We start from the raw sequence: 72,089 nt of genomic DNA, 5'->3' as shown, positions 1-72,089 counted from the left end.
CCTGTGCAAATGAATTTAGAAAATCAGCTGAGACTTTTCAGTCCATTTTCTCTCAAGTGTTGTAGTCGTATAAACAGCAATTTACCCACCTGGCTTTAGATGAGATTGTCGAGTCAGTTATCAGATGGTGGATTTCTACATAAAAAGCACATATTCAACATCTCTTTATATAGATTTGAGTGGCCCGGAAGAACAAGACCTGCTACAAATTACCTAAAAGACTGTTTGTGCACATATGGAGAGATTTCAGAGGGGTTAAATATAAAAGAAAGAATATAAGAAGAGTAAGGTGATCTAAATTTATAATTATTTAGTCTCAGAGAGGTGAAGAATGCAAAGACAAAGGATATTATTTGCATTTGGTTACAGGCTATTTTGATGCAAAGTTTCTTATTTTTGCATTTCTCCCAGAAAGACTTGAAAGGAATATTAATTTAACATAATTTATAAACCCATATCATCCAATATATTGTTAATACCAGCCATCCACCCTATATTTTACAGTATAGTATGCAAAATTAAGAAATGAAGGCAAAGTTATTTTATGACAATTAAAATCGATTTTTATTCTAATTAAGCACTATGTGTTAAAACAAGAAAAGCATGATCTAATCACAGAAGTGGTTGACTTATTAAAACACACATACATAAAATAACACAGATGAAATGCAAATTGATATAATCATGGCACGATTAAAGAAGAACAGCAGACTAGACCAAAGAACTAAAATAAGTCGAAAATTCTCCCAACGCTTAAACGTCACAGGACAACGTAACATATTACTCCAGAGAGGAGGTCAAGACGGGACACAAGATGCACAGGAGAATCCTCAGCAGAAGGGTCAGGATGCAGGCCCAAAGCAGGAGGAAGGGAGGAAGTGTGAATGATAATGGCACACTGAGATGAAGCTGGGGACCCAAGGCAACCACAAAGAGTCATACAGACTGAGAAGCACAAAAGTTTGTGGGGATCAAGGTAGTCTTGTAGCAACGAGCAGTCAAGGTGAAGTCAATGTGGAGAAAAGAAGAGCAAAAGGGATGGAGGAACACAATAAAGCAAAAAGCAGTGATGAGGCAAGTCATAGAAAAAGTCCACGAAGTAGGCAAAGTGGCCAATGCTCAATGCCATAATGACGACATTTCTGGATGGAGCCAAGGGACAATGAGCCGATGTTTTAGCAACTTGGTCAACATTGAACGACTGGCTTGAAGGGTCTAGGCAGAGCAAACATGTTGGCATTTTATGATGTAGCTAGTGGACAGGAAGACCAAGGTGGACCCAGGGCACTAGGGGATGCTTGGTCAAGTCATAGAAACAATTTGTCTTTTCTCTGGGTGGATTAGAGCGGGCAGGGATCCAATTGTGATAGCAACTGGGCCGAGGTGGAACAACATGCTTGGAGGATCCAGGCAGAGAAAATGAGTTGAAATTCCAAGGTTGAGTTAGTAAACAGGAAGACAATAATGGTGATCTAGGAGATGATTGGTTATGTCAAAAAAAAAAAGCATCATTCCAGGGTGAAGCCGAAGGGGCAAGGAGCCAATGTGAAACCAACTGGGCTGTGGTGGAATAATGGGCTCGAAGGCAGAGCAAAGAGGTTGGCATTGCAGGTTGGCTAGTAGATAGGATGCTTAATATAGGCCTAGGGCATTTGGGAAGACCAGCGGGATGAGAAACCAAAAAATTAACTGAAGCCAGCTATGTCATATGCTGGGTTGAAATTTCTTGTTGTTTTACTTGACAGCCACGATATTTGGCTTTTCTGGTCAATGCTAAACACAAATGTAGGAATGGCCCTCTTATCTGACTCGGAAAAAGCTGATATTTCTGGAAGTGTTTTCCTTGCTAGACTTTTATTCCTAGATATTTTAGGAATGGCCCTTTGGAAAACTCTGAGAAGGAAGACCTTTTGAGGGACTGCTCTATTGACAGACTTCAAATAGTCAGTAAAGGAGAGAGGGAGGCTGAGTGGGAAGAAATTTCAACAGTTGTGACGATACAGGCTAGCTAGTGCCAAAGAAAATGAAGAACAATCAAGTTCATACAGTGGGGCGAAGCAGTTTCGCAGCAGGTAGTGCTGTTGCCTCACAGCAAGAAGATTGCTGGTTCGAGCCTCGGCTGGGTCAGTTGGCATTTCTATGTGGAGTTTGCATGTTCCCCCCATGTTTGCGTGGGTTTCTTCCCGGTGCACCGGTTTTTCCCCCACAAGCCCAAAGATTTGCGGAACAGGTGAATTGGTTAAGCTAAATTGTCCGTAGTGTTTGTGTGTGAATGAGTGTGTATGGGTGTTTCCCAGAGATGGGTTGCTGCTGGATGGGCTTCAACTGTGTAAAACATATGCTGGATGAGTTGATGGTTCATTCTGTGTGGTGACCCCAAATTAATAAAGGGGCTAAGCTGAAAATGAATGAATGAAGTACATACAATACCTTCTGTGCTCCCGTACTCCACCAATACTCCCTTGGGACAGACGCTTTTTCTGGCTCATGCTTCTGGTCAGAATGTGGCAATGATGTACCCAGGCATTGTTTCTGGTGCTGACATCATAGCAGGTCCAGGTTCCATGTCTACATTGGGCTCAGGCAATTGTTTCGTGAGAGATGCTGGTGCGATGCGAGATCCTTCACTCTCTCCAGATGGTAAAGGGGTTTTGGGTGAGCATGGTTTAAAAATAAATAGTAAAAAAATATATGAATGACAATTCATTTTAAATAGTCACTAATTCAATAATACAAAACATGTCTATGTTTGCTCATGAGATTGGGCTGAATTTGTTTACTTCTTGACCTGAACATGCTTTCACAAGGTTCACCTAAACAGATCTATAATTAATTCTCCTTTGGAAACTTTCCTTTCTTGTCTACTTCACCTCTACTCCAAGACTTTCTATATTGATTTGGGAATCTAAGCATTGACAGACCACAGCGAGTCCACCAATTGTCTTTGCCTGTTCAAGTAAATTTTTTTTTTTCAAGTCACTCTGTTTTTTATGGTGCTGGCTGTTTTCTTACAGAAGTCGATCAAAAATGAGTGTATTTCAGCTCTTCAACTCATGTGGGTTATTTGGGATTTGCAGTAGAAAAACTTTGCAGACTTTGAATACAACCATGCACTGTGGGATCAAGAGTCTGATGGGTTTTCTGGTAGGTTGGCGATTCAACTCTTATTGTTACACCAATTTGTAGCCTGCTGTGTTCAGAATGAAATGGAGTCATATTAAATGACAAAGTGCCTCAGTTGCAAAAGAAGGCCACCATGGCCAGACACCTCTGTCCGCAAACATTGGAAAAAAACCTGATAAAACATATAGTGCACTTTAGTCACTACATCAAGCCACAGCAGCAGTTAATTGTTTATCTTTAGCTAATTGAAAATAATTACAAATCTGACACACTAAGATAAATAATGCAATAGCAGATGAATAGATGAAGAGGATGGATAAATATGGGAATGAGGCTTTGGACACTAAAACATCAGATGGGCTTCATAACCCTAATGGAAGATCTCCTTCAGGTTAGATTGTGTGCTGGAAGAGATTATGAGAATTGGATTATTTAGACAATTAATACTTGGCAAAGATATAGTCCAGGTTAGTAAAGATTAGAACTCTTACGGGAGCTGAGTTTAAAAATGTTTTTCAATGTTAAGAGCCGTGTTAGAGAAATGTACTTTTGAAAATGTTCAATATTTAGTTACTTTTAAAAAATAACTAAAAGTTGTGTTACTTTTATGGTAAGTGATGTGTTGCATCATTGTTGAGTTACTTTTGCATTACTTTCTTTCACCTGTCTGAGGCTTGATCCCTTTCAGAACTTGCAGGGCTTATTTTCTTTTGTTATATTGACAAGCTCTGCAATTAACAACAGACTGTATGACCTACACTTTCACTTACCTTCAAAAACACACACAAAAAAAAATAAATAAAAACTTAGGATGATGTTATTGTCTGAAAACTTCTAAAGCAATCGATTCTCAAGTATCGATAAATAATGATACTCAGAAGCTTTTAATTTGGTATCGATATTTTTTAAAAGTATCAATATTTTAAATATGTTTTATTAATTTCTGCATAGCTAAATGTTTAAGCGCTGTGTACAGGATTGTTAGTGAGGCTTTAAATACAAAACGTTACACCAAACAATCTGTGGCAACCATGATGTGAGCTATCATGTGCCTTTCAAATAACTAAAGTAATCTACTCAACACACGCAAGTCACACACTTCTGCATTACAGAATGACACGATGGCAGAGAGGTAACACAGCGTGTTGTGGTGCTCATAAGCTTTAGAGGTGTTGCACGAGCAAGAATTGTTATAAGAGAGTCATACACAGCAACAATATAAGCAGCCTTTATAAACACTTACAGACAACACACCCTGAAATTTATAAAGAAGGAGAACAAAAACAAGCTGCCCAGGGTTTATATATATATATATATCGGTATCATAAACATTTTAACAAAATTATCGTTATCGTATCCAATAAAAAAATTGGTAAAAAAAAAAAAAAAATGGTATCGCCCAATCCTAGTTTCTGTCTGTTCTCATGCATGATTCAACATGACTACATTATTTTTTTATTCAGAAATTTATTTTTTACAGCTAATTAATTAAGCTAAAAAGTAAATACAGATATTATAATATTTTTTTTAAAGTAGTGGCATTATTTTACTCGTTACCTAGAAAAGTATAATTATTAAATGACTTGATCACATGACCTGACCTTTACGTTAGGTCTACCCTTCCCCCAGCCCCTTAAAAAAAGTCCATAATCCATAATAATTTCCTTATCTTCATGAGGTGTTCCAAATCTATGTGCGTTCTGTTCTGCTGAAACACAGAACAAGATTAAAAGGTTCAAACAGATTAAAACAGTAACAAGTAAACTGTTTTGCTTTGCGTTGACTTGCATTTTTTATTCACAAACAGGGGAGATAAGAGAAGAACAAAGAAAGGCAAAACGGGATGATACAGTTCACCCAACAAAGGGGGGAAAATTACAAATAAATAGGACTGAAAACAAAGAATAACAGAGGATTTGCAAGGTTCAAACTGTTTTACTCATGTTGAAATTTAGGCAAATGGACACAAACCAGGCCAAAAGGTTGTTCAGATAAATCTGTGTGTGTGTTTGGTCAGCGTAGCAGTGAATTGACAGCCCATATTTCCTAAAAATGAAACCATAGTGTTGCTTAAACTTATGTGTTTATGTTTTAAAACATTTTGATATGGTTATGCTTGGTGTTCACACTAGTCTTTGATGCACAAGCATGTTTTGAAAAGACTTAAGAGATCATTTTACTTTAAACGTATAGATCAGTATAGATGGACTAAAATGCAAACTTTTGATAATGGAGACAGACTACAGCATGTACAATTATTTCTGATTGGTTTTCTGGACTATCATAACCTGATTTGTGGACTCATAAGTTCAGATACAAACTACTGAATGTGCATGCCCATTGAGAATGAATAAAAATACAGTAATGTTAACGAAACCCAAGTAAAAGTATGTAAAGAGAGATAATAATTGGGGCCGGGATGGAGCACTGAGGAACCCCACAAGTTAAATGAAATTACAGGAGGTATGCTCTCCTATTTAGACTCAGAAACTTGAATTAGATTATTTTAATCATTCCAGTACACTGTTTGTAATGCCTACTCACAATTCTACCCATGCAATAAGAACAGCACGACCTACTGGATCAAAAGCAGCAGTTAAATCAGTTGGTGGATAGAGTATTCACATGCAATATAGAAGCAAACACCATGTGTGCACATGGAACCCATACTCAAAATTTGTCCTCTGCATTTAGCCCATTAGGAGAAGTGATTAGTGAAAACAAACACCCACAGCAGTGGGCAGCTATTTGTGCCCACGCAGCAATTGGAGGTTAGTTTTATTGCTCAAGGGCACCTCATTCATGGGTACTGAAGGTGGAAGAAAATGCTGTTCATTCACTCCCCAACCTACCAATTGACAACAAAAAGAGCACAAGGTGAGGGTTTGAAGACTTGGCCGATACACTTACAATAAAACACAAAACATGGAGCAAACACAAAGCATGGTGCATGCATGATCAACCATGCCACTGAACCAGAACTGAACTGGACAGAATGGCAGACATCTTAACACTCTGCTTCACACATGCAACATATTGAGAGCAAGAGCTCACTTAAAAGAAACAACAAATAAAGTGAAGCTCGAACAAACCAGAAAAAGCACATTCCCGCAAGCACAGAACTGTAGGAGTTTCTGAGATGTGTCACTTATGGCCCGTTTCCACTGAGTGGTATACAGTACAGTACGGTTTGGTTCGCTTATATGGTCGTTTCCAATATCAAAAGGTACCTAAAATCAAACCTTACCATGCCACTTCTTGGGTACGCTTTCGAAAGGACTACAAACAAAACAAAACGCTACTAAAAGGTGGAGCTAAACACAGCTGAATGTTATTGATTTAAAGACATACGCCAGGAGAATAAAAACAAAGGCAGCACCATTTTTAAATACACATGAGACATTACATTATAATAATATATACATATAATAATGAGCCGGGGTTAAACTGAGCTCAAACAAACCTTGTCATTGTCTCGAATAGCCACAAAGCCAAGAAGATAAATCCTGTCCTGTTGTTGTTTTACGAGGCCGTCTAAAGTGTGAGCAGTTTCACTTCCTCCAGAGAGCTCACGATCGCTGGTCGCACTTCTATATTTGAAATGAACATTCTGAGCTGGTGATAATAACAAGCGTGTGATTTAATATGTGCTTCTTATGTCCGATCCTTTCAGAAACGGACAAATGCCAGAGTGAAGTGCGTAAAAACCAGAAAAAAACGAAGAAGCAAATAATTCTTTCAGCCACATAAAACGTGAACAAATTGCCATGTTTAACTATTATTATTACCTTTTGGACTGTTATGAACTGAGAATGGTGAAATTGTTTTCTAAAAAGAGGTTACATGTGCTGGTGAAGAGGAAAGACGCAGATGAGATATTTGCACTGACTGGGCTATATGTTGCATGTTGTTTTTGAACCCAAATAAGGACTAAATGTATGTTGTGAGTAGTTTTTTCTGTAATTGTTAACATATCAGAGACTGTAAGGGTCTGTATGAGTTCATATATGTTGCATTTATTTATATATTTTATATAATTGCAATTACAGTAGTCCATATTGAACTATCATTGATCTTCAGTTATAATCAAATCTTGTTCATAGAAAGGTTAATAATGAACATTTATACACAAGTATGTATGTGTATAAAGCTTCTTGTTTTTGCCAAGTTAAGATGTTCAGTCTGGATTTTTCTACTCGTGGAACGCCTGAGAAGTGATGTTTTTAAACCTGCGTTGGTTGGTGTCTGACAGTTCAGTGCAAATTTTCATTTACCCAGCTTCCAGAAGTCTTGCTTTTATTATGCAACTGAAAAACTGAGTTTGGTTTGACAAAGTTTGATTTGTTGTTTTGACAACTTCTTGTCTTCAACCAAAGGCCTGTCTTGTTTGTGTAGGATGGCAGTCGGTAGGTTATACTGTACGTTTGACTCTCAGTAGATGTTATTCCCTTAAAGTAGTGAAGTCAGGTTTTACAGTTGTGAAAAGCTTGACTTTTACCCTGTACATTACATCAAAACCACCAGGTTCTGGTGGATCAAAATCTTAGAGTTAACCATTGGGAAACAACAATGCAGAGCTAATCGGCTGCTTTGGGTTCAGACTGGCCAACTCGTTTACAATCTTTCCCAAAAAAAAACAATATTATCCAATATTTTCTGTCATGACTGGACTACTGGAACAATGAACTCAGAGTTGTTTATCCACATAACACCTGCAGCTCTATGTATGGGCTCCATAAAGAATATCTCACTTATAAAATACAGATTATTTTCCAGTTCTTACAATTGTCCAAACATTGGCCAGAATTGACACAGGCTTCTCCCAAAAGATAATAAGATGATGTAAAAATGGCATTGTTGTGGAAAACAAAATATTTATAAGCTTTTATTTATCTTGAACAAAACGTGGCATGTCCAGAATGATTTATACCTTTTGCAGTTTGTCTAGGAGAAAATCTAAAGTTCCATACTATTTCGAATAGTCCAAGCTGTACTAAAGCATCTTAATTACCCTGATTCATTTGAGAAAGCTGATTTAATCATATCAATGGGTGAAAAAAAATTGTAAAAAAATTAATGAAATATAGACGCGATCGCGCGCTCCCGGAAGAAAGCGAATACCGCTCGCACTTTTAGACTGGCTCGTAAAGCAACAACAGGATGCGGCAGAATTTGTTCTTGTTTGCATTGTGTCTGTTCATCCAGACGACGACACGGTTTGGTCATTCATGGCTGGTTATTTTATGCATATAGTATATCCATGTAATCTCTCGGCTGTGTATTAGAACATGGCGGATCCTTTGTTTACATTCTGTCTAGCTCCAGGAGCTCGTGACACTCTGTAACCAATCAGCGTTCGGCTGCACGTGTAGCTCCACCTTTTGGTACCCTTTCTTGTTTTTTGGGACCCTTTCGAAAGGGTGCCGAAAAAGGGGTACGGTATGGTTTGGTTCGGTACGCTTATTGACAGTGGAAACGGCCATAAAAGCGTACCAAACCATACCGTACCGTACCTTACCACTCAGCGGAAACAGGCCATAAGAATCAACACCAAGCCACCCTGATGAATCTAAGCTCTGTTGGTGGAGGCATCTTTAGGCAGATAGTCCAGCAGAATACAAAATACATACAAAAAGTGGAGACATACGGTGGACATATGCAAAAGCTAATTATAGGAAGCAATTTGATTGCTGTTTGATTGCTTTCCTATTGATTATTGAGTAGGGTATGAATATTTTTGGACAAGCCACTTTTTGTTTAAATGTAAATAAAAAGCTGAGAAATTTATATTTTGTTTTAGCAGATTGATGCCTATTTTACATGGTCTTATTATCTTTTTGGAGAAGCCTGTGTCATTTCCGGTCCAAAAAAAAAAAAAAAAATGCTTGTTGAATAAAAGTAACTTTTAAGTCAGATTTGGCCAGTGGTATGAATAATTTCCTGCTTGACTGTACTTACTGCAACACCTTTTAAAATACATACAGACATTTATTCCAACACTCCATAAGCGATACATAGTATCACTTAGGCCTAATCCCAATTCTATTTTTTTACCCCTACCCATTTCCCTTGGCCCTTAAAACAGGGAGAGGCCCTTGAAACATAAAGGGACACTTTTTTTTGTCAGACAACTATAGGTTGTCTGGTCAGGTATATATCCATGCTAAAATTACAGCCCAACCCAAATTTGAGAATAGATTAACAGCGATAATTTTTTTTTTTATCACACGATAAGAGTCTCACGTCAACGCAGCACGTTTAATGCCGATAACGGCCCACCACTAGAATAAACTTAACTGATGAAGATGAGCTCATGAGGACAACAGGATGAGCTTTGAGTGCGCACATAAGCTTATACCTCTGGCTCTGGAAGGTCAGCCGGTGTGTACATGCGACTCCCAATCCTGCGAAAGTGCCTAACATCTTTCCAAATAAAAGACCCAGACAAATAATACTTAAAAAAAATAAATAAAGAAATAATGATTTATAATCTGGTGTTACAACATACCCTGCTACATATACACAGACTCAACTCAGCATGAAGTAGTTGTACTTTATACAGAGACAATTACTGTAATTATTTTTGTACAAATCTTCATGTTGTACAAATATTCATGTTTCCAAGTTCCCTAAAAATTACAGGATCAGTCCAAAACACACAAAAAAGATTTTCATTGAAAACAGTGTTGTGAATACGCCTCCTAAGCTCAAGTTTTATACTGATATACTATGGATCTGTCGAGCCCTTTTCTAAATTGCATAAACATTTTTTTTTTCAGAACACTGCTTTGAAATCAAGTGTGTAACAGTAAAGTTGGCTTTTTTAGAAAGCAGGTACGGAACAATGAGCCGGCAGGCTGAAAGGGCCATGCACTGGAAATGAAATGTGTTTTCTGAGATCAAAGAAAATATGGCTCAGTGGCCCGTCGCCGCTCCGCGGTCTAAGATGCCTGTTTCATAGGCCATTAGCCAGTCATGTGGAGAAAGGCAGGCGGTCTCTTCCCGCTGTGAGCATTCAGAGCGATGTCATTTCCCTCCATGCGCCGACAGCGGCCCGCACCACAGTACCGCAGCGACACGGCCTCCATCATCCGTTTCCACATGCAGAGGAGTAGTTTAACTGCCATGGCCTCGCGCCGCATGCATTAGAGACACACCGGCATACTTATGAGGGCAGAACCAGTGGCTCAGACTCACTCCAGCTCAAAGAAAACTTTTAATGATGGCAGTAAGTAAAAGGGTGGAATTCCCGGAGGGAGAGCGCATTAGTTTGTGGAAATTTTGTAGGAGAGACAAAGATGCCCGCGGCTAGCAATGCCGCTGTGATGTTGGTGTTGCACATTCGGCGGCATCGAGTGTGTGGCAAATACAATTTATTTTGTGGAGAAGCAGCTTAAGGGAAGCTCTCACGCTGAGGTCCAAAATCACAATGTAACCTAGAGCGATGCTCACGAATGCATTAGTACCTGTGGCAAATAGATGTGCTGAAGTTAGGGATAATGCAGTGTTGTTAGAACTGGTTAAAGGGATAGTTCACAAAAAAAAAACGAATATTTACTCACTATTTACTCTCCTCATCATTTACTCACTGTTTACTTATTTCGAACTTTGTTTCTTTCTTCCGCTGAACACAAAATCAGTATTTTGAGGAAAGCTGACCCCCTGTCACAACTGACTTCCATTGTAGGAAAAACAGATACTATGGAAGGCCGTGGTTACAGGTTTCGGTCCCACTTTACATTAAGTGTCCTTAACTACTATGTACTATCAAAAAATAAATACAATGTACTTACTGTGCTTATAATGTATTTGAGAACAATTGTGGATCTTTTGAGTTGGGATAGAGGTTGGGTTATTGACAGGTTTGGTGGCATGGGTAGGTTTAAGGGTGGGTTAAGGTATAAGGGATGGTCAACAGTGTATTTACAAATGTAATTACAAAAGTTAATTACAAATATAGTTACATGTATTTAATCAAGAATAAGTACAGAGTAAATACATGTATTTACACAACAAGTACATTGTACCAAACTATTAAATCCTGTGTAATTACATATTAGTTAAAGCCACTTAATATAAAGTGGGACCCAGGTTTCCAAATTATTCCAAAAAAATTTTCTAAATATCTTCTTTTGTGTTTAACAGAAGAAATAAACAAGGTTTGAAACAAGTAAACAATGAGTAAATGATGGTGAATGGGTGGGTGAATGTCCATTTAGTAGCAAACTACACATCTAGGTAACTTTTAAGTGATCGTTTAGTGCTTTTTGAATGTAATTTCATTCCTGAAAGTATATAAATCAATGTATCTATTTATGGGGTTATTTGAGTTTTTACAGGCAAAAAAAAAAAAAAAAAAAACATGATTTAATACAATATATATAATATTGTGTACTAATTTACAAATTGTGTTTCCCTCTAGAAAACTCCGGGTACACAAGTAAATACCTGCAATTTCTTGCACTCTGTATGCATACAGGATGGTTCTATGAACACTGTAAACATAATTTTGAATTCTTATAATTTACTCTTGTAAGTGTTCATGTAACCACAGACCACAAAACCAGACATAGGTGCCCATTTTTGGAAATTAAGATTTAAGGATAACCTGAAAGTTAAATAAATATGCTTTCCCTTAATGAAGAGTGTTTTTTGGGATATTGCAGTATTTGGTTGAGATACACGTATTAAGAAAATCTGGAACATGATGGTACAATCTAAATTTAAATATATTCAGACTTTTAGACTTCTAGATGATGTTTTATTACTAATGTATATTATTGGTCAAAACATAGGTTTTTGTTGACATCAATGAAAAATTTCAGTTTTTAATCATACAATGCATGCTATATATATATATATATATATATATATATATATATATATATATATATATATATATATATATATATATATATATATCCATGCCTACAGAAAGTATTAGCGCTTCACTTTTTTTTTTTTTTTTTGTGACAGCCTTTTCCCAAAATGGATTAAATCCATTTATTTCCCCAAAATTCTACACACAATACCCCATAATGATAATGTAAAAAACATTAATTGTTGCAAATTTATTAAAAATAAAAAAACCTAAAAAAATCACATGTACATAAGCATTTACAGCCTTTGCTTAACACTTTGTAGATGCACCTTTGACAACAATTACAGCCTCATGGCTTTTGGAATATGATGCCACAAGCTTGGCACACCTGCCTTTGAGAGTTTTCTCCCATTCTTCTTTGCAGTACCTCTCAAGCTCTATCAGGTTGTATGAGAAGTGATGAAATTTATGTCTGGGCCTTGGCTGGAGCACTCAAGGACATTCGCTGAGTTGTTGTGAAGCCACTCCATTGATGTTTTGGCAGTGTTCTTTGGTTCATTGTCCTGCTGGAAGATGAACCGTCGGTCCAGTCTGAGGTCAAGAGGTTTTCATTCAGGATTTCTCTGTACATTGCTGCATTCATCTTTCCCTCTATCCTGACTAGACTTCCTTCAGTTCGGTTTATCATAACACTTTTATTGATAGTTTTTTTATGCAATTGACAGCAAGAACAAACATAGAAGCATTGTCTGATTGACAGGCCGCACCTAATTGTGTTCAAAAGAATTTAAAACACCAAAACGGGACTTTGAAAGTAAAACATTCTCTAATAAGTAATGTAGTCTACACAGCAATAAGTGCACAGTGTAGATGAGAGGGGGGCAGCGTTTCGATGTGATCCGGTTATCTTGTGGTTCTGTGACTGCTGGTGTTGGTTGATGTATGGTTAAAAAATATGGCAATTAATGTAACTAGGTTAATTTTTATTTAAATAAATAAAACAAAAAAAAATATATATATATTAATCTAATATTTTGGGTGTTTTTTTTTTGTGTGCATTTGGGCGGGTTTTGGACAGCTTTTGGGCTGAAAAAAGTCATTACATCTGGCAACACTGACGCCAGCTTGGGTTGCCAAGTGTGTGCAAAGAACTTAAATTGCGGTCCAAATCTAATCCTGCCTCCAATATTCAATGCTAGTTTCACCTTCATGCTCTATCAAGCTAACATCACAACTTTTCTTCTCAGCAAGAAATCTTGACATGATTTTATCTAGTTAGAGCTCTTAAAACAAGATCTTGTCACACCCCCTTTTTTTAGGACTTCCTTTTTATTTATTTATTTATTTAAATAGATAGTTTTTGTTAGTTAGATTTTTCCTTAAATAACTGATTACTTGTGGCATTTAGGGGAAAATAATTACTTTAGTTAAGTTTAGTTTAATTAAATTAATATATTAATCCAAAGTAATTTACCTTTATTGTAGTCTCAAATCTGCGAATCAAAAGCCTCATTCTGTGTAAAAAAATAAATAAATGGAATGGGTTACACTTAACACTATGAATAATGCATCAGATTACTATTAAGTATTTTAAATACTTAAACACTTAGTTTTCCTCTTACTTTAAAATGTCTGATACAATCTTTAACGCTATTTCAGGATTCATTCATCAATTTACATAATTGGCAGCTGCGCGTCATATTCAGGGCTCAGTGATTCCTATTAGATTTTAGTATTTTTTGCTTTTAAACATCTGAAATATGACCTTTAAAATGCAGTAATAAAAATTCCACAGCTTACTGGAGATTATACTGTTTGCTCTGTTAAGACTGGCATCAATAACAGCATCTTAAGCAGCAGGGAGACGCGATTGGAAAAACAATGCAAGCGGCATCTTCACATGCTTCTACATCAGCTCCAATGCGACATTTTACAAGCAATAACTACACCTAATGGAGTGCATCATAATGTTAAAGAATGACTTTTCAATCTAGCGCGTTTTATTATGGATGTACATTTCTCTTTTTTTAATCTAGCTATCTGACAGGCCAGGGCAGGAAAGGGTTTAGCAACATGTCCGTGAAATGGAGATAGAAAGCTATACATTCCATCAGTAAACTCTTATCAGGTAATTGTTACTATAAACTTCAATTGATTGCATCTGAAGGACAGAGAGACTATCACAAAAGACTTGAATGAGTTTTTCAGAATATGCCTGTGCATTTAAAGGAATATTGCAACCAAAATATGTCAATTCTTACATTGTTGACTTTGTCTTGTTTTGTTTCATATTTAATTTTTGTTTTAAAATATTAACTTTAATCCGTGCTGATTTCAATGCAGTTCTCTATTAGTGCTCAAAATATGCAAAAGTAAATGACTTCAGATCAGTTGAAGTCCCGGGTTGAAGTCCCAACTAAACCAGTTGACATATCTGTGCAGAGTTTGCTCGTTCTCCCTGTATTCATGTGTTTTTCTGTGAGTTCTGCGGTTTTCTCCCACAGTCCAAAAAACTACCTGTAAATGGAACATGCTAAATTGGCATCATAATGAAGCTCTAAGCAAGCTGCAAATCTCTCCTTAGCCATCCCTATATCGGTCAATTAGCCAGATAAAATAAGTGGAGTTCATAGAGATCTACCTAAGCTCAAACTCCTCCTCACCCTGCTCATGGGAGGCAGCCCAGGGCTCAAGGATCTTATACGTTTAGGGCTCAGCATACCAATCAAGCTTTATTATTAATTATCAGCTAAGTGTGAACTCTTGAAATTGTTGATTAAAAAATATGTTTTTTCTTTAACATTGATGTTTTAGACCACACTGTCTTGCTGTATGGACAAAAAACTGTTAAAAGTTGCCATGAACTGGAGGTTATGATTGTCTTTTCATGATAAAGATCCACTTGAAATGGTCCTAAAATTTGTAAAAAAAAAAAAAAAAAAAAAAAATCTCCCCAAAATAAAAATATTGTTTGAAATTTATATTTTCTATAAAACACATATGGAAAAACAGTTAAAATTTCCATAAAACAGAAATTAAGAGTCTATTTTTTTTCTTTATTGTTTATCTTTCCTCCATGTGCAGTTTTTTTGATAGATTAGTCAGACAAGCAACGAAACAGGGGCAAACTGGGGTACACAGGGAATCCTTGAGCTTAGTCAAAAGCAGGCAAATGATCAGGTCTGGTGGCGTAAACAAAACAGGTTAAAAACATGACAAGACAAGAGTTACTTACAAATGTTACAAACAACTAGACTCAGTATTGTGTGTGTGAGTGAGGTATATTAGGCTTACTGTAGATTGTGGGTGTTCATGACACATGAATTCATCATTGGTAACCAATTGGATTGTTGGAAGATGGACATCCTTAACAAAATAAAAAAAGATTAACGAATGAATTTACACTGAATAACACTTTATTACCTTACTAGTACCGGGTTGGACCCACTTTTACCTTCAGAACTGCCTTAATGCCTCATGGCATAGATTCAACAAGTTACTGGAAATATTTCTATTTTGGTCCATATTGACATGATGGCATCACGCAGTTGCTGCAAATTTGTTGGCTGCACATTCATGATGCAAATATCCAATTCCAACACATTCCAAAGATGCCCTATTGGATTGAGATCTGGTTACTGTGGAGTCCATTTGAGTACAGTGAAGTCATTGTCATGTTCAAGAAACCAGTCTGAGATGATATGCACTTTACTCCGGTAGGTATTTAATACTAAAGTACAATTGATACTAATGGGCCCAAAGTGTGCCAAGAAAATATCCTGCACACCATTACACCACCACCGCCAGCCTAAACAGATTTGATAGATGAATGGATAAATGGATCCATGCTTTCATGTTGTTGATGCCAAATTCTGACCCTACCATCTGAATGTCGTAGCAGAAATCAAGACTATTTGAGATACTGCTGCCTTTCTATCAGCTCGAACCAGTCTGGCCAGTCTTCTCCTCTGACCTCTGTCATCAACAAGATGTTTGTGCCCATTCTCTGTAAACCTTAGAGATGGTTGTGCACGAATGTCCCAGTAGATCAGCAGTTTCTAAAATACTCAGACCAGCCCGTCTGGCACCAACAGCCTTGCCTTGTTTAGAGTCACTTAAATCTGCTTTCTTTCCCATTCTGATGCTCAGTTCCATCTGCAGCAGATCGTCTTGACCATGTCTACATGCCCAAATGCACTGAATTGCTGCCATGTTATTGGCTGGGTAGTAATTTGCAACAAGCAGTTGGGAAGGTGTTCCTAATAAAGTGGCCGGTGAGTGTATAAATCTAAGAATAAAAAATAAAAAAAAGCTTGTAAAAATTCTTTAAAATAACTTGTTCTTTGCAGAAGGTCTAGAATGTCCTGAGGGTGAGCAAATGATGACAGAATGCTCATTTTCAGTCAACTAATCCTTTGAGGGCCACAACGAATGCGGATGAACAGACGGCAATGATGAGCCAGCAAAACCCATCCTGGCATCACAATGGCCCATGCAGCATAATTCACCCCATCACCCTGCAGCTCATTAAACGTGCCTATTGCGTGGAGGCTAAAACCATCCATTAATACCGTGCTTAAAAATCTTCAGTGCAGTTTTGCGGCTATCGTAACACTTGCAGCGTAGTTCACGTCCTCTCCTGGACGGCAGAGCCCTGCATTTGATCCGTTCATCACTATTCCTGCATGTTTGCCGCAGCTTAGGTGACCTTTAATTAACTGTGACTTTCAACATTGTAACAATTATGCCCAGCGCACGCCTGACTGGCTTCCATTTACCACAGAGGAGCTTTGTTATGACTGTTTATAATTGAGAATGTGGAGGCTGTTGAGATACTGCGGCTGTCATTAATTGGCCGAGCGCATGTACGGGAGAGGATGTAATTGCTGAAGGTTGGTTTGCTCTGTATGATGGGCTCGAGCGTCCATGCTGTGATGATTGCGCCGTTTTGTGTTCTTTTTGACGTCGAACATTTAGCACGATATCGCCAAACTCAAAGCTCCTCCTGCTGAGTGTGTGAATGCTGAGAAAGTGTTCTGTGGAGGAATGTGGGTTTTTTTTTTTTATTTTTTTTATGTGTGTGCGTGGAAGAGACAAAGAGAGAAAGCATAGCTGAGGATGGAAGGCCGCTCTAATATGCAGTTGCTACAGCAGAACAGAACAAGTTTGAAGGTTGAAGTCGGACAGCTGGGTGACTGGATAATGCTAGATTCAAGACATGTTCTCATCTGAAAAAGAATACAGACAGGTTAAAACAGGTCAAGTCTTTTCAATCTAAAAAGCTACTGACGTAAGTAATGTGATATGTAGTTAGTATATTTTTTGTTAACATTGTAGTTACCCAATTATATTAGTATTAACTAATAATTCATACCATTTACCACTGGTGTATTACCTGTGTATTTTTTAAACATTAACAGTTTGTTAACAGTTATAACCCTGCTGAAAAATTCAGTTTAAACCAGCCTTGGCTGGTTGGCTGGTTATAGCTGGTCGACCAGCCTGGTTTTATAGGGGTTTTGGCCACTTCCAGGCTGGTTTCCAGCCATTTTCAGCATGGTTTTAGCTGGTCAGGCTGGAAGATGACCAGCTAAAACCAATTTGACCAGCCTAGCCAAGCTGGGAGTCCAGCCAAAACCAGCTATATCCAGCTTAAACCAGGCTGGTCAAGCTGGTTTTAGCTGGATTTGGCCGGTCATTTTCCAGCCTAACCAGCTATAAAAACAGATTGATTTGACTGTACAGTGGAAATAACTCACACCCCTGCTTAAATCATTTACCGTCGGTAGGCAGAGGAGTGATCAGCTCTCAGGCTGCATATAAAATATATATATTAGTATATGATGTCTATAACATTAGTTCATGTTCATATTATCTTATGGTGCATTACCTAATGTTAATAATAATAATAATAATAATAATAATTTCTTACATTTATATAGCGCTTTTTTGAGCATTTAAAGCGCTTTACACAATGGGGGGGGGGGGGGGGGGGGAGTGGTCTCTCCTCATCCACCACTAGTGTGCAGCATCCACCTGGAGCCATTTTGCACCAGACCGCACACCACACACCAGCTGATTGGTGGAGAGGAGACAGTGATGAAGCCAATTGGGATATGGGGATGGTTAGGAGGCCAGAGGGCAGATTTTGGCCAGGATACCGGGGTTAAACCCCTACTCTTTTTCGGAGGACATCCTGGAATTTTTAACGACCACAGAGAGTCGGGACCTCGGTTTAACATCTCATCCGAAAGACGGCGCTCACTGAGCCGTATAGAATCCCCGTCACTATACTGGGGCATTAGGACCCACACAGACCACAGGATGAACGCCCCTGCTGGCCTCACTAACACCACTTCCAGCAGCAACCTAGATTCTCCATGTGGTCTCCCATCCAGGTACTGACCGGGCTCAGTCCTGCTTAGCTTCAGTGGGCGACCATGTGAGAGTTGCAGAGAGCTAGCTGCCGGCGACAATGTTAACAAACACACGTTTGGGTTTTAATAATGCATTAGTTAATGTTTAACTATGATTAAAAAAGCTTAATGTAAGTAAAGACGTTAACTAATGGGCCATTATTCTAAAGTGTTACCATTAGTAAGGTTGGGTTTAGATATGTTTAGAAATGTAAAAAAAGATCCTACTTTATAACTGTTAATAAACTGTTAATATTTAAATTATTACATTAAAAAATGTTTTATTAAAGCAGCAAATTACTAGTTTTTTTTAATCAGAAGTCTAATTTAATGCCATGGTTTGTTAAAAGCATTATTTGTACAATTAAAATATAGTGTGACCTGTACACTACCTGAAATAAGTCTTGTCACCTATCCAAGTGTTAGGAACAACAAATAATAACTTGACATCTAGTTGAACATTTGGTATCAGAAGTTGCTTATATGGAAGGCAAGGGTCTTTAAATTATTAAATTGTATTTATATAGCGCATTTATCGTGTATGGCTGCACACCCAAAGCGCTTCATAATCATGAGGGGGATGGGGTTGGGGGATTAGGGGTGTGTGAAGTGTCCCCTTCACTTTACTGGGGCATTAGGACTTACACAGTCCGCAGTCTGAGCACCTCCTCCTGGACTCATTAACACTTTTTCCAACAGCAACCTAGTTTTCCCATGTGGTCACCCATCCAGGTCCTGATCAGGCTCAGCACTGCTTAGCTTCATTGAGTTACCAGTCTTGGGCTGCATTTGGTAGCATCTTCCTAGCAGAGTCTTGGGTTAGTTGGGATAGTTTCTGCATTTTTTTAAGTCTTTGGAGCATTTTAATAATTCGCAGTGGCCTCCCTCGCCATAGTAAACTAACGCAATATAGCAAAAATTAGATAAATGACATCAGCACATAATAACCAGAGAATCTATAACTGAACCAATACCAAATTGTCCGCGTCTGCATCACGATGCACTGAAGAAACAATTCATTTTGACACCCCTAGTATGTAATATGTATTTATTTCTATTCATTTTAAGTACCATGTAGTGTTCAGGCTTAAATTAATGTTTTTGAAGACAAATGTATGTTATTATGTGTTATTTAACTGTGTATGACAACAATTGATAACACTGCTTTTTGCTTTTATAATGCAAATTCAAAGATAGAGCTGTGCATATTTCTTATTCTCTTTCAACACCATCTTTACATTCCAGTAAGTTTCCTTTTATCTCTTTCCAACCATTAAAACCTTTAATTGTCACCATTTTTAATTCATCATCACACATATCTCCATAATAAAGTTTTTTCAGTTTTCAACCAACCCCTGTTCTCCACCATTCCTATCTTTTCTTATGTGATGTATTAGTCTTCTGTGATGATATATTAACAACCCTCTACCAATATCTTAAAATATAGCATGTTAGAAGCTATTTTTACACAAATGGAAGACAGTACTATTAAATTTATATTCATTCCCTTGGAACAGCTACTTCCAGAAAGAATCATTACAGGCAAAAAAAAAAAGAGTCTCCTACACTGTGTTTGCTCAATCATTTATCTTTTCAATTTTTTATGCATAGAAATGGACAAATATACAGAGAAAATTAAAATTAGGGATTACATTTTGGCTAGAATTGTTTGTGCAGTGCAAAGACATGCGGTACAGGTGAATTGGGTAGGCCAAATTGTCCGTAGTGTATGAGTGTGTGTGTGTGTATGTGTGAATGTTTTCCAGAGATGGGTTGCGGCTGGAAGGGCATCCGCTGCGTAAAAAAAAAAAAAAAAAAAAAAAAAACCTTGCTGGATATGTTGGCAGTTCAATCCGCTGTGGTCACCCCAGATTAATAAAGTGACTAAGCCGACAAGAAAATGAATGAATGAATAGTCTAAATGTTTGCACCTTCATGTTTTTTAAAGACTTATTTAGCTTAGACACATATCTATGTCTATTTTAGTATAAATCGCTACATAAATACAGGATTTTTATTTTGCATGTGTGACGAGGGTATAGAGTAGGGTTTAAATCTTTTTAAATAAAAATAACCGACTACGCCACCCCAGGAGTTACCCAGGGAAACAACTATTAGAAAAGGACACAGGTTCGTTTCTCCCAGAAAGGCACAGAGACGTGAGTTAATGAAAAAGTACAAAAATATTTATTTGGAATAAAACGGTTCTTAAAAACACAAAGACTCCCACTTCATTATTAAACACAAGAAACAATAAATAAACAAAACCAAACCAGGATTGGAGGTTCCCACTGACTGGGTACGAGTGGACAGACTTTACCCCAGCACACGCACACACCACAGTGCACTCAAAAATCACGCTATCACGCACTCAGTGTCCACAGCACACGATAGAGAAACACCACCACCAGTGGAAAGTGACCCGTCATCCACCGGGGGAAACCTCAGTTCCTGAAATAAATAAAAATAAAAATCAATAACCAACAAAACACAAATAAGTGGGTCAATCAGGTTAACACCTACTTTACATGATCTAATTGAAAGATAGCTGCAGCTGTATTTACACCATCTGACCTACACTAGACCAAACATTAACTGTTACTAGAAATAAGACTAAACTCACAAAAGAATACTCTTAATAACGAAAAACAAAAATCAATACTTTGCATAAATACACAACAAAAAACAGAAGAATGCTTATGTTGACAAATCAATTATCCAACACAAATAAACAAATGAAAAAATGAAGGGGAGCACAAAGCAGCACGCTAAGAGTTATTGCAGGCAGTCCCCGCTAGCAGCTGCATTGGTGGCGTCCAAGCGGCAGCCAATACGCCGCCATTAGCATTAGCAGCAGTTGCAGACGGTCTCCGGTAACCACGGCAATAGCGATGAACACGGGAGCTAGTAAGCAAATGATACCAGAGGAAGATCCGACGTAAGAGAGAAAGAAAGGGGAAAAGGGAGGATCCTAAGGAGGAAAAAGCGCAAACAAGCCCATTAACATGGTCCTTTAAATGATCACACCACATCATACGTGCTTCACTTACCAATGGGCGCACACTCAGACACGTTCTAAATCACTCGTTGGTCGATACAATACAGCGAGGTGCCGGAATTAATAGCTGTACAGCATGAAACACGCAGGTTAAAATGCGGCTAAACCCCATTACTCAGCCAGTTCAAAGCCATCACATACCTGCAACTGAACAGTCATCCAGCCACCACAGCCAAGGGAAAAGCCACCGCCACACGATGCACTAGAACAATGCCAAAAGAGAGCTTAACGTGGGTCGATTCAAACAACTTACAAAATTCAGAACGAGCGCAGAGCCTCTACCTGTAGCCGCGGCTACAGACACCCAAACCAGTGCGTCGGAGTCGGACGTGACGTATCCCAAGCACCGACCAATCAGGTTTAAAAAGGCGGTGCTACGTGCCGATTGGCCGATGTCAATGCCAATCAGCTGCACAGCACCATCACATTTTGGTTACTCATATCAATCAGCTGCACTACACCATCACATTCCACCCCCAATTTCTGCAACGTCGCCCCGACGGTGAACTAAACATCATTAATCGAAGAGCCTAATCCCAAGGGCGAAAGAATGTACCAAAAGGGTTAGTCGCTATACTGGACACTGTCCCTGTACCTACAGCTCGTGGGAGGTGGTGCAGGTTAGAATGCTGACCCGCCGTACTTCTCACAGTTCTCCTTACCACAACTTCTGCTGCTCTTACAGGGTTAGAGGGCACCACTTCAGGCTGCACAGTCTCCCCAGTTGCTCGACCCTCCAGTTCCTCGTCTACCACCCGAGGAACAGGGGGGACAGAACCCTGTGACCTTGACCTTCCTCTAAGCTCTGGTGTCTCAGGAACTAGAACCAGCAAGTCTCCATCACACTCCTCATCTGAAGGCTGCATGCCATCACCCATTGCAGGTTCAGGTGGACTAGGAAGCAGATTCGGACCAAGCTGGGCCTTCAACAAGGATCTGTGTACATGTTTGGTTTTACTGAGGTCTGCAACAGGAGCAATAGTATAGACCACTCCACTTTCAGTAGGTGCTTTTAGGACTTGGTAGACCACTGAGCTCCACAGGTCTTGGATTTTACATCTACCTCGCACACTATGATCGCGAAGGTAAACTAGTTGACCCTCCTTCAGTGGTGCTTCCCTTACCTGAAGATCATGCCGGGCCTTCCGCCGGTCGGCTGCGGCACCCAATCGCTCACGAGCACCTTCAAAAGCGACTTGTAACCGATCTTGCTGTTCCACAATCCACCCATGAACACTGCCGGCTGACGGCTCTTTAACTCTACCCAAGAGGAAATCAATGGGAAGTTTAGGTTCCTGTCCAAACATCAAATAATACGGGGATTCTCCAGTTGACTGGTGAGGAGTAGTGTTGTACGCAAAGAGAACCTGAGGGAGACAAAGTGGCCAATCACTCTTTTTAGAAGGTGGAAGAGAACGCAGCAGATCATGCAACGTTCTATTGAAACGCTCACATTGACCATTTCCAGCAGGGTGGTATGGAGTAGTACGGGACTTTACAACTCCATACAACCCACACAGCTGCTGAATCAAAGTGGACTCAAAATTACGACCTTGGTCGGAGTGGATGCGACCTGGCACCCCAAATTTACAAAACCATTCGGCCACAAGGACCTGGGCTACAGTCTCGGCCCGTTGGTCTCTAGTGGGTATAGCTAAGGTGTACTTTGTAAATATGTCAGTCATGACCAACACATTTTCTAGGCCAGATCTTGAAGGCTCCATCAAAGTGAAATCGAGAGCTAAAATCTCGTTAGGCCGAGAAGCCAGAAGATGTCCCATAAAACTACTGGGAGCAGAGGGGGTGCCTTTAGCACACTGGCAGCGCTCACACTCCTGGCACCAGCGTGCAATGTCAGCAAACATACCCGGCCAGTAACATCTCTGACGAACCAGCTGGGAAGTACGCTCAACCCCCTGATGTCCATGCTGCTGATGCAGCTGGGTCAAGACCTCAGTCTTCATGACGGCTAGTAGTAACACCTGGAGAACTTCCTCTCCGCCATCCGGCCGTGACACACGCCGATAGAGCACCCCTTCAATTTCCACAAGGCGGCCCCATTGGCGAAGCAAGATGACTGCCAAGCGAGAGAGCTGCTTACGCTCCTCCGAGGTAGGGAGCAACTTACGCCTCCAAAACACCAACACCTCACCAATGACTGTGTCTGCTTCCTGCAGAGCACCCATGTCACTGCCAGAGGGGCAGGGAAAGGCAGTAACTTGATTGACCTGGGTCACCAATCCATCTGGGGCCACTTGCTGCAACACAGCTGGAACAGCCACCCCTGGACACAGGCCTTGAACTTCTCCTGTACTGGAAAAGTTCTGCCGGGACAAAGTGTCTGCGTTACGATTGCTCCTACCCGATCTATACTTTATTTCAAAGTCAAATGCGGACAAGTGAGCAGCCCAACGATGCTCCATTACACCTAACTTGGCAGAATTCAGGTAGCTAAGGGGGTTGTTATCAGTAAAGACAATACATTTTTGGCCTAACAAATACTCCCTGAACTTTTCAGTCATGGACCACTTGAGTGCCAAAAACTCCAATTTCATTGAACTATAATTAGATGGATTACGCTCGGTGGGCCTAAGACTGCGGCTGCCATATGCTATTGGTCGCACCTTGCCTTGTTGTTCCTGTGAGAGGACTGCCCCCAAGCCTCCCTGACTGGCATCGATCTCTAAAATAAAAGGCAGAGAAAAATCAGCATAGGCCAACACTGGAGCACTAGTTAGCTTAATTTTCAACCCCTCAAAGCTACTTTGACATTCTGTGGACCAAGAAGCCGCAAAGTCATGGGCATTGCCCTTTCGCTGTTTTGGGTTTGCAAGCTGAGCCACCAGCCTATGGAGAGGGGCAGCCAATTTGGAAAACCCCTCCACAAAACGACGGTAGTAGCTAGCAAACCCCAAAAATGAGCGCAACTCGGTAACGCTGGTCGGGCAAGGCCAGTTGGCCACTGCCTCCACTTTACCTGGATCGGTAGAGACCCCCTCTGACGAAATGACGTGACCCAAATAACGCACTTCCCTTTGAAAGAAAGCACACTTGGATAACTTGGCCTTCAACCCTTCCCTCTGCAGACGGCTCAGGACAACCTCCATCCGTGCCAGATGTTCATCTATAGAGGAGGAAAAGACAATAATATCATCCAAATACAGGAGGAGGGATTGGCACTGTTGATCCCCAAACAACCGTTCCATCAATCGTTGGAAGGTGCTTGGGGCATTACACAGTCCAAACGCCATCCTATTCCACTCAAAAAGGCCAAAAGGGGTACAGAAGGCAGTCTTAGGCTTGTCCTTCTCAGTTACAGGCACCTGGTTATACCCACTGGCTAGGTCCATGGTGGAAAACCAACAGGCCCCAGCCAGCGAGTCCAAAGTTTCCTCAATACGTGGTAGAGGGAATGCATCCTTTCTGGTTTTCGCATTCAAACGACGGTAGTCTACGCACATGCGCAGACCACCGTCTTTTTTCTTAACCAGGACAATGGGCGAAGCATAAGGACTGGAACTTTCTCTAATCACCTGGGTCTCTAGCAGTTGGTTGATATGTGCCTTTACCACCTCATACTCAGACGGAGGGATGCGCCTGAACCGCTGCCTGACAGGGATCTCATCTAACAATGGTATATCGTGAGATATCAGGTTTGTACAACCCAAATCACCATCGTAACTGGAAAACACAGGCAAATACTTCAACAGCAATGCCCTAACTTTACCCTGCTCTACCTCAGGCAGTTTTGACAGGTCTAAAGTGGCTATTTGCTCCTGCACAGAAGGAGAAGACTGTGCACTTACCCTAGCGGCCACCATGTTTACCTCTGCGACCTCTGGGGGTAACGCAACTACATCAACCTTACTCACAACGCCCACAATAGTTCTGGCGTACAATACCACATCCATAGTGCCCACGTTGACTATGGGCACAGACCGTACCACCATCCACCTTTAGGAGCGCAGGAGAGGCCAGCAAACCTGCAGGGAGACCAGAAATTGGAGGTTCAAACAGTACAGCATTACCAGAATACTGCACCGAACAAGTTGTAGCAACAAATTTTACAGTGCCACCTGGGATGCGACACGCCCGACGTCCACGCACTCTGACTTGTCCTTCTGCATCTTTAACTGGCTGAACTCCAGCCTGATGACAATTTTGTAAGGCCTGAAAGATAAAACTAGGGGCCTGTGATACTGCCGGTAAATCAAAAAGGCCTGTACCATGCTGGCCGAATAGCTCCTGGTAGCAGCGGCTCAACACATTCATACCCAATACACCAGGTGTTTGTGCACACATGCCCCCAGGAGGATCCTTAACAACCAGCACGCCACAGCCTGAAACTACTCGCCCACAAAGCTCTATATCTAATTCCAAATAACCAATATAAGGAATTGAAAGACCATTTGCAGCTCTAAGCTGTAACCAATGACATGATCTAAGCTGTTCTTGACCCCACAGCCCAAAATTAGTCATGAAACAACTCTCAGTAATGGTGGACACCATGGAACCGGTGTCAACCAAACAAGGGACCTGAACCCCACCTATAGTTACAACGAGCTTCGGACATGTAGACATTAAACACGGCATATGATCATTAGAGCCTACCCTTTTCCCAACCAAGTTATGGCCCTGTAACTTGGTGGGAACTAGTTTTCCGACGGCTGGCTGGAGGATGACTGTTCGCGTCTTGTTAAAGCAGAAGTTATTTGGGCTGATGGTGCACGGACCGACATCCGCCCACCATCGCAATTTCTCGCAAAATGGCCTGGCTGACGACATCTTCTGCAAATAACAGGGTTAACTTTAGGTGGCGGCAAACTGGGTGAACAACTCTGAAGCAGAGACATACTTTGAACTAGTTGATTTAATTGTTGCTGCTGCTTCAGCAACATGTCCCGCAATTCAGTCATTTCAGACTTTGCCCCACTACTAACACTTCGATTCCCCTGCACCCCATACTGAATACCATAAACTGATGGAACAGACTGACTTCGGCCCCGCGCTCCCCCAGGCATGCCCTCTCTTTCCCACCGAAGTGCTTCACCACGTACGTCAACCAATGTGGCAGTAGGTTGACGCCGAACAAACTGCTTAAGTTCACGACGAAGGGTGCAATCATTAACGTTTTCCACAAACTGATCTCGCAGTAAAATTTCTGCATTAGGCATGCCATGAGGTGACTGACCTTTAACCATTTCCAGAAGGCTCATCAGGGCTAAGGAAAACTCCAAAGTCTCCCCTTCCTGCTGTCTTCTGGAAAAGAATGACTCCTGAAGAGCTACATAAGACTTAGTACAGCCATATAGATCGCGCAATACCTGAATCACCCGCTTTGGATCCTCCCTTTCACTCTGTGGCCTATAACGAATTTCCTCTCTTGCCTCTCCCTCCAGGTGATCAAACAAGAAAAATGCCCGATCAGCTGAAGACAAATGGCGAAGACGCATACAAGCCTCTGCTTCTTCCACCCACTCATTGATGTCAATTCCGGACCGGCCACTGAATTTTGGACATTTACGGTCTCGAGGAACGAAAACAAATCGGTCGGTTGACGAGGGACCAGCATCAATGAGGGGAGGATCTGAAACAACAGGAATAGAAATATTAGATGGACCCGGCAGTGCAGCTGGCACCTGCTCTTGCCGTAGTCGCTCATTATCAGCTTTTAATTGAGTTACCAACTCCCTTAACTCACGCAATTCATCTTCCATTGCTACAACGTACAAGCAAAAAGTCAACGTTTGTTGACTCACCAAAAAGAATAGGGGAGGGAGACTGCCGCAATTCAATTCCTACAAAAATGAAAATATACAAAAACAAACACACGTCTCTGCACACAATGAGGGGGAATCCTGCCGACTACGCCAGAATGTGACGAGGGTATAGAGTAGGGTTTAAATCTTTTTAAATAAAAATAACCGACTACGCCACCCCAGGAGTTACCCAGGGAAACAACTATTAGAAAAGGACACAGGTTCGTTTCTCCCAGAAAGGCACAGAGACGTGAGTTAATGAAAAAGTACAAAAATATTTATTTGGAATAAAACGGTTCTTAAAAACACAAAGACTCCCACTTCATTATTAAACACAAGAAACAATAAATAAACAAAACCAAACCAGGATTGGAGGTTCCCACTGACTGGGTACGAGTGGACAGACTTTACCCCAGCACACGCACACACCACAGTGCACTCAAAAATCACGCTATCACGCACTCAGTGTCCACAGCACACGATAGAGAAACACCACCACCAGTGGAAAGTGACCCGTCATCCACCGGGGGAAACCTCAGTTCCTGAAATAAATAAAAATAAAAATCAATAACCAACAAAACACAAATAAGTGGGTCAATCAGGTTAACACCTACTTTACATGATCTAATTGAAAGATAGCTGCAGCTGTATTTACACCATCTGACCTACACTAGACCCAACATTAACTGTTACTAGAAATAAGACTAAACTCACAAAAGAATACTCTTAATAACGAAAAACAAAAATCAATACTTTGCATAAATACACAACAAAAAACAGAAGAATGCTTATGTTGACAAATCAATTATCCAACACAAATAAACAAATGAAAAAATGAAGGGGAGCACAAAGCAGCACGCTAAGAGTTATTGCAGGCAGTCCCCGCTAGCAGCTGCATTGGTGGCGTCCAAGCGGCAGCCAATACGCCGCCATTAGCATTAGCAGCAGTTGCAGACGGTCTCCGGTAACCACGGCAATAGCGATGAACACGGGAGCTAGTAAGCAAATGATACCAGAGGAAGATCCGACGTAAGAGAGAAAGAAAGGGGAAAAGGGAGGATCCTAAGGAGGAAAAAGCGCAAACAAGCCCATTAACATGGTCCTTTAAATGATCACACCACATCATACGTGCTTCACTTACCAATGGGCGCACACTCAGACACGTTCTAAATCACTCGTTGGTCGATACAATACAGCGAGGTGCCGGAATTAATAGCTGTACAGCATGAAACACGCAGGTTAAAATGCGGCTAAACCCCATTACTCAGCCAGTTCAAAGCCATCACATACCTGCAACTGAACAGTCATCCAGCCACCACAGCCAAGGGAAAAGCCACCGCCACACGATGCACTAGAACAATGCCAAAAGAGAGCTTAACGTGGGTCGATTCAAACAACTTACAAAATTCAGAACGAGCGCAGAGCCTCTACCTGTAGCCGCGGCTACAGACACCCAAACCAGTGCGTCGGAGTCGGACGTGACGTATCCCAAGCACCGACCAATCAGGTTTAAAAAGGCGGTGCTACGTGCCGATTGGCCGATGTCAATGCCAATCAGCTGCACAGCACCATCACATTTTGGTTACTCATATCAATCAGCTGCACTACACCATCACATTCCACCCCCAATTTCTGCAACGTCGCCCCGACGGTGAACTAAACATCATTAATCGAAGAGCCTAATCCCAAGGGCGAAAGAATGTACCAAAAGGGTTAGTCGCTATACTGGACACTGTCCCTGTACCTACAGCTCGTGGGAGGTGGTGCAGGTTAGAATGCTGACCCGCCGTACTTCTCACAGTTCTCCTTACCACAACTTCTGCTGCTCTTACAGGGTTAGAGGGCACCACTTCAGGCTGCACAGTCTCCCCAGTTGCTCGACCCTCCAGTTCCTCGTCTACCACCCGAGGAACAGGGGGGACAGAACCCTGTGACCTTGACCTTCCTCTAAGCTCTGGTGTCTCAGGAACTAGAACCAGCAAGTCTCCATCACACTCCTCATCTGAAGGCTGCATGCCATCACCCATTGCAGGTTCAGGTGGACTAGGAAGCAGATTCGGACCAAGCTGGGCCTTCAACAAGGATCTGTGTACATGTTTGGTTTTACTGAGGTCTGCAACAGGAGCAATAGTATAGACCACTCCACTTTCAGTAGGTGCTTTTAGGACTTGGTAGACCACTGAGCTCCACAGGTCTTGGATTTTACATCTACCTCGCACACTATGATCGCGAAGGTAAACTAGTTGACCCTCCTTCAGTGGTGCTTCCCTTACCTGAAGATCATGCCGGGCCTTCCGCCGGTCGGCTGCGGCACCCAATCGCTCACGAGCACCTTCAAAAGCGACTTGTAACCGATCTTGCTGTTCCACAATCCACCCATGAACACTGCCGGCTGACGGCTCTTTAACTCTACCCAAGAGGAAATCAATGGGAAGTTTAGGTTCCTGTCCAAACATCAAATAATACGGGGATTCTCCAGTTGACTGGTGAGGAGTAGTGTTGTACGCAAAGAGAACCTGAGGGAGACAAAGTGGCCAATCACTCTTTTTAGAAGGTGGAAGAGAACGCAGCAGATCATGCAACGTTCTATTGAAACGCTCACATTGACCATTTCCAGCAGGGTGGTATGGAGTAGTACGGGACTTTACAACTCCATACAACCCACACAGCTGCTGAATCAAAGTGGACTCAAAATTACGACCTTGGTCGGAGTGGATGCGACCTGGCACCCCAAATTTACAAAACCATTCGGCCACAAGGACCTGGGCTACAGTCTCGGCCCGTTGGTCTCTAGTGGGTATAGCTAAGGTGTACTTTGTAAATATGTCAGTCATGACCAACACATTTTCTAGGCCAGATCTTGAAGGCTCCATCAAAGTGAAATCGAGAGCTAAAATCTCGTTAGGCCGAGAAGCCAGAAGATGTCCCATAAAACTACTGGGAGCAGAGGGGGTGCCTTTAGCACACTGGCAGCGCTCACACTCCTGGCACCAGCGTGCAATGTCAGCAAACATACCCGGCCAGTAACATCTCTGACGAACCAGCTGGGAAGTACGCTCAACCCCCTGATGTCCATGCTGCTGATGCAGCTGGGTCAAGACCTCAGTCTTCATGACGGCTAGTAGTAACACCTGGAGAACTTCCTCTCCGCCATCCGGCCGTGACACACGCCGATAGAGCACCCCTTCAATTTCCACAAGGCGGCCCCATTGGCGAAGCAAGATGACTGCCAAGCGAGAGAGCTGCTTACGCTCCTCCGAGGTAGGGAGCAACTTACGCCTCCAAAACACCAACACCTCACCAATGACTGTGTCTGCTTCCTGCAGAGCACCCATGTCACTGCCAGAGGGGCAGGGAAAGGCAGTAACTTGATTGACCTGGGTCACCAATCCATCTGGGGCCACTTGCTGCAACACAGCTGGAACAGCCACCCCTGGACACAGGCCTTGAACTTCTCCTGTACTGGAAAAGTTCTGCCGGGACAAAGTGTCTGCGTTACGATTGCTCCTACCCGATCTATACTTTATTTCAAAGTCAAATGCGGACAAGTGAGCAGCCCAACGATGCTCCATTACACCTAACTTGGCAGAATTCAGGTAGCTAAGGGGGTTGTTATCAGTAAAGACAATACATTTTTGGCCTAACAAATACTCCCTGAACTTTTCAGTCATGGACCACTTGAGTGCCAAAAACTCCAATTTCATTGAACTATAATTAGATGGATTACGCTCGGTGGGCCTAAGACTGCGGCTGCCATATGCTATTGGTCGCACCTTGCCTTGTTGTTCCTGTGAGAGGACTGCCCCCAAGCCTCCCTGACTGGCATCGATCTCTAAAATAAAAGGCAGAGAAAAATCAGCATAGGCCAACACTGGAGCACTAGTTAGCTTAATTTTCAACCCCTCAAAGCTACTTTGACATTCTGTGGACCAAGAAGCCGCAAAGTCATGGGCATTGCCCTTTCGCTGTTTTGGGTTTGCAAGCTGAGCCACCAGCCTATGGAGAGGGGCAGCCAATTTGGAAAACCCCTCCACAAAACGACGGTAGTAGCTAGCAAACCCCAAAAATGAGCGCAACTCGGTAACGCTGGTCGGGCAAGGCCAGTTGGCCACTGCCTCCACTTTACCTGGATCGGTAGAGACCCCCTCTGACGAAATGACGTGACCCAAATAACGCACTTCCCTTTGAAAGAAAGCACACTTGGATAACTTGGCCTTCAACCCTTCCCTCTGCAGACGGCTCAGGACAACCTCCATCCGTGCCAGATGTTCATCTATAGAGGAGGAAAAGACAATAATATCATCCAAATACAGGAGGAGGGATTGGCACTGTTGATCCCCAAACAACCGTTCCATCAATCGTTGGAAGGTGCTTGGGGCATTACACAGTCCAAACGCCATCCTATTCCACTCAAAAAGGCCAAAAGGGGTACAGAAGGCAGTCTTAGGCTTGTCCTTCTCAGTTACAGGCACCTGGTTATACCCACTGGCTAGGTCCATGGTGGAAAACCAACAGGCCCCAGCCAGCGAGTCCAAAGTTTCCTCAATACGTGGTAGAGGGAATGCATCCTTTCTGGTTTTCGCATTCAAACGACGGTAGTCTACGCACATGCGCAGACCACCGTCTTTTTTCTTAACCAGGACAATGGGCGAAGCATAAGGACTGGAACTTTCTCTAATCACCTGGGTCTCTAGCAGTTGGTTGATATGTGCCTTTACCACCTCATACTCAGACGGAGGGATGCGCCTGAACCGCTGCCTGACAGGGATCTCATCTAACAATGGTATATCGTGAGATATCAGGTTTGTACAACCCAAATCACCATCGTAACTGGAAAACACAGGCAAATACTTCAACAGCAATGCCCTAACTTTACCCTGCTCTACCTCAGGCAGTTTTGACAGGTCTAAAGTGGCTATTTGCTCCTGCACAGAAGGAGAAGACTGTGCACTTACCCTAGCGGCCACCATGTTTACCTCTGCGACCTCTGGGGGTAACGCAACTACATCAACCTTACTCACAACGCCCACAATAGTTCTGGCGTACAATACCACATCCATAGTGCCCACGTTGACTATGGGCACAGACCGTACCACCATCCACCTTTAGGAGCGCAGGAGAGGCCAGCAAACCTGCAGGGAGACCAGAAATTGGAGGTTCAAACAGTACAGCATTACCAGAATACTGCACCGAACAAGTTGTAGCAACAAATTTTACAGTGCCACCTGGGATGCGACACGCCCGACGTCCACGCACTCTGACTTGTCCTTCTGCATCTTTAACTGGCTGAACTCCAGCCTGATGACAATTTTGTAAGGCCTGAAAGATAAAACTAGGGGCCTGTGATACTGCCGGTAAATCAAAAAGGCCTGTACCATGCTGGCCGAATAGCTCCTGGTAGCAGCGGCTCAACACATTCATACCCAATACACCAGGTGTTTGTGCACACATGCCCCCAGGAGGATCCTTAACAACCAGCACGCCACAGCCTGAAACTACTCGCCCACAAAGCTCTATATCTAATTCCAAATAACCAATATAAGGAATTGAAAGACCATTTGCAGCTCTAAGCTGTAACCAATGACATGATCTAAGCTGTTCTTGACCCCACAGCCCAAAATTAGTCATGAAACAACTCTCAGTAATGGTGGACACCATGGAACCGGTGTCAACCAAACAAGGGACCTGAACCCCACCTATAGTTACAACGAGCTTCGGACATGTAGACATTAAACACGGCATATGATCATTAGAGCCTACCCTTTTCCCAACCAAGTTATGGCCCTGTAACTTGGTGGGAACTAGTTTTCCGACGGCTGGCTGGAGGATGACTGTTCGCGTCTTGTTAAAGCAGAAGTTATTTGGGCTGATGGTGCACGGACCGACATCCGCCCACCATCGCAATTTCTCGCAAAATGGCCTGGCTGACGACATCTTCTGCAAATAACAGGGTTAACTTTAGGTGGCGGCAAACTGGGTGAACAACTCTGAAGCAGAGACATACTTTGAACTAGTTGATTTAATTGTTGCTGCTGCTTCAGCAACATGTCCCGCAATTCAGTCATTTCAGACTTTGCCCCACTACTAACACTTCGATTCCCCTGCACCCCATACTGAATACCATAAACTGATGGAACAGACTGACTTCGGCCCCGCGCTCCCCCAGGCATGCCCTCTCTTTCCCACCGAAGTGCTTCACCACGTACGTCAACCAATGTGGCAGTAGGTTGACGCCGAACAAACTGCTTAAGTTCACGACGAAGGGTGCAATCATTAACGTTTTCCACAAACTGATCTCGCAGTAAAATTTCTGCATTAGGCATGCCATGAGGTGACTGACCTTTAACCATTTCCAGAAGGCTCATCAGGGCTAAGGAAAACTCCAAAGTCTCCCCTTCCTGCTGTCTTCTGGAAAAGAATGACTCCTGAAGAGCTACATAAGACTTAGTACAGCCATATAGATCGCGCAATACCTGAATCACCCGCTTTGGATCCTCCCTTTCACTCTGTGGCCTATAACGAATTTCCTCTCTTGCCTCTCCCTCCAGGTGATCAAACAAGAAAAATGCCCGATCAGCTGAAGACAAATGGCGAAGACGCATACAAGCCTCTGCTTCTTCCACCCACTCATTGATGTCAATTCCGGACCGGCCACTGAATTTTGGACATTTACGGTCTCGAGGAACGAAAACAAATCGGTCGGTTGACGAGGGACCAGCATCAATGAGGGGAGGATCTGAAACAACAGGAATAGAAATATTAGATGGACCCGGCAGTGCAGCTGGCACCTGCTCTTGCCGTAGTCGCTCATTATCAGCTTTTAATTGAGTTACCAACTCCCTTAACTCACGCAATTCATCTTCCATTGCTACAACGTACAAGCAAAAAGTCAACGTTTGTTGACTCACCAAAAAGAATAGGGGAGGGAGACTGCCGCAATTCAATTCCTACAAAAATGAAAATATACAAAAACAAACACACGTCTCTGCACACAATGAGGGGGAATCCTGCCGACTACGCCAGAATGTGACGAGGGTATAGAGTAGGGTTTAAATCTTTTTAAATAAAAATAACCGACTACGCCACCCCAGGGAAACAACTATTAGAAAAGGACACAGGTTCGTTTCTCCCAGAAAGGCACAGAGACGTGAGTTAATGAAAAAGTACAAAAATATTTATTTGGAATAAAACGGTTCTTAAAAACACAAAGACTCCCACTTCATTATTAAACACAAGAAACAATAAATAAACAAAACCAAACCAGGATTGGAGGTTCCCACTGACTGGGTACGAGTGGACAGACTTTACCCCAGCACACGCACACACCACAGTGCACTCAAAAATCACGCTATCACGCACTCAGTGTCCACAGCACACGATAGAGAAACACCACCACCAGTGGAAAGTGACCCGTCATCCACCGGGGGAAACCTCAGTTCCTGAAATAAATAAAAATAAAAATCAATAACCAACAAAACACAAATAAGTGGGTCAATCAGGTTAACACCTACTTTACATGATCTAATTGAAAGATAGCTGCAGCTGTATTTACACCATCTGACCTACACTAGACCCAACATTAACTGTTACTAGAAATAAGACTAAACTCACAAAAGAATACTCTTAATAACGAAAAACAAAAATCAATACTTTGCATAAATACACAACAAAAAACAGAAGAATGCTTATGTTGACAAATCAATTATCCAACACAAATAAACAAATGAAAAAATGAAGGGGAGCACAAAGCAGCACGCTAAGAGTTATTGCAGGCAGTCCCCGCTAGCAGCTGCATTGGTGGCGTCCAAGCGGCAGCCAATACGCCGCCATTAGCATTAGCAGCAGTTGCAGACGGTCTCCGGTAACCACGGCAATAGCGATGAACACGGGAGCTAGTAAGCAAATGATACCAGAGGAAGATCCGACGTAAGAGAGAAAGAAAGGGGAAAAGGGAGGATCCTAAGGAGGAAAAAGCGCAAACAAGCCCATTAACATGGTCCTTTAAATGATCACACCACATCATACGTGCTTCACTTACCAATGGGCGCACACTCAGACACGTTCTAAATCACTCGTTGGTCGATACAATACAGCGAGGTGCCGGAATTAATAGCTGTACAGCATGAAACACGCAGGTTAAAATGCGGCTAAACCCCATTACTCAGCCAGTTCAAAGCCATCACATACCTGCAACTGAACAGTCATCCAGCCACCACAGCCAAGGGAAAAGCCACCGCCACACGATGCACTAGAACAATGCCAAAAGAGAGCTTAACGTGGGTCGATTCAAACAACTTACAAAATTCAGAACGAGCGCAGAGCCTCTACCTGTAGCCGCGGCTACAGACACCCAAACCAGTGCGTCGGAGTCGGACGTGACGTATCCCAAGCACCGACCAATCAGGTTTAAAAAGGCGGTGCTACGTGCCGATTGGCCGATGTCAATGCCAATCAGCTGCACAGCACCATCACATTTTGGTTACTCATATCAATCAGCTGCACTACACCATCACACATGTTAGTTACAGTTGAATTCAAAATTATTAGCTCTCCTATGTTTCAAAAATATTTCTTAAAATATGTTTAACAGCAATTAAGTTTTAACAGTATGTCTAATAATATTTTTTCTTCTAGAGAAAGTCTTGTTTAATTTCGGCTAGAATAAATGCAGTTTTTAATTAAAAAAAAAAAAAAAAAAACATTTTAAGTTTAATATTTTAGTCCTTTAAGCAATAAATATATATTTAATATTAAATGATTGATTATTGAGTGATATTGATACATTTTTTATTATAATTTAGGCTTTTTATTTTATTTAGGGCCAATAACTCTAACTTCAACTGTATTGTATATTGTAAGAAATATGTTTCAACAAAAATATCACATATTTTCTCAATATTGTGCAGCCATAGTGTAAACGTGGCTTGAAAATTACAATTTTTACCTTGATGGGTCAAAAACAGCCCTCAGGGACTTAAATCTTTAATCATGAATATCTCATTTGTTACTTCTCAAAACAGAATTAATCTCGAATAAGCTTCGAACAAGCTTCATCTCCATCAAAGCAGGAAAAAAAAAAGATTTTACTTTTTTTTTGTCTGCCCAGAGCTGTGTCTCAGCTGAGAACTTGCCCGATCCTGCAGTCAGTGTTTGTGCGTGTGTGTGTGTGTGCCTCATCTCATCTGTCCTAATGCCATCCAAACCGTCTGCTTCTCATCAAATCTGGCAGAGCTGCCATCTTCAATTCAAGCTTAGCTCCTCAGAGTGTCTCTCTGGCTTTCGTGGGCTCAAGTCTCCTCTCTGTACTGGCAGAGTATGAAAACACTCACCACAATTCAGAAGGTCTCTCTCTCGCTCTGTCTTGGCATAATAGCAACACCTGGCTCCAATGAAGAGAATTCAGACAGTTCAGAGAACTCAGCTTGGTGTTTCAGCTTGATGGAAACCAATTTGACCACTGCATATATGGTCATGCATATGCATGTAAATCCATTACTGCCACATGATTAAAAATGTGTTATCAGAATTGATTATTTATTTATTTATTTTGCAACAAAACTAGCAATTCTGATAAAGCACTGCAAAATGCACTCAAAAACTGAATTTGGGTGTAATATGTTGAATTACATCTGAGTAGCAAAATGTTGTTTGCTTAGCTTAAATACAGCAAGGAAAATAGGTATTGACAACTAATCTATTAAATCTGATCTTTATTTTGTGTATTCTATTGGATTCAAGTCAGGTATTGGGTGGGCCATTCTACAGCTTGATTTTCTTTCTCTGAAAGCATTTGAGAGTTTCCTTGGCTGTGTATTGGATTATTAGCCCCTTTCACACAGTGTTACCGGTAAATATCTGGAAAATTTCCAGAAAGACTTTACCGGTATATTGAAAAAAAGCGCTGTTCACACAGGCGAGGACGTTACGGAAATTTTCCGGAAAAGAGCATTCACACATACATTCCAAAATACCGGTAAATTCTGACATCATTCACCACAAATGAGCTTTAAACGGCTGCGCTTGTATCTGTAAACATTTGACTAAATTACAAAGATGATCAATATTGTGAACAACTTTCGCAGGATCACTTTCGCATGTCGAGATGTTCATAATATGTGCGTGTGCTGGCGCTCACAGGCACACGCAAAGCTTGAAGGTAAACAAACAATGGCTTATCATAAGCATCTCATCGATGATTATTTACACATTTGGCATTAAGAAGAACATATAAACGTGATCTGACTAACTTTTAGCAGCTAAATGTGTCTGGAAAAATATTCAAAGGCTTTTATTCTCACAAACCGCGCGGACGTAAATGCGTCTGACTGTTGTGATTGGCTAAAGCAGACGTCTCACGTCAGCACGTTTTAGACGTGCACGCGCTTATTACGGGAATCTTCCTTCTGCATTCACACAGCGCAGCATTCCGGCAAATTGCCGGTAATGTTACAACTTCTCTTTCCGGAAAATAGCCAGAACGAATTTACCGGTATTTTCAAAAAGGACCTGTTCACACATACAACCTTTCCGGAAAATTGCCGGCAATTTTCCGGAAAGGTCTGTATGTGTGAAAGGGGCTATTGTCTTGCTAAAATGTCCACCCTGGTTTGATTTTCATCATCCTGCTAATGTAAATGTTGGACAGAAGCAGCTAATAATGATTTAAAATGAGGAAGGGCAGAGGGTTGCTGAAGAACTACTGAGAGATTTCAGCTGCTATCTGGGCTTTCACTGCCTTTCTATACCTCCCTTCAATACTTTTTATCAGTACCATTTATTTTTTTACGGATAACTTTGTTTGTAAACTAGTTTGATTTGTTTTCTTTGCATATATGGATTTCAGTGGTTGTTACCAACATCCGGGGAACATTTCTAGTCAACGACACCTTTAGAAATATGTTTTTCTGTGAAAAGTGGTGACATGTTCAATACTTATTTTCCCCACGGTATGTGGCAATTTATCTCAGCTTAAACATCTGATCAAGTATCTCAGTTTAAGTCAATGTGTACATTTCTTTAACATCATAAGAAACTAGCTTGTACCAGTGGATTTTGTTTGAAGCCATAAGATGCGGATCACAGGCGCTCTTGATTCTTGAGGTAATGAATAATATAATAACACTGAGGCTGAAATGTTTAAGACATTTTAGAATGACAAAAACAACATTTCAGATGTTTTCCAATGTGCTCAGCCTGCTGGTTTGTCCATTCATACACATTTTCATCATCACATGATCTCTTATAACAAAATCACATGACCTTATTTTAATGCACATACCAGAATTTGTTTGGTAGAAGTGTTTAGTTTATGAGCATCTTTTCTTATCGAATAAACAATTTATCCTTCTCTGTTATGTGCATATGGTTTTGATGCGCATCTTGGCATTTCTCTCAACCAATTTTTTAAAGCACATTAGAGATGCGCGAATGGGCTATTATTTCATCCGCAACCGCATCACAAAACTCATCATCCGTCCACCATCCATCCGCACTAACATTTTTGACCAAATTTTAAAACCGCACCCGCCCGTCATCTCCTGACTGAGCTCTTTATTAAAATGGCTTATTCCTTTTTATTATTAAATGAATGTTTCTTTATTGATTATTAGAAAAAAGAGAATGACTTTAATGACATGCAGTTAATCCAAACGTGCAAGTCAAATCCAGCATTAATTGACGCTTTGAAGTGACGCTAAACAATACGAGGACGTGTCTTTTTACATGATTCGATTCCTCGGTCGGTCCTTGAGTCTTTTCCTTGCGTCCTTCCCTCGCATCCCATAGGGGTGGAAAGACAAGGAAAGAAAACAAGGAAAGGAAACGAGGATACACAAATAAGAAATGAGAAGCACCCCTATAAAGCTCTCAGAATATCAGCAGTGAACTCCGTCTCCAATTGGCGCACAGGGACAAAAATAAATAAATAGCCTAAATTAAACGCACTGTACTGTACAATTTTTTTTTTATTATTATTGTAGCCTAGAAAACGCATTCTGACACATCATTTCAACATTCAGACGAGAGCGCCTGGCCTCTAATGCGCCCTGCTGCACTGAAGGAGCGCTCGCTCGCAGCACTTGTTGCTGGAATGCATAGAATTCTCTTGGCAAGGTGCTGTAGACGTGGGAATGACTGCCTTGTTTCTCCCAAAAGGAAAGTAGATTTTTCTCTGCTGATCCGTCTATACGGAAGTTTGTAGATGAAGACTTCTGTACTTCATCCAGAATTAGTGTATCCGATTCCTTCTCTCATTCTGTGAAGTCAGTCCTAGGCTTTTTCGTTGGTGCGCCAGCTATGTGTACAAAAACAGTACAACCGCCCACCACCCGCCCGAATTTAATTAAAATATTATTTTTCGTCACGTCATCCGCCCGATCCGCGGTTTATCCGCGGATTCCGCGGCTGTAACCGCCATCCGCGCATCTCTAAAGCACATATCCAAAATGCGCATAAAAATAGGTAGATGGAAACATAGCTTTTGACTGCGTGATTCTTTGTGACTAATTTTAATTCAGCAATTTATTTTTTAAAAGCTATTTAATTAAACTTAGAAGTAACTTAATTTACATTTTCAAAAAAGTAACTAAAATTATATATATATATATATATATATATATATATATAGTTTTTTTATAGTAATGCGTTACTCTACTTGTTACTTAGAAAAGTAATATTATTACATAACTTGCATTACTTACATATGTGTCCCACACGGCTAAAAACACTATTAGGACACATATATGTCACTAAAAGGTGAAAATTTATTAGTTTCGCGTTATTTCGAGCAAATTCATACAATCGGTTTGAAATGAGTTTTTGAAGCTGCGTCACGACCATGAGATCTCAACGTGTATTCCAGCATGTAGACAGGACGTCTGTACCTGGGAGTACCTTAATACATCTCTGAGTGTGCTGAATTCATTTATGAGTAAGACTTGGTTCAAACCAATTAGCGAGCTCTATATTGTGTATGCAGTGAAACTTTTAATATGCATTAATATGCATTATAGCTTCCGAGACTATATGTCTTACCAGTTACAGTGTTCAGACGTAGAGAGATGCCATGTTGTGTTGCCAAGCGGGAGAACATGAATTGTTTGGAGTTACGGGTCATCAGTTTTGCTTTTATAATTTACTGCAGTGAAGGTTTTGTTTTGTTTTCATTTTCCCTAAATGAGAGCGCAGCTGGACTCACGTGTGGATTACAGTGCACGCGACGCTCGACAGAAATACGTATCTACGGAACATTTTTTACCCGAGAGCTTTTCTCATCTGGAAATGGTGAAATCTGGATTTGCCGCTCCACTCCTTTTAAAAAAAAACGGATCCAGTTGGTTCCAGTTGGATACTAGGGGTCTTTGTTTGTTTATTCAGATGGCAAAGTTAGTTCATATCGTCAGCAGTACTCTTTCAGTGTTTAAAGACAGACCTTAGTCAACTGATTTTTAAGTTAATAAAGTTTACATTACGTTAACATCACTATAATATTATGGACTGAAAAATCTGCTGTAAATGCTGCTCTCCAGAGTGTAAATTTGTAAGCACCACAATTAAACTTACCATCGTGTGGGATTTTCACTGCATTTTGTGACAATTACAACACACACGGCTTTCTGACACTACCTACCGAGTGCAACTAAGTTACAGAGAAATGCGGAGTTTTTTTTTTTTTCTCTTATTCGCTGTGTGGTAACATACATTGCATGAAAGATACACGCTTCAAGCATTTCCTCGAATCAAATATCTCGTATGGAATGAAATTCCTGAATGAAAGAGCCAAACTGCTGTTAAAGTCCACCATTAAATAATTTGCCAAATAATTTGATTACTGATGTCCATTTAAACACAATCACTGTCTTTCTGCCCTGCGTCTGTGTGTTTGTTTTACCTCTGTGAAAATCAGCGCGTGCCCAAACCGACACTCCCATTGTTATGCAAATTTTTTATGGACCTTGCCTTTTTCCTTCCCCCGACATTCCCCCCTAAAAAGATCTGAACACGCCCACTTTCCTGACTTTTTCCAAAGTAGAGGTGTGAAAAAACCCCTCTGAAACAAAGGGGTTTCATGGCCCTTTAAGTGATTACATCGTGATTGCAGTTTATATCATTCAGACATACGACTTAAGTAATAATATCTGGCTGGAGTAGAGTTTATTAATATCTGCCTTGCACTGTACAGTTAAGTAAAATGAGCATGACAAATGTGAAAGGGTAATAAAGGTTAATTTTGAAATTACTATAATTATTTTTTTTCTTCAAGTTCTTCGTCTTGGACTCTGGGGTCTTGCAAAAGACCATGGAGGTTAATGAAGTTTATAAATGCTTACAGTATGTTCATTTCTCAGCAGTGCTGTTGCACTTTTGTATTAAACACTGTTTTAACTTTTAAAAGTTTGATGTTTTCAAATCTTGCAAAAAGCTGCTAAATGAAACACAGTTTGAGGTTTAAATAATGTATATAGCAAACAGACTGTCAACTACACACCAATAAGAGTATTTGCATATGCTAATTATATGTCACCGCTAGGGTCTCACTCAGGATTGTTAGGTGGGTGTTCAAATCAGTGATAAATCGATCATAATGCTTTATAATTATTAAGAATAACATATAAATTAAAAATATGTTTTTTTCTTTAACAATTTAATGTAATTTTATTATAATTGTGTATCCTGTCTGCACTGCAAGAAAACATCACTGCTCAACAACCCAGTAATATTCCTAAAAATTATAATCAACAAGGCTGTCCAAAATGAATTACAGTCATCTCGATCACCTGCAGTGCAGCTGGCCCTGTTTATTACACATGTTGTGTGTATTGTTAGTTTACTCAAAAATAAAAAACTATGTAATAATTATGCAATTCTAAAGGTGTAGTCAGATTATTTTTGTTCAACCAAGGCTGTTTTTCATTACATTTTGCATATTAAAGGGAAATATCCAGTGAGTGGCAGTTAAAAGTGTTTGCTTTTATTTTTTAGTTTAAATACACAGCAACCCAGTATTCCTAACAATTATAATCAACAAGGCTGTCCAAAATGTATAATCATCACGGTTACCTGCAGTGTAGCTGGCCCTGTTTATTATACAACTTGTTATGGTCAGTGATTCTTTTAAATTGATAGTTTACAAAACAAAAGAAATGTAAATTATATAATTATTATGCAATTTAAATTTTCTGTGTTCAGTTTTTTTTTTCTTTTTAGCAAAGTCTCATTAAAAAATGTGTTTTTGATTACATTTAGCCTTTTTTGTTGTAGTTTAAAATGTCCTGTGAAGGGCAGTAAAAGTGTTTAATTTTATTTTTCAGAAATTAATATTGTAGACTATTTCAATATACAATGTTCTGTGGTGTTGAGCTGATAGATTACACTCACATTGACCACTCTAATAAGCTGACTGAACTAAATCAATTTAGTAATCTCGTTGCCTTAAATTAATTGAGTAAAACAGTCTCTCAAAACCTATATATTTAAGTTTATTTCACTTGCCGGTTTTGTTGATTATACTTTAATTGTCAATTTATCAAACTTGGCACTGAAAACCCTAAAAAGCTGACTGAACTCAATTAACTGAGTAAACATGTTGTCTCAATTCAACTGAGTAACACAGTCTCTCAAAACAGATAATTAAGTTTATTTAACTTGCCGGCTTTGTTGATTATACTTTAATTATTCAGTTCACCAAACTTAGCACTGAAAACCCTAAAAAGCTGACTGAACTAAATTAACTGAGTAAACGCGTTGCCTGGTGACGCAGTGGCGCAGTAGGTAGTGCTGTCGCCTCACAGCAAGAAGGTTGTTTGGTCGCTGGTTTGAGCCTCGGCTCAGTTGGCGTTTCTGTGTGGAGTTTGCATGTTCTCCCTGCGTTTGCGTAGGTTTCCTCTAGGTGCTCCGGTTTTCCCCACAGTCCAAAGACATGCAGTACAGATGAATTGGGTAGGCTAAATTGTCTGTAGTGTATGAGTGTGTATGTGTGTGTGGATGTTTCCCAGAGATGGGTTGCGGCTGGAAGGGCATCACCTGTGTAAAAAACATGCTGGATAAGTTGGCGGTTCATTCCACTGTGGCGACCCCGGATTAATAAAGGGACTAAGCAAACAAGAAAATGAATGAATGAATGAATGAATGAATGAACACGTTGCCTCAATTAAATTGACTAACACAGTCTCTCAAAACAAATATTTAAGTGCATTTAACTTGTAGGTTTTTTTAATTATACTTAAATTATTCAGTTCACCAACCTTAGCACTGAATAACGTAATGAGTTGACTAAACTAATGTAATTTAGTGAACTCGTTGCCTCAATTTAATTGAGTGGTGTAGTCTCTCAAAACTTGCAAATGTAAGTTTATTTAACTTGCCGGTTTTGTAGATTATACTTGAATTTTTCAGTTTACTAAATTGAGCTACTCTTACATATTAATTATATAGTTCAGTTTGGTTGGTGCCACCTAAGCAGGCAATCAGCTTGCTTCTAAGCATTTTAAATGCCTTGGTGTTGTTTTATGCTACTGTAGCTATGTGTAGCACATTTTTTCAGATATTTTCACTATAGCTCCACCTGTGTTTTTATCTGCTATTGGGGTTAAATATTAAACAATAACATGATTATTTAAATAATGTTAAATAATAAAGGTTAAATATTGTTAGAAACAGCAGTGTGTTCTATTAATATACTGAATATCTGAAAATATACTGACAGAAAAATTTAATAATCACAATGCAAAATTTAGCTTTTCCTAATTTTCTTTGTCGCGTTTCTGTCACACCCAGTTTTCCATATGTGTTTTGTTTTCATCATGTGACCTTCCTCATGTGGTCCTTTCTTCCTGTTCCCCCCTGTGTACTTAAAGGGGTGGTCCACTACGATATTATATTTTACGCTTCAGTTGATGTGTAATGTAGCTGTGTGAACATAAACAGCATCTCTGAATGTAAAATGCTCATAGTTCAATGCAAAGGGAGACCTTGATTTATACAGAGTTAGCTTAGCATGCCTACAATTAACGAATTTTGGGGACTACAAAAAATACTTCCGCCCCCTGTGAGATCACAAAAGTTCGTTAACACGCATCCCACACTGCGCAGGTAAAGGCCGTGGCCTGAGGTGCTGTAACGTTATAGCAGAGGGAGAAATGCCATTATGCTGTTTCCACAGAGCTGTTCTGTTTCTGTTGTTGGGCTTCCACATGACACGACCCAAACACAGAAGTGCTTACAGTTCAATATTAATTATGTTCCAGAGAACTATAAAATACATAGCAAGCATGATTTGACAAAACGCAGCTTCCAGAATCTCTCCCAGTTCAGTGCTGGATTCGGCTAAAATCTCCTCAAAGATGGAGCAAGGAGACGCTGTGAACTCTGAGTCATGACCTGTAAGTGTTTTTATTTGTTAAAATTGATCATGACATGTACAGTGTCTAACCTTAACCGTGTGTTGTAGCAAAGATGTAAACAACGGAAAATTATGGTAACCGCTAACGACTTAGCTAACGTTACAAATCCATATTTATCAAACGGCTGTAAACACACACACACACACATACACGCACTCTTGGCCAGCACCTGCGTCTCTCTGTGTGAGACGGCAGAGTTTCTCTCTATAGGCAGCTTTCCTATGCGTTTTACAACTCGGACAATAAAGTCGCAAAAGATATGTGAACGATTCATGTTACTTACACAGGCATATTCCGGATATGCGTGAAAGACGTCCTGTAACGCGTTGATTAAAAAAAAATACAGCAATGATTTCGCAACTGGAGTGTAACATTAAAAAAACAAATCAATCCAGGCTCACAAAGGTCTCATCTCACATCTTGTACTTTATTCTGTCACCACAGAAAATAACTTAATCCGAGCATGAGAGAAAAAGAACAATAAATATCTCTCCCGCGCACATGCGCTTCTTGTGTTACAGATACTTCATAGTATACACACACACACACACACACACACACACACACACACACACATAAACACTAAAAGGCACAGATACACTTAAAGGAGCCGCATCCCATTTTCACTCGTTACAGACACGTGTTGACTGACTACCTGTTTACACAAAACGCGCGTGCTTGTCAGGGCGTGACGTGGAGCCGATTGGCAAATCACAGCACATTATTATGATGACCAACCAAGGTCACTTGAGGGCGGGCCTTTTAGAGGAACTAGGAAACATGACAGTCGTTTTCATGTTAGCTGAGTAGCTGTGTATAATCAAAGTGAGATTTGTGAAAAAATAACACGATTTCCTTCAAGTGAAACATAAGCACACATTGCTTTGCATCTTATTAACACAACCAAGCCTTAAAAATAACATTCTGGACCACCCCTTTAAGTCCCTGTGTTTAGTCATTTGTTGTTCGGTATTCGCTACATTGATGTCTGTCTTCACCCCATGTCCTTCCAGTGTTCTTCCTTGTAAGCTATTGTAAATAAATATTTGTGTTTTGATAATCCTGAGATCCGTTGTCTTCCTGCAGTAAGCCAGGAGTTACAGTTTCTAGTCCAAATATCAAAGAATTCTTAGATCAAGTTAAAATTTTTCCTTAAAACAAACTAAAACATGTCATTCTTTATCTAAAAATTCTAAGTAAACAAAAAAAAATGTTGTTGCATTAATTGTATAAATACATGAATTAAATACAATTCTGTAGCGTGTGGTCAGCTATAATTCTGACTCAACACTGCACATCTTGCAATGTGACTGTTACGGATGCGCAAATTGCGATGTTGATGCTGATGCGGAATATTGTGCAGCTCTAATACAAAACATATCTCTGAGAGTTGTCATGACAGAAGTTTTATTACAACCCAAGCTCATTCTAAAAACGTAGCCCCGCGGACGTTTCTGGAGACTGCGATTTACGTGGCTGGAGGTACATATGGCTGCGTTTAATTTTTTCAACCGACCGCTACAGGGCAGTGTGACGCAGCTACTCTTCGCTCTTGCCGACTGACCTCCGTGTTGAGGGTTTTCCCGCCACAACAGGTTTGTCTGGTTAGCTCGTCGTGTACAACAGCGGAGTGGAGACCCGGAGGGGAGCTGACCTTGGTGACGACCGGGTTCGAGTCTGGGGAAGAGCGGTTTCAGAAATCTGGTAAGGCAAGGCAAGGCAAGGCAAGTTTATTTATATAGCACATTTCATACACAGTGGCAATTCAAAGTGCTTTACATAAACGAGAATAAAAGAAACAAGTAAGATAAAAATAAAAACAAATAATAAAAATGTGTAAAAACAAAACAAAACATAAAAACAGGTAAAATGTGATATAAAAGAATGAAGAAGAAGAGAAAAACATGATAGTGCAATCTGTCGGACGCAGCACAGTGCTCATTCAGTAAAGGCACAGCTAAACAGATGTGTTTTCAGTCTTGATTTGAATGTGCCTAATGTTGGAGCACATCTGATCATTTCTGGAAGCTGATTCCAGCAGTGAGGAGCATAGTGGCTAAAAGCCGATTCACCCTGCTTTGACTGAGCTCTTGGAACTTCTAGTTTATATGATTCTAAAGATCTGAGAGATCTGTTAGGTTTGTATTCAGTGAGCAGATCTGTGATGTATTTAGGTCCTAGGCCATTTAGTGATTTATAGACCAGTAATAATACTTTAAACTCTATTCTGAATGTAACTGGCAGCCAGTGTAAAGACCTGAGGACAGGTTTAATGTGCTCTGATTTTCTGGTTCTGGTTAGAATTCTGGCTGCAGCGTTCTGGATGAGCTGTAACTGTCTGACTGTCTTTTTGGGAAGGCCAGTGAGGAGTCCATTACAGTAATCCACCCTGCTGCTGATAAAAGCATGAACAAGTTTCTCTAAGTCTTCACTGGTAAGACAAAAACAGAATCAAAAAACGGCGCACGGATTCGCGAAAACAAAAACTGCACAAATACCTACCTCCCAGGACGTATTTCGCAGTGTTTGGAAACATCCGTGGGGCTATGTTTCCAGAATGAGCCTGGGTTGTTTTAATATTATAGTTTTTACATGTATAATAGTTGATGGGTGTTGCTAAAATTTTACCGCCTTTTCACAAAACAAGATATTCTGAAGAATGATGGAAAACTGCATCTACTGATATCCATAATACTATGGAATTCAATAGTTAGTGCTTTCCAGTTTTCTTTATAGATGCCTCTTTTGTGTTCAACAGAACAAAAAATCTCTAACGTACAAATAGAGGCTGAGTAAATGTTGACAGAATTTTTAGGAATTGGTCTTTTGATATATTTTTTGGAAAATCACTTTTCATGCCGTGTGCAACACAGCTCTAAGTGAATGAAAACATCCAGCTGAGTTTTAAATCTGAAAGTAGACTTTTTTCATAAAATTATTGATTCTCAAAGAGTTGACTGAAGAGTTGTCCAAACAAATCTTTATTCGTGATATCTAAGTGAACCCCCCTCCCTTGAGCTGTTTTTTACTGCCTAAAGATGAAGCTGTGATGAATTAATGATGAACCCTTTAACATGTAACTTCTAAATTATCCCGCTGACCCCCCCTGTGAGACTTTTTTAATGCGTTATTTAAAAGATATTGCTTTAAAGTTTTGTCAAGTTTATCTGTGACACAACATAGCCCAGATAATGATGATTTTTTCCCCCTTTTCTACAAATATTGACGAATGTCCTAATTATATTGTCAAATATATTCATATGTGATATATATTCAGTTTTTCAAATACTGTAGAAAGAGAACAGGAGAAAACAGAGCTGTTGGATTTACTACTTGATAATTAATAAATTTCTCCCAAAATACATGAAAGTGGCTATTTAAGTGGGAGAATATATTCTAGTTACATAGAAAGTAGGGATGTAACGTTATCAGAATTTCACGGTGCGGTTATACCTCGGCATGAATGTCACGGTACGGTATTTATTGAATCATTTACAGGAAAAAACAAAACTTATGAAAATACTCCAAAAAAGTGCCAAAAGTGTCAATGACATACAAATTAGCCATCTATCTGTAAGCTTTGAAACAGGAACTTCAATTTTAATGACAAAAAATTATTAAACCATGTAAAAAAAATAAAGTTTCAATTTAGTATTGTTGAAAACTCATCAATTCAACATTTAATCACTCACTCACTTAGATAGATATGGGTTTTAAGGAAAATTATCATATAAGTATAATCTGGTAAAAGCTGGTATCTCTGGGTATTTACAATGTCCCCTGCAACAGAAATAAACCCTCTCATTTGGGACTGAGGTTTCTGGGACAGAGAGATATGACTTGGCCCAGGTTGACAGCAGTGGGTAACGTTGTGCATTGTCTTTCCCCCACTTGAGAGGACAAGCCATGAGTGAGATAGAGGTCTCTTTGCGGTACAAGTCAATGTCTGCATCAATCTGAACAGTGTGCTGTGTTTCTGCAGTCCCCATGACTGTTATTAGTCGTATTCCCCAACTTGCAGGCACATGCACACATAGGGCTCAACCTGTGCAGTGAACATGCCCTTTTTAGTCTTGGATAGAAAATGCCCTTCCAAAATGATCAACAGTGCCCCCGTGACGCGACACACCCTCCGTCCCGCCCTTCAGTAGGCGCGCAACAACACCGCTCTTGAGTATGCGCGCTCAACCCCCCTTTCCCGCTTTACAGTACGCACGCGACATCACCGCTATTCAGTACGTGCACGGCGACAACACCCGCTTTAGGTTCGATCATTTACAGCTCTTTTTCATCCCCGCTTCAAGCAGCACACTCCATTTCCGCATTACTGGATCTGTAGCGACAACAGATCGCAAGGGATGATGGCCAAGCCTGGGCTGATGGGAATTGTAGTTTCCGCTACCTCCCGTTTGCTTAATTCGTCTGAGCAAATTTTCTCAGAAGACCTATAGTTTTACCGAGTCATGCGACTACGGTAATATCGAAAAAAATTTATATTGCGGTATGACGATATTTACAATACCGTTACATCCCTAATAGAAAGTGGTTTTCTTACGTGGATAAAGCATTGTCCAATTATATTTAGAAATAATAATTGCCATCTCCATAGACATCATGTATTTTACAGACCATAAATGTTACATTATACTAGTGTGTGTATTTGAATTTCTGAAACCTAAAAGAAATGTTTGAAAATACTGATAAATTTAGATTTGTGACAAGCACCGCGCATCTCTTTCTACACTTTGTCTCAGTGCGAGTCATTGTGGAAAATCCGATTTGCTTTCGATGTACGATGAGCATTCTGCACAGCTTGAATTTGTCTGGTCAACCAGCTAAAGCAGCTTTCACACCGGATGCAGAAAGCGATGCACTGCTTTATGAAACTTATTCATTTCAATTGCTGGAGCATTTTTGCCATTTTTTTAAGCACAGATGTACATAGCGGAGCACAACTTTGATGAGTTTGCATCCCTGCTGCGGTCAAAGTTCAAAAAGTTCTGCTTTTGCAGCAGCGAGCTCAGAAATGTGTAGATTAATATTGCTTATTTGTTGTTGTTATTACTTGGTGTTATGATGAAGAATAAAGCAATACACTGGTGTACAAAGTATTAAGCCATTCCGTTTCCAAAACATGCTTCACAAAGCAAACCAATCACAATAGTCAGGGTTATCAGACCAATCACTGATAATTAGCTTTATGCAATGGAAAGGATTAGAAAAATGGGCATGTCACATGGGAGACATTGGGATAATTAGGTAAAAACAAATTAAAAAAAACAAATTATTGCTTATTATTAGACAACAAAAGTGCTTTTGATCCTGAATGCATGAACTTTTTAGAATCCATAATTGTGACACTTTATGTAAACCTTATTATTGCAACTCAACACAGTATGTTAGCTAAAGCTCAGTTATGATTGTTAATTTATAACAGAATGCTCGTTATGATTATTTTTCAAAATAAAGTTGATTTATAAAACTTTAATATTAAGTTATAGTACTTTGTTGGTAATTGAGAAAACAAAAAAATAATTATAATGTTTTGCTCGGGATTTCAAAGGACAGAACTCACTTTGCAGGAAGCATTAAAATTTCAGTTCCAGTCCAGTGCTGTCCTTCTGAGTTTTTGTAGAAAATGTGTTAAGTGGCATTTTTAAATGAGCAGTGGTCATGGTTTAGTCTATGATGCTCTAGTGGTAACTTAGATTTTTTTAGTTGTTGTTAAAATAAAAGGTGTTTAAACAAATTGGAGTTATTTTAACTCCATCCACTTTAAACGCTAACAGATGCCACAATACAGCATGTGTTCCATCTGTTAATTCACAGTTTCTGCAAGGTCTCTGCTTTTTCATGAATCGAGAAGCTATTTCAAAGCAGACAATCGACTAGTCAAGATCTGTTCTCTTTGGCAGTGGTCCAGCTGAGAACATTTAGTCTTTTTTTTTTTTATTTAGCAGATGCTGAAGAAGTGTTCCAATTGAAATTTCTGTAGCAAGTTACAGCGTAACACTAAACAAAAATCCATTAATTAACAGTTTTCTGTAGATTCACCTGGGTTTTTTGTTTATTTATGCTTTTGAATCGTTTCATGAGACATTGATCTCTGCCCCGACGCTTGATGTTGTTAAAGGGCCATGAAACCCCCTTATTTCAGCGGGGTGTTTTCACACCTCTACTTTGAAAAAAGTCAGAAAAGTGGGCGTGTTCACAAAATGTGGTGAAAACCCTACACGAGGTTAAAGTTTGGTTGTGGTGCTAACATGTTTACACTCGGTGCAATTGTTTGTTCGATACGAACAAACTGAATAAACAAAGAGCACTGGTCGCTCACTTACCAAATCTGTAGAGACAGGACAATCACCAGCAACTAGAGCCGTGTCTTTATTAAGAGGAGACTACAAGCGAATCCGGATCTCAGCGTTTGCAGATGAGAACAGCTCTCAGGTAAACAATAATCCTTCTCAGACATATGTTATTGTTGACGAGCGTCGCGTACACTGTAATCCACGCGTGACTCCAGCTGCGCTCTCACAGAGAGAAAATGAAAACAAAACTTAACTGCAGCAAACTATAAAAGCAACACATCACGCTTGTTTTGCCAACACAACATGGCGTCTCTGTCGTCTAAACACTGTGACAGTAATGAATATTAATGAAGTTGCACAATAGAGCGCGCTGATTGGTTTGAACCAAGCCTTACTCATGTATTAATGCATCAGACTGTAAGACGTAATAAGACACACTCTGGCACAGACGCCCAGTCTGCACGCTGGAATACAGGCTATTATGTCATGACCGTGACGCAGGTTCAAAAATTAGTTTCAAACCGGAAATACGAATTTGCTTGAAATTAAGCAAAAACAACCAGTTTACACTTTTTAGTGAAATATAGGCGTCCTAATAATGTTTTTAGCAGTGTGGGACACATATACGTCTGTCAACAGGTCAAAAAATGTGTTTTGGTGTTTCGTGACCCTTTAACCCCTTTTATTCAAAGAGACTCTCTCTTAGTATTTTTAGTGGACATAAACATATTAAAAATATATAAAACTGAAATATATTGTATAAGATATAATATATAGAACCAAATATTTCTAGAAAAAACAAACAGACAAGCACTGGCATTACCAACCCAGGCTCATTATTGATACATACCCCTATATATATTTCAGGAGATTGCGAAATACGTCCCAGAAGGTAAGTTTTTTTTACAGTTTTTGTTTTTCGCAAAATCCACCAGAGGACGGAGTGTACACTTTTTCCATTCTCAATTTTCTTTCGTGAATGTCATTCGTGCCTGCTCTTCTCGTGTAAATCCTGGGGGCTGTCAACTGACTGACCGACTGAGTGGCTGACTGAGCGACTGACCGACGGATTCCCCTGTCCACTCCCTTAACTAAACCCAACTGATAGTGTTTTCAAAAATGACAGATTTACCCGATCACACCATTCCCTTAACCGAACCGACAGTGTTTTCAAAAGCAATCCAGAAAAATAAAGCCCTCGAGGGTGCCAGATTTTTACCACATTTTCAAATCTTACCACGTTCTTACCCTGTTATTTACATGTTTATTTTACCGGGCCACATAAGAAACCATAAATTATTTCTGTAGAAAATATTCCCCCCGCGACTTGGTTTCTTCCACTCACCCCTGCCATCTCAAATGACATGAACTATGCCAAAAAACACCATGGAGCGGGAAGAATGATCACTAGAATAGCTCAGTGGTGGTTGTTGATAGTTTAAAGTTATAAAACAGGTATTATAGAGTCCAAGTCAGCAGAGCATTTAAGGACTGTGCATATATGTGTGCATGCATCGCTAAGTAAGTACCCGAAATCATTGCAATACGTATCTAAATGGAGTTTCACATAATCATATTCATTAGGGCTGTAACATGCCAATGCATACATTTAATTCAGCTATACGGTTGTATTATTGTTAATATGTTCATCAGTTGAGATGTTTTGCACAGATGTTATGTATTTGATGCATATTAACCTTGACTGAAACATAATCAGACCGCGATAGTGCAACTAGCGTATGCACACTGAGTTGTTCATGATTAACCTGGATGCACGAGCGCAGCAGCTGTCTAGTGAAGACACTAGACATTTTAATCACACTTACTTAGACTTGTGAAATGGAGGAAGAAACTGATCCATGAACTGTTTACTGTAAAGTTCCTGTCAAGCTAAAAGTCCCGTTTTTAACAGATCCGGCTCAGAATATATTTGGTATTATTGTATGCCAACGTTGATACAAACAGGCATAAGAATCAGCTGAACAACAAATCATTTTAAACGATTCAGTCTAATCTTTAATAAAAAATCTTTTTTTTTTTTTTTTTTTTTAACAAGCTGCACTGATGTTTTCATCATTTGGAGCTGTGTTGCACACTGCATGGACGGTCATTTTCAAAAACCCATAATAGGGGCTCTTGAAAAAGAAAATGCAGCCATACGTAGCTCTGGCTAATAATACTTCAAATACTTTATTTTAACCTATTATTATTATACTTTCTATTATTATTATTATTATTATTTGTAGTAGTAGTATTAGTAGTAGTAGTAGTAGTAGTAGTAGTAGTAGTAGTAGTCAGGGGCGGACTGGCCATCTAGCGATTCTGGCAAATGCCAGAAGGGCCGGACCATTTTTTAAATGTGGGCCGGTCAGCTATTTTTTTTTTTTTTTCATATGTATTGTTTTTTAAATGTAGGCAGCTTTTATCTTGTGTGAGATGTGAATATTATGATGATGATGTTGATAATAGTAAGAATAATAGTAAATGTTAAGCATTGGCCCAATCAGCAACAACCGAATGGTTTCAAGATGGGCCGACCCAATCTGAGCTTACGCAGACATAATTAAATTGGGCAAGAATGTAAAACAAACAGTAAGTGCAACACAAGCTAATTGTCAGAGATGGACCATAAAAAGAGAAAGGCAGTCAAGTCAGACATTGCCAATTACATAAAATTAACTGAACTAGTCTCGAAAGGGGGCAGTGCAGTGGCGCAGTAGGTAGTGCTGTCGCCTCACAGCAAGAAAGTCGCTGGTTTGAGCCACATCTAGGACAGTTGGTGTTTCTGTGAGAAGTTTGCATGTTTGCGTGGGTTTCCTTCTGGTTTCCTCCACAAGTCCAAACACATGCTATAGGTGAATTGGGTAGGCCAATTGGGAATTGGGTAACCCAGTAATGGGTTGCAGCTTTGAGGGCATCCGCTGTGTAAAACATATGCTGCATAAGTTGATGATTCCCAGATTAATAAAGGGACTAAGCCAAAAAGAAAATGAATGACATAATTGCATATATAAATGGGTTGTTTTTGTTTCAGTCATATACATTAAATGTTTAAATATCTCTTAAATATGGTACTGCTTATATAATTTTACCATCTGTACACCAATATAAGTAGTGAATGTGCGTGTCCTTGGGTGGGGCTGTGTTGGTGTGGTAATGTGGGCTGGTGTGGTTACAATGCCAGGGCTGATTTTTAGTCCCAGTCCGCCCCTGGTAGTAGTAGTAGTATAGTAATTGAGGTAGTAGTAGGTTTTTGTTTTTGTCACACTAGATAAGCTTCTAGGCGGTGTAGCAATAATAATAAGATGAAGAAGAAAATTCTACAGACAAATTCATATATTTTTTCTTCCACAAAAAACTTAATGTAATATTACACAATAAACTTTAATAACATTTAAATGATACGTTGTATTGTGTCATGATAATGATGATACATAAAAATCCTGAACTCTTAACACTAAATACTGAACACTCAAAACTGTTTAATTTCTTTCTTTCCTCACTTATTACCACACAAATACATATAAAAATGTTTCAACAAAGGCAAAACAAGAGGACACAATCCTGCCGTGGCACAGTAGCCCAAGCCAGTACTCAGATGCAAGTCCAAGCATCAAAGAGTGAAGAGCAAGAGTTTTATGGGGAAGCTGTAAGATTGTTAACCACGAATCTTCAAGCTTTCAGGACATTTTCAGGTAAACCCCCCTCCAGCACTGATTCTACCAGAGAAGCTTAAGCTCCGACATTCTGCAAAAGTAATCACACAAACCCATTTAAAAAAAGCCAATGCCAAGCACTCGTGCAAAACATGGTCACTGTCTAGTTGCCTCTGTTTATCAAGCAAGAAAGCCAGAGAAGGGCGTAGCATTTATTGACTTTCGGCGCACATTTAGTTCCAAACAACATCAGAGTAGTTTACTATCCATTCTAAGTGAATTCTAGCCTGTGGTGCTGCCTCAGGCACCTGCTAAGAAGCTGCGATAGCACCCTACATCCTCCTGCTCCATGCTAACACAGCTTCAACATCAAACCAGCATCACGCATGCCAGTACTTAGTGACATCACTGTAACCAGGTCACCTCATATCCTTCAGAAGCTGGTGCACCAGCATAATCTCGTCATGGTTTCTTTCCTGAGGTGCCCATGAATGAAGAAAACACATTACTTTACTCCACAGGGCCTCTAGCATCCAAACTGCTGAATCCACCCTCATGTTCGCCTGACGGCAACGACACAGCACAGATTATTATATATTTTTTTGTTTTCCGTTTTTGCCTAGCAGTTTGTTTGTGCTTCTATTTTTAGATGTGAGCCATGGTTCTTTGGGTTAGCAGCGTGGACAGAACTAGGGGTGGGCTTCCAAAGCTTTTGCATGACATTTTAGAAAAAACATTTCTATTATAATTATTTATTTAGGAGGCAGTAGGTGAGAAGAGTAAAGGTGAGTGAGAGACTCACTAAGCTTCTGAATAGGCCACTCTCTTGGGGACTATATTGCTACTTGTTAGCCACTTATTGGGTACACCGATTTTAATGGTCTGTTAATGCAACTATTTAATCAGCCAATTACATAACTGCAGCTTAAAATGATAATTCACCCAAAACTAAAACTTCTGTCATCATTAACTTATTTTTTAACTTGTCACAAACCTGTTTTACTTTATTGCATTTCATAAGGCTAAAAACCTGTAACCATTGACTTTCATAGTAATTTTTTTTTTCTGCTGTGGAAGCCAATGGTTACAGGTTTGTAACATTTTTCTAAATAACTTATTCTTTGTTTAACAGAAAAAAAACTGAAACGGGTTTTAAACTACTTAAAAGTCAGTAATTTTTGTTATATTATTAACCCTTGTGTACTGTTCAAATTTACTACCTTTTTGTTATTCCCAAGATGAAAACATCCACTGAATTAAACTGCTATAAAATTGCATCAGATCATTTATTTTTATAATTATAATTATTATTATTTTTTTTTTTTGATACATCTGTTAATCAACCTCATTCTTGATCAAAACTACAATTTTTTTTTAGAAAACTTAACTCATTTAATTGCCAAGTTTACAAATAATGTCACTGACTTGGTGGGGGGAAAAAACGCAAAATTATGTGTTTTCAATATAAAAAGTGAATGTAGACTGGATTTTTTTTATACCTTTTATTACAGTCTTGAACATGTGAAACATTAGGAACAACATTGGCTTGACATTGATGCCTTGTTAGATTTTCTTTTTTTTTCTCTCTCTCTCTCTAATTTACTGTTGGTGGCTTGCCCAATTGACTTCTATTATAGCCTTTTTTTTTTTTTTTTTTTTGCACAGGCCTATCTAAGGGTTAATGATGCTAACTGATGATCAACAGTAAAAATGACAAATTTTTACCTCTTCCCAATAGGAAAAACCAACAACAATCAAAAAATGGATCATTATATGGTGTCATGGTTTTGCAATCTGAAAGATTCGGTTATAATGGAGGTCAATAAGGCAAAAACAGCCACTAACAGTAAATAAGCCAGAAAAAGTGAAAATTAATGCATTAAAAGCAATGTTTTTTCACATGTCCAAGACTTTGTTATAAGGTAAGAAAAATAAAAATCAGTCCACAATTACTTTTTATATTGAAAATAAGTCATTTTGTGTGTGTTTTTGTTCTTCACCAAATCAGTGACATCATTTATGAATTTGGCAATAAATTGATTAAAAAGAATCCTGTAATTTTTGTAACTATTTATTAATTTTGATCAGAACAGAGGTTGATTAACAGATTTATACAAAAAAAATGTAAAACAAAAATTACCTGATGCATTTTTTCAGCAGCAGATGTTTTTATCCCTAACATAAAAAAGGGTAGTAAATTTGCCCAGAGTGTTTAGTTAATTAATTTATTTTTTTATTCAATGCATTTTCCCAAAATATGTCTCAAAATAAGATTTGTCACCAAAAAGCATTCTGCTAGCTAAAAACAAATTAAGGCTTAAAATCACACCAGAGTGGATTAAAACATCCTCAACAGCACATAAGGGTTAATTAGCCACTTACAGTATTTACTGTTTAATTAGTTTTAGAATGATGGTTAGGTCCAGGGCTAGGTGCTTGTAATTATGTAAAATAAACTGCAAAGTTAAACTACAAAGACTAAGCTGAAATAAAAATAAATGAATGAACGAACGAATGAACGAACAAATGAAAGAATGAATTGCAAATACTCTATTAGGTACATGGAACATGTAACAAAGAAACTATAAAATAAAGTAAAATGACATAATTTCAATTAAATGAGAATATCATGCAGAATCTGCCTTCATATTTATTAACAGAGTTGATTTCTGTATTTTTGTGTCAGACATTTTTGTATTTGTTCTAGTTTCAGAACATTTTTGTTTCTGGTTGGTCATTAAGCATGATTGTCCACTGAAGCTCTGAAAATCAACAGTGCTCTTCTAAAAATGCTTAGCTATAAATGCTTCTCCAACTGTTGGAGCTTTTTAAAAATGCTGAGCGCTCAAATATAAGTGTAAAATGCATGCTCAGTGCCTCGCTACACTGCTGGAGTTTATAAAAAGTGCCCCTTTCATTGACAACAACAGATAAACTCTTCGGTGGACATGCACTAAGGGACCGATTTATTTAGTTTTGAAAAGTGAGGTGCAGCACACTGCTCTGATAATTGACTTTGGAATAAAGCAGTGTGTTGCACTTTTTATATTGCTAGGCAACCACTGTATCAATGGTCTTGGTGGCTTCTGCATACATGACGTCTGCCACATTTTCCAGGCAGACTTGACTGTTATCCCCTTCAAGCGCACAGAGCGCTCCATCAAAAAATCAAACAGCTGGCAGGCCCATTAACAGCGAGTTATATGCTCTCTGCCAAAAGAAAACCATTTTTAAAAAGCTCTTCTCAAATGTTCGGAGCTATTGGCCCTTAAGGATGTAATGTATATGGCTACTTCTCATGGTAGAGCATGCATGAGAGCAGCCCATCAATGGTACCTAACTGTAGGATAAGCAAGTCACATCAGGGCTGTGCAGGACTCGCACCAAGAAAGTATGTTTTTAGTTGTGAAGGAAGGATTACCTATTTTAAGCCATGGTTAATTTAAGTGTTTTATTCACAGCGATATCACAGGCTGTAGTCAATCGCTATCAGAAGCTGCACTACTTGTGCACTGTCGACTCCAATCATGACAATCATACATTAAATTTCTTTGGCTGAGAGCCTAATTTATCAGTGCTCACCCCAAGAGAATGAACTGAAAACTATTCTGGCATATGTTATTATGCAACGGATGCACTTCCAGCCACAACCGAGTACTGGGAAACACCCATACATTCTTACATTCACACACACACACTCATTCACTACAGTCAATTTAGGTACTCAAGCTGGCAATCTTCCTTCTGTGAGGTGACAGTGCTAACCACTGAGCCTTCATTGCAATCATTTGGTGGTAATCATTTTTATTTTTATTCCTTTTGACCACAGTGTACTATCTTGTGTCTACTTCCAGCAGGATAATGTGCACTGTGAAGCATCTCAGACTGAGGAACAGGACAAAGAGTTTGCTAAACTCAATGACCTCCACAATCAATAGACTCCAGTCCAGTAAGTCACGTTTAAGGTCATCTTTTGGAGACAGAGATTCACATCCTGGATGTGCAGTCAACAAAAAATATTATCACTATTATCATGTGAATATGGAATAATAAAACATTTCCAGCACCTTACTAAGTTCAGCCCATCAAGTACCTAGTATTTAATAAAGTGCACAATATTTTCAGATATTTTCAACAATACATTAATCAAAAAAATGACTATAGTTCTTATAAAGAGCATCATAATCCAACATTTCAGGAAAATATGCCGCCAGACTGATCCTCTACTGGTCTGAGTAAAGCCCTGAATAACACTGACCCTTGAACAGCCCACTGGGGGCGCAAAATCAATAAATTGGGCCTTATTTTAGATAACAGCCTTCCAAAGCTTTATGAACACAATGGCATCTGCACCGCTCTGTTTGTTTGCCCAGGGAAAGTGCAAAAGACAGAAAATGAAAGGGAGGAAGAGGAAGAAAAAGCTGCGAGGTGGGTTTTGCTTGTATGAAAAGACGCAACAGAACTGCTCTGTACTGATAACCCTACAGATGGATTACCTCATCAATCATGTGTCGCCACAGTTCTGTCGGCTTCCATATAGCATGAGGCAGCCGACGCATTTCGCCTTTTCATTCCTTTGTTGGCTATGAAAAGCAGCGCAGCATCTAAGATTACTAGTTCAGCTCTATTAGCATAATATTTACATAGAGATAAAGAAGCTTGTGTTATTCAACATTTTCTAAAGCTCGTTCCTGTGACATGATTGATAACCTGTTTTGTGGCAAAAAACACTTTCAAAAACGCAAACGTAGTTCCCAAACTGTCATCACAGCCATAGAGAATGGACAGTGTCTTCATTTATATTTAACTCAGTTGTACTTCTTCAGAAATGTGATTCCTAGAATAGCTTGGTCATTAAAAAAGTGGGTTGCATTTTAAAAATTGACCACAGGTTAGTTTAGTTTGACCTGTGGACAACAATCAAAACAGTGTTTGATATTAAAGGCTTGGTAACATTCAAACCAGGTTCTGATTTCACACCCCTTTATACATTTCTGGAGAGCCAAATACATCCCAGGAGGGACGTTTGTGCAGTTTTTGTTCTCGTGTAAATCCACCAGTGCCCGCTATGAACTGACTGACTTAAAGACTGACTGACCAATCAGTTGACCCACCCTTCTCCTTCCCTACATCTAACAGGTAGTGTTATTAACAGCACCAATTGGTAGGCCTGTGCGATTAATCGAAAAGTAATCGAAATCGACAATCAGAATCAATCAAATTTTTCCAGGTTAATTGTTTTAGTTACTTTCCATACTTTTCCCTATTTCCCGTGTAGAGTTATGTGACCTCGCTATGTTAAGGCTGATTTATACTTCTGTGTTGAATGCACGGGTCCTGCACAGACTTCATTAAATTGTTACTATACGTCACACATTTGCATTACATTTACAATGATTGATGCCAGAAATGCCTTGAGATGGCATATTTTCCATTTCAAAGAAATTATTATTCACTTTCAAATATTTGTTTACAGAAGATGCAATAAATGCAATTTAAAATATTATTTACAGGGTATGTAAGAGTTATTTTATTTAGTAGAGATACTTTCAATATGAAAAAAGTTTAAAATAAATTATTTTGTTTCCAAAAATACAAGTTATTTATTTTCAGTTTTTTTTTTTTTTTTATATAAGAATGTGACAAGGCAATGTGTGTTTTAATTTCAGCTGTTCAACGTTGATGTTCCGTAAGGTAATCATAGACAGTAGATAGGGCGTTTCCTTCAATTATAGCATGTTTACTGTACAAAACCAGTCAGTAAACCATACACAACAAAAAATGAAATAAATGATTTAAATAATTGTTATTATCATTAATCAAAATCGAGCTAAAATGTTCAATGAATCAATTTTTTTTGTTTTAGGCCAAATCACCCATTTCCCTTAACCCAACAAACAGTGTTTTTAAAGGCAATCCATAAATAGAAAAGCCTTCCCAACTGCCTGATTTTTACCACATTCTCAGATTTTACCACATCCTCACCCTGTTATTTACTTGTTTTTTTTTTTTTTTTTTTTTTTTTTTTTTTTTTTTTTTGGCTTTTAGTTTGATCTTACCTGCTTTCTGGAACTGTTCTTCGACAGACTCGATCAACTTTGATGTGTGTCTCAAATCCTCCGACGTATGCTGTGAGCAACTGGACAAACCGGTAATAATGTAAAAGTCATTCACATTTGGTCAAAGGGTTTCTTGCGGGGTCTTAAAGAGTCTTAAATCTCAAAATTCAAATTTTAGGCTTTAAAAAGTCTTAAATTTACTTTGTCACGAGCAAAGAAGAGGTGAACTCAAATGCAGAGAAAACAAAGTCTTTATTCAAGTAAAGGGTCTCAGGAAAAGCAACGAAACAAAGGTAGCCCAGTTGGGTGAATGCTGGGGAAGCATCAAAGAAAAAACTCCACAATAACGGGATGCTCGCTCACTGGAAGTCCTGGACACAGATACAGGGTGAGTAACAGAATGCTTCACACAGACACACAAGCGACAACATACTGACAAACATGAAGGGAAATGACGTGCTATAAATGGGGGAAAAGGGAATGAGAAACTGGTGGAAAGTACTAGCCGAAATGACTGGTGTTCCTGTGACTGTAAATAAAAGCAGGTGAGAAAGGTGATCTGTAACACTAAATAGAGGAAGGTAGCAAGAACGCAAGGTACGGTGACAGTACGCCTCCCTTCAAGAACGCCCCCTGGCGTTCCCTGAAGACTCACCATGGACCTGATGAAACTGGTCAATGAGAGAACGGTCCAGAATATCCCGAGCTGGGATCCAACATCTCTCCTCCGGACCATAACCCTTCCAGTCTACCAAATACTAATAACCTCTACCTCTCCTCCTCACATCCAGGAGATGGCGCACTGAGTATGTAAGTGCACCCTCAACCAGCCTGGGAGGCGGGGGGGCAGAGGTTAAGGGCTGCAGTGGGGAGCGAATAACAGGTTTGATTTTAGACACATGAAAGACTGGGTGAATATTACTGAACTGAGGGGCTTAATTTGAGTCGAACCACTACAGGACTGAGCACCTTGGTAATGGGAAAAAGTCAGATGAATTTGGGTCTCAATTTACGTGAGGGAAGTCTAAGGGGAATGTCCTTAGATGACAACCAAACCTTCTGACCACACACGTAATGAGGGGGCACAGAACGGTGGCAGTCCGCAGATGCCTTGTTCCTATCGCCAGTCCGGATAAGGGCTTGTCTGGCGATCCTCCATGTTTGGAGGCATCTCTTAATGAACAAATGCGTGGAGGGAACAATGGCGTCAGGTTTTTGGGAAGGGAATAGAGGGGGCTGGTAGCCTAGGCAACACTGGAAGGGGGACAACCTCGTAGACGAGACCAGGAGGGAGTTATAAGCGTATTCGACCATGGTTAACCTGGAACTCCAAGATGACGGTTCCCCTGACGCAACGCAACGCAGGACCCTCTCCAGATCCTGATTAGTTCGTTCGGCCTGGCCGTTGGTCTGTGGGTGGTACCCAGAAGAAAGGCTAGCCGTCGCCCCCAGCTGTCGGCAGAATTCTGCCCAAAACACCGCCGGTGAATTTAATTTAGTAAAGATGGTTGCCCCCTGCAGGAGATCGAAGGCTGATGACATCAGTGGCAATGGATAACGGTTCTTTACCGTTATATCATTCAACCCCGATAATCAATGCAGGGGCGCAGAGATCCATCTTTTTTTCTCCACAAAAAAAACCCCGCCCCAGCTGGAAAGGAAGAAGGACGTATAATACCTGCTGCTAGAGAATCGTGGATGTATTTATCCATGGCCTCCCTGTCGGGTCTAGTCAGAGAGTATAGATGCCCCCTAGGTGGAGAAGTTCCGGGTAATAGGTCAATAGCACAGTCGTACGGGCGGTGAAGAGGAAGCGATGAAGCCCGGGACTTAATGAATACCGCTCTCAAATCATGGTAAGCGACAGGTACGCCAGTCACGCTCACCTCCTCCTGCAACATAGAATGAGAGAAAAAGGGAGAACATGCAGAACCAAGACATTGAGACAAACAATAGGGACTCCAAGAAGATACAGAGCTAAGAGCCCAATCAATATGAGGGTTGTGCTTGACCAGCCAGGTGTGACCCAACACTAGTGGAGCCGTGGGAGAGTGAATGAGGAGAAACTGTAACTGCTTCACGTGATTACCTGAAAATGTGAGTGTGAGGGGAACAGTGCAGTGGGTTATAACAGCTAGGTGAGAGCCGCAAAGTGTTTTGGCTGAAATGGGGTTATCCAGAGCGACCCTAGAAATACCCAGTCGTTTAGCCAAGTCTAAGTCCATAAAGTCCCCTTCCGCACCAGAATCAATAAGGGCAGACACCTGCTTAACAAGACCCTTAACATTTAACCAGGCTTGGAGCGACGCCCGACCCCTGGGCAGTGCACGTGTGTTCATGGTGCTCACTGTAACTCCGCCCTTAGATGGCTTACTTCGCTCTCTGACAGGGCACGCGGCCACCTGATGCCCCGCTCCCCCGCAGTAAAGGCAGAGGCGGTTAGAAATGCGGAAGCGTCGCTCCGTCGCCGACAAACGAGCTCTTCCTTCGGCTCCTCCTACGAAAATTCAGGCTGTTGTGACATGAGTACATCCAGCGCACTGTTGTTACTAGGTGAAAACTCCTTGACTCCGCCTCTGCGATGATGCGCCCTGAGCACGAGCTGGTTGATAACACGGATGGCGAGATCGATAAGCCCATCGAGACTGGACGGCAGCTCGAGCGAGAAAATCTCGTCTTTAATGTACTCCGCCAAGCCGTGAAGGAAGTGGTCCCATTGAGCCTTGGCATTCCAGCTGCTGTTTGCCGCCAGGGTGCGGAACTTGATGGAATAATCCACCACTGATCGGTCCGCTTGTTGAAGTGCCGCTAATGCTCTCGTAGTCTCGGTCTGCAGCGGGGAAGGGTTGAACACCTTTTTGAGTTCGTCAGAGAAGGCTTTAAATGAGTTGCAGCATTCATTCTTGTTATCCCATATCGCCGTCCCCCATTCTCTGGCCCGGCCAGTCAGGAGAGTTATATTAAAGGCTACCCTGGAAGTCTCTGTGGGAAAGCAAGATGGCTGGAGTGACATGGTGAGGGAACACTGGGACAGAAAAGATCGACAAGAGTTGGGCTCACCAGAGTAAGCAGCAGGTGGGTTTAGTCGAGGTTCGGCCTGTCATGGAGTGGTTATAGCCTGCTCCGACAAAGCCGCCGCTGGAGGATCCGGGAGAGCTGCTGGAGGAAGAGCTGCTGGAGAAATAGGGAGAGCTGCAGGAGGATTCGAGAGAGCAAGCTGCAGCTGATTGAGGCACTCGGCAAGCGTAGCTAGCTGTTGGGACAGCTCCGCAAACGCTTGGTGGGAGGCTGCGATCTCCTCCTGTTGTCAGCCCAGCAATGCGCCTTGTTGGGCGAGCGCTCGGCGAATATCAACATCCTCTGCTGAGTCCATGATGGTCTGTATGTTCCTGTCATGAGCAAAGAGGTGAACTCAAATGCAGAGAAAACAAAGTCTTTATTCAAGTAAAGGGTCTCAGGAAAAGCAACAAAACAAAGGTAGCCCAGTTGGGTGAATGCTGGGGAAACATCAAAGAAAAAACTCCACAATAACGGGACGCTCGCTCACTGGAAGTCCTGGACACAGATACAGGGTGAGTAACAGAATGCTTCACACAGACACACGAGCGACAACATACTGACAAACATGAAGGGAAATGACGTGCTATAAATGGGGAAAAAGGGAATGAGAAACTGGTGGAAAGTACTAGCCGAAATGACTGGTGTTCCTGTGACTGCAAATAAAAGCAGGTGAGAAAGGTGATCTGTAACACTAAATAGAGGATGGTAGCAAGAACGCAAGGTACGGTGACATACTTTTGCTACCTATTCAGGCCAAAACACATACAATCGCCAACAATTCATCTCGCTTTGAACTTTTTATTTTAAAAAGTTATTTTTTACTCTATTTATAATAATGGTTTAATTATTTTCCTTACAATAACATTTGTTTAAAAGTGCTCCATGTATTTATTGCTGAGGACACCGGCCTGGACAGATTGTTGTGCATAGATTTAGTTTATTATAGTTTTAAAACGTTTAAAAAAAGCCATTATTTTTTTTTATTTCATTTTAAAGAAAGTTTAAGTTGGAAAAAAGATTGTGTAAATACAGAAAAAGCTTGCTTGCTTTTACAGAATATTTTAAATATTTTGCTAAGAAATAAAATCTAAAAAAAAAAAAAAAAWATATATATATATATATATATATATATATATATATATATATATATATATATATATATATATATATATATTGTATTATTAATGTATTATTAAATTAGTAAATGTATTTAACTATTATAGTTTTTTTTTCATATGGCAAATAAAAAATCTTTTCCATCTGGACCATATGAAAAATTCCTTTGTGTTTAACACTTTATGTCTAAATTGCATTCATAAAGGTTTTAAAATGTCTTAAAAATTCTTACATTTATCTGTGAAACCTGCAGAAACCCCGGGTCAGCTTCTAGCATGAAAAGGAACAGCATCATACCATCCCATAGCAATTGTTTTAAAAACGAAATGCACCAGACCTTTCTCTGGCTACATTATTCGTAATCTCCAAAAATGTGTATAGGGATGTGTTTTCAGAAACATAACATTAGTGGGTAATGTGTGTGTAAGTATACACTCTGGCACTTTGTAGAAGCTATTCGTCTAGATTGTTAAGAGCAAAACCCGTATGAGGCACACAACATGTACAAGTTTTTTAAAAAGTCAAAATAAAATAGAGATCAAATTGTTAAAATAGTTGATACAAAAATGATAATTCTGTCATCATCCATACTTCCATTATTCTGCACGTAAAAACAAAGTAAAATAAATCAAAACATAATATCCACCCAGATCCCACAAAGAAACTTAAACATTTGACTTATTGTCAGAAAAGTGGCCAATTTATAATTTTTTTTCTTTTAATATTAGTATACTATTTCATTCATATAAACACCCTACCCCTCATTGGGGATAAGCAAATCATTCTAAAATGTACGACTGAGAATGATATGAATAAATTTGTATTAGCCACTAAATCAAAAAGAGATTGTGTTGGAATGTCTTACCGTACGACATGATGGATTTCACTATATTCATTTATAAAATGTGCAATATATATATATATATATATATATATATATATATATATATATATATATATATATATATATATATATATATATATATATATATAATAAATGATACAGTGTGCATTATACAACATACATACGTCATACATAACCTTGATCAAGTATTGCTGGCTGTTTTTTTTTTCTTTCTTTTTTGCAAGGGAGTTCTATTGAAAATATCTCTCATAAAATACTATTTTATGCAATAATTAAAAGGTTTTCCATAAAAATAAAAAATAAAAACGGGAAAGAAAAACAGATAATCTAGCATCAAACTTAGTTTGGAGCTATTATCTGTTGTTTACATGTTAGAATTTCAGGTTCGTGCTTTCTGTCTGAGCATGAGCGCTTTCGAGACAGAATGCACACTCTCTGCCAAGTTACACGATATGAGGAGAAAGCCACTGTTTTAAGGCATCCTCTACTTTGGTAAACTGGTGTGGAATTAATTGCTTCTGTTTTCACCCACACAATACACTCAAGCATTTTCTGTGTGAAGTAAGTGGAGGAGAAATTGTATGCCTTGCCTTATAGCATTTGCAAAATAGCCTGTAAGCCTTATTGTGATAGTTATGCTACAATACGAATAATTGTGCACACAGAAGGGAAGGGTTCAATACATACTTTCACATCGTCTTCACAACTAAAACCACCCAGCCCTGCACAATTTATGAGTAATTCTCCATGGTTCTGTTAAAGGTCATTCTGGGCCAGATTATGGCATATCACTTGGATTTGAAGCAGAGATACCTTTGAAAGCAGAGAAAGATGTCATAACTTCAGAAAAGAGGCTCAGTTATAGTGCTTCAAATGGACACTGGGATTCTGTAAAGGTGAGTTTGTTAAACTCAGGCAGAGAAGCTAGAGAACTAGGGTCAGTCATTAAGGTCATGTCTAAGTTCATAACAGATGTTTTGCTTTGTTTATATTTGTCATTGTTTTGTTTTAGGTCTCAATTTATTTTAATGTACATCTCATTCTATTAACAAACCACTGACAAAGATTTTTAGCTCAATAAACTACTAATTAGTTGAATATTATTAATTATTAAGGTAGTACAGTACTTGAGTTTAGGTATTTGGGTAAGATTAGGGATGTAAAACATGATCATACTTTATAAGTGCTGATAAACTGTTAACATCCCAATAATAGGCAGTTAATAAGCCAGTAGTAAGTGTTCTGATTTGTTACTTAAACTAAAGCATTACCTTGTTTAGTGTGAATGCGAGAGTATATTTGTGTTTCCCAGCACTAGGGGTTCACAAATTAGTGTACTTTTAGAGCTGGGTTGCAGCTGGAAGGTCATTCACCATATAAAACATGTGCAAGAGTAATTGGTGGCTCATTCGGTTTTGGCCAATTCAACTCAATTCACTTTTATTTGTATAGCGCTTTTACAATGTAGATTGTGTCAAAGCAGCTTCACATAAAAGGTCATAGTAAATTGGATCAGTGTAGTTGAGTTTTGTAGTGTTTAAGTTTAGTTCAGCTCAGTTCAGTGTGGTTTAATTATCACTACTGAGGGTCTAGACACTGGAGAGCAATCCATCGATGCGTAGCTCTACAGATCCCAAACCATGCAAGCTAGTGGCAACAGCGGAGAGGAAAAAAAAAACTTCACCATTTGGCAAAAGTGAAAAAAAAAAAACCTTGAGAGAAACCAGACTCAGTTGGGCATGAACATTTTAATTTCTCCGCTGGCCAAACGTCTTGTGCAGAGCTGCAGTCTCAGCGGCGGAACAGAAAGCCTTAGGGGAGTCAGTGTCTTGTGCAAAGCTGCAGTCTCAGCAGCCGAACAGAAAGCTGTAGGAGAATGAGTGAGTGTGTGTTTATTCATATGTAATTTTCGTTTTGCTTATGTTGTAATTAATGCTTTGTTTTTCATTGCAATTATAATCGTAATTTCTTGAATTTCATTACATTTCATTTCAAATTTCATTGTCACAATCCTTGACCGTCTATCCAGAAACTTGTCCTACTACAGCTGCCATGTTGAATCTTGGCCATCTTGGCAGCCAGACCCCTCCATCCTCTTAGCCATCTCTACAACAGGTCTGTCATCCAGTTATGAGTATCATCATCCTGTATGTTTGTCCTGCACACTGCTCCTACACTCATGATCCTCCAGAACTCACTCCAGTCCACCAATGAGCCCTTAGAACCTGCTCCAAACCCTGCTGACCTAACCAGCACCCCTTCCAGCAGCCTCATAGTTTTCACATATTTTCTCCTATTCAGGTACTAACCAAGCTCAACCCTACTTGGTGACCATTTTACATTTCCATGTATGTATTTAGCAGATGTTTTTATCTAAAAAGCTACTTACACAAATGAACTCACACCTGGAGCAGTGGGCTGCCTGGGGAGCAGTTGGGGCTTTGGTAACTTGCTCAAGGAAATCACCTCAGCTCTGGTATTGAGAACGATATTTATTTACCCTCCCCACCAACAATCCCTGCTAGGGCAGGGATTTAAATCTGTGACCTTTAAATCCCATATTCAAATATTTTTATAGATTTTTTAATGGTATTTAATAATCACAACCACATGACTAATTTTATCCACAACCTACCCAGACTCATTGGAAATGTATACATGTACTATATACACATTTCTGGAGAACACCAAATACGTTCCTATAAAAGCTACATTTTTTATTTTTTATTTTTTGCAGTCTTTGTTTTCACGAATCCACCAGAGGGCGCTGTATACACTTTTTGAGATCTCAAATTTCAGTGCCATTCGCGCCTGCTGTTCTCTTGTAAATCTACCAGAGGCCGCTGTTGACTGACTGAATGACTGACTGATCGACTGACCCACCCACCCCCTTCCATAAACCCAACCAACACTATTCAAAAGCAATCCAGAAAAAGAAAAGCCCTTGTCTGACTTATACCACATTTTCCGATTTTACCACATTCTCACCCTGTCATTTACTTGTTTATTGTATTTTTTTTTTTGGATTCTGTTTTTGTCTTACCTGCTTTCTGAAACCGTTCTTCACCAGACTCGAACCCCGTCATTGTGGTCAACTCCTCTCTGCGTCTCAAGCCCACCAATATATGGCGAGCTATCGGGACAAACTGGGCACAGCAGAAAAGCTGTCCTACAGAGGTAAGAGGTCAGCTGATAAGTGCGAAAATGAATGGCATCAAATTGCCCAATAGCACTCATTTAAATTATTACATGCAGCCATATGTACTTTTGACTACATATTTTGCAATCTCCTGAAACATATAGATCTATGTTTTCAGAATGAACCTATGTTGTCCACAACACACATATTGAACAACATATTAACACAGTACATAGCTACAAAGATACTCACATCACATAAAGGAGAGATGAAAAATAACTATATAATGAAAAAATAAAATATATTACAATTAAAAGATAATTGGTGGGGATTCACTTTCAATTAGAATATAGTAGCCTCTGAAGATTAAATGTAGGATAGAAAAAACTGCCAAACCTCGTAGAACCTTCTTGTAGAGTCTCGGATGGCATACGTAAGGTGCTCAAGTTTAAAATTTGATAATGTGTCTAATATCCCGTGTTTGGGATGGTGGCCTTGCTTTTTTTCACCAGAGAAGAATCAGCCATCTAGTCAAGGATGAAGAAAAGGCAATGAATTTTACATGATTAACTGATAGGTGCATTTTTTTTTCTGGCAATACAATAAAAATTTAAGTCAAAGATTAGATCCAAATCTTTATTACATAGACAAAAATGATTTAAAGATACAGTGGGTGACACTTTAAAAGGAGCATTACTGGCGCAAGTGGCACCGCTGCCGCACTAAACGATTAAGAACGTGTTTTTAGGTATAACCGCAGTTTGTGACTATGCCGCCAGAGGGCACAAATGCACGGGATGCGAACGGACAGAAATATACACTGTAAATACCCTACTTGTTAATGTAGATGACATCATGAAACAAAGCATTATCGTTCCTTCATTAATCATTAAAAACTTGTTAACAAGCTTTATTATCATTGTAAACTTGTTAAGTGAAATGAGGATTCATTTTGGAAAGTAACATTAAAGAAATAAAAGACAACTAAAATGAAAGTATAAGTAGACCTAAATAAATAAATAAATAAATAAATAAATAAATAAAACAGTGTTTTAGCCTAAATATGGAGACATGTACAGTGTTTGTTATTTTAAAGTTATAGGTAATAAGTAATAAATAAGCTTTTTCATGTACAGTTTTTTTTTATTTCCATTTTCGTTGTTGATTACACTTTACTTTCTAGTTTTATGTCTTAATTATTGTACATAAATAATAATTGAATAATTAAATAGGTCTTAAAATATTATTTATTTAAAGACATTACCAGAGAAGCATGGAGAAACGGTTAAGTTGAATGCTACTTCATCAAAAGCATAAAAATAAATTGACCTACCTCATGCAGATCACTAAAATTATAATAAAAATAATTTTGCCTCAGGACGAAAATTAAGTCTGTTCAAATTTGCTTTAATCTAGGGCATCCGCTGAATATAAGTCTCTGCCTCCAAACCACATCTGGGGCAAGATGAATTTGACCCTAAATTTTGACCTTTGAATCCCAAGTCCAACTTTCTAACCATAAAGCCACAGCTGCCCATTTTTATATTTAACTAGGTGTAATTTTATGTAAACTGTTCTGGCATACAGTTTGGCTTGCAAAGACATTCAATGCAACTCTAGATCCTGCATCAAGCTATGAAGAAAAACAAATGCAAATATTGTGGCATATCGCTTGGAATTGCAGCTACAAGTTTTTGACGGTAAGGAATAAACGTCTTCATGATAGTGTTGCTGTTGTTATGTATATGGGGCGGACTCAGTAAAGGCGAGTTTGTTAAACTCAAGCAGAGAGGCTGTCTCTTTTCTAGCAGCAGAGAGTCGGGAGCACATTAAAGTCATCCGTAAGAGCGGTAAGACAAAAACTACCGCTGTTGGAGAGCTCGTTAAAATTCGATGAGAGAGATGCCATAATGGGCCAAGAGGCCTCGCTATCAGGAAGCTCTTTTTCATGTTCCCTCGCAAAAACACAAGTCCCTCGACACGGTTTGATGTTCATCTGCATCACTTTAATCCTTCTTGGTATGTCCTCTGAAGATGTGTTTTGCTCGCCCACCCCTGTATATATTGTCTTTTTCCAACTCATTCCTTGTCCCATGGAAATTAGTAGCAGTCGTAGCGTCTCCCAGTGAACGTGTTCTCTTTGATATCTTTTACACCGATGCGTGTAAAAGCACACATTCAGCCAAATCTTCTTGGATTTCCATGTGTGTCCTCAAACACTTTTTTTTTTTTTTGTCATTCATGAGCATTTAGAGGTAAACATGAGTTAATATGTAAGGGAGCGTTCACTCCAAGACTTCAAAGTAGGCAAATTAATCTCCCTGCAGCCTTAATTCTTTGGAGGCACAAATCAATTAAACAGACGCACATTGCTAGATTTCTGCTGAAGAAATGACATTGCATTTCAAAGATTTCAGCTACAAAGATGTCACAGAAAACACTGTAAAGAAACAAGTAGATTGTGACTTTGCATGAGTGGTCAATGATGAGTTTAACTTAATTTATTAAATGCAAATAATATAAAAATAAATTACAGCTATTTATATAATTATTTTATTCATTCATTCATTTTCTTGTCGGCTCAGTCCCTTTTTTAATCTGGGGTCACCACGGCGTAATGAACCGCCAACTTATCCAGCAGGTTTTTACGCAGAGGATGCCCTTCCAGCATTAACCCATCTCTGGAAAACATCCACAAACACTCATTCACACACACTCATACACTACAGTCAGTTTAGTCTACCCAATTCACCTGTACCGCATGTCTTTGGACTGTGGGGGAAACCGGAGCACCCGGAGGAAACCCAGGCGAACGCAGAGAGAACATGCAAACTCCATACAGAAACGCCAACTGAGCTGAGGATCAAACCAGCGACCCAGCGACCTTCTTGCTGTGAGGCGACAGCACTACCTACTGCGCCATTGCTTCGCCCATAATTATTTTATAAATTATTAAAATATAAAAATATATTAACACCTATATAGAAAAAAATAATAAAACAAATAAAAACAACAACAACAACAACAATAAAAGTGATGATGCATGATGACAGTAAATATGTTACTAGATATTTTTCAAGACGCTTCTATACAGCTTAAAGTGACTTTTAAAGGCTTAACTAGGTTAATTAAGTTAACTAGGCAAAATAGGTTAATTAGGCAAGTCGTTGCATAACGATGGTTTCTTTTGTAGACTATCGAAACAAAAATAGCTTAAAGGGGCTAATCATTTTGACCATAAAATGGTTTAAAAATATATATCTGCTTTTATTCTAGCCAAATTAAAACAAACAAGGCTTTCTCCAGAATA

Source organism: Danio rerio, chromosome 17, assembly GCF_049306965.1.
Source record: "Danio rerio strain Tuebingen ecotype United States chromosome 17, GRCz12tu, whole genome shotgun sequence".
NCBI classification, from domain to species: domain Eukaryota; kingdom Metazoa; phylum Chordata; class Actinopteri; order Cypriniformes; family Danionidae; genus Danio; species Danio rerio.
The sequence above is the reverse complement of the archived record's forward strand: the minus strand, read 5'-3'. Positions refer to the sequence as shown.